This window comes from Muntiacus reevesi, chromosome 4, assembly GCF_963930625.1.
Source record: "Muntiacus reevesi chromosome 4, mMunRee1.1, whole genome shotgun sequence".
Classification (NCBI taxonomy): domain Eukaryota; kingdom Metazoa; phylum Chordata; class Mammalia; order Artiodactyla; family Cervidae; genus Muntiacus; species Muntiacus reevesi.
Window position 1 is genome coordinate 59631655 of NC_089252.1, and position 72089 is coordinate 59703743.

The 72089-nt window shown below is 37.4% G+C and overlaps 3 protein-coding genes and 1 pseudogene across 3 annotated transcripts; 2 read left to right on the forward strand and 2 right to left on the reverse strand.

Annotated features, from left to right (window-relative positions):
* Positions 1 to 10164: 10164 nt before the first annotated feature.
* LOC136167430 (olfactory receptor 4A47-like) lies at positions 10165 to 11088 on the reverse strand. Its single transcript, XM_065935012.1, has one exon. The coding sequence runs from the start codon at positions 11086 to 11088 to the stop codon at positions 10165 to 10167; it is 924 nt and encodes a 307-aa protein (XP_065791084.1).
* Positions 11089 to 33638: 22550 nt separating this feature from the next.
* On the reverse strand, positions 33639 to 34348 carry LOC136167431 (olfactory receptor 4C12-like; annotated as a pseudogene).
* Positions 34349 to 49138: 14790 nt separating this feature from the next.
* LOC136167433 (olfactory receptor 4C13-like) lies at positions 49139 to 50080 on the forward strand. Its single transcript, XM_065935013.1, has one exon. The coding sequence runs from the start codon at positions 49139 to 49141 to the stop codon at positions 50078 to 50080; it is 942 nt and encodes a 313-aa protein (XP_065791085.1).
* A 14158-nt stretch (positions 50081 to 64238) lies between these two features.
* Positions 64239 to 65236, forward strand: LOC136167434 (olfactory receptor 4C5-like). The gene has a single exon (XM_065935014.1). The coding sequence runs from the start codon at positions 64298 to 64300 to the stop codon at positions 65234 to 65236; it is 939 nt and encodes a 312-aa protein (XP_065791086.1). The 5' UTR covers positions 64239 to 64297.
* The last annotated feature ends 6853 nt before the right edge of the window (positions 65237 to 72089 follow it).

The following is a 72089-nucleotide window of genomic DNA, read 5'->3' on the forward strand; positions in this document are numbered from 1 at the left end:
CTGTCTACAGAGCAACTACTGGTGAGAACAGCCTGAAGACTCTCATAAATGATCTGCTACAACAAAAGATATACAGAAGGAACTGCAACAAAATAAGTAGGAAGAGTGGAGATATATTAATAGTATACTCAAGACCCATACTCCTGGGACTTCTCTGGTGGCCCAGTAGTTAAGGCTCCGTGCTTTTGCTGCAGGGGACATGGGTTCAATCTTTGGTTGCGGAACAAAGATCTTGCATGCTCTGTTCTGTGCCCCAAAAATAAAAAAAATCACCGGGGAAAGGAAAACCCCAGCAGGTGTATCTGTGAGGTGTTAAAAAAAATAAAAATAAGCTCAAACTCTCAAGCAAGTGACCCATAAACAAGATGATAATTACCATTGCAGAGTTTATTTCCAAGAAGTGAGGAGTCCAAGCCCCACATAAAGTTACCTACATGAAGAACCCTGCACCATGAAGTTAAGACCACAAACTAATTCGGCTTTGAGGGCTAGCAGGGCTTACTTGGGGGAGAATTGAAAGATGACTTTGAGAAATAGAGACACTAACCTCAAAGAGTGCACACAAAATCATACATTCTCTAACACCTAGTGCAGAAACAGTAATTTACAAAAAACTTGGGTCAGACTCACTGGCTGATCTTAGAGAGTTTCTTGGAGAGGCAGGAAGCAATTAGAACCCACCTTGGGGAGATAGATGCTGAAAGCAACTATTTTGGCAAGAATACTGGGAAAAACATAGCTTTGACTATATGAACCTTTATCAGCAAAGTGATGGCTTTGCTTTTTAATACACTATCTAGGTACACCATCCCTCTGGGTCATCCCAATGCACCAGCCCTGAGCACCCTGTTTCATGCATTGAACCTGAACTGGTGATTCATTTCACATATGATAATGGACATGTTTCAATGCCATCCTCCCAAATCATCCCACCCTCGCCCTCTCCCACGGAGTCCAAAGGACTGTTCTATACATCTGTGTCTCTTTTGCTGAGGCAGCAGATTTTAAAAGGTTTATGTAATGGCAACCCACTCCACTATTCTTGCCTGGAGACTTCCATGGACAGAGGAGCCTGGCGGGTCACAGTTCATGGGGTCACCAAGAGTCTGACATGAATGAGTGACTAACACACACCAAAATAAAACCCCAAAAACCTAGGGATTGAATCCGAATCTCCCGTATTGTAAGCAGACGCTTTACCATCTGAGCCACCAGGGAAGCCTATTAAGTAATAGATGTGCTGATTCACTTGACCTTGGTAATCACTTGAATACTGGGGAGGGTAGCCATTCCCTTCTCCAGGGGATCTTCCAGACCCAGGCACTGAACCCAGGTCTTCTGCATTGCAGGCAGATTCTTTACTATCTGAGTGACCAGGGAAGAGAGCTGGTAATCACTTTATATGTATATAAAATCATCACATTGTACACATGAAATATACAAAGTTCTAACTCGTCAAGTATACCTTAATAAATCTGGAAGAAAGAGGCTATATACTGTATGATTCAATTTATTTGGCATTCTGGAAAATGACAGCACTGATAAGTTGGAAATTGATCAGTGTTTTCCAGGACCTGGAGGTGCAGCCAAGAGGTGATTACAAAGGCGAGTGGGGAAACATTTTGGTGAAATGTATTGAAATGACACAGAAATGATGAAACATTCAGCATATTGGCTGTGGTGGTGACTACACAGCTTGTGTATTTGTCAAAACTTGTAGAATGTAAACTAAAGAGTAGGAAGGATGTACCATGAAGATTGCATCTTATTATTAATTTTTTAATTCCTATATTGAAAGCACAGATACTTGGAGAATGTAATAGAACACAAGATACAGTTTCAAGTAGTGACAGAAAAAGAAAAATTCAAAAAGACTAAAGTTACATGCAAGAAACTTTATAGGCCTGATGAGCATAAAATAAGACTTAAATAGAAAGACCTACTCAGATTATGGATAATAATTCTCAGTTATTCAAAGGTACAAAATCTTTTTCTAGCTCTTTAAAATAAATCTTATTCAAAATGCTAAGTAAATGTAGATTTTTACCAGATTAGCTTATTGAAATTTAACTTTAAAATATAAATATATATGAATAAACCTAGTTCTGTCCTAGACTAACCAGATATCAAAGTGTATTTTAATTACAATTACATCTTGTGTTAAATTGCACGTGAATAAAGAGACCAATTGAAGATAACAGAGTTCTGAATTGGATAAAAACACATGCCATATTTTAGAATGCATAGTTGGGATACTAAAGCCATGGGGGAAAATAATTATGTTCTATAAAAATAATTAAACTTTGATTTCCTACTTAACTCCTTACATCTGAATGAAGTGAGGATGGTTTTAAATTTAAATACAAAACAGCAAAGAGACTTAAAAAATTAATGTTGAAAAAAATGTGGGAAATATTTTGGTAACATTGAAATAGGAAAATTCTAAGCAAGACATAAAAAACATAAAATAGTGATAAATCTAATTATATAAATTTAAAAATATTTCTATATGGCCAAAAATATTCTGTCCAATATAGAAACATAAAAAGCAAATCACAAGCTGAAAAAATAATAATTCCACATATTTGTTAAATGGGATAATTTCCTTAGTATATAAAAATTAGTTTGAAAAAAACTGGCAATCAAATAAAACACATACAATCCATTAATAAGCAGTTCATGAAAGGATAAGACATCGTTTTAAATTTGTGAATAATTGTCCAAATTCTACACAACTTATTTATTTGTAATTGAATTATACAATGATTTGTATTTCTCTTATAGTCACTGTGGTGATGTTGAGCATCTTCTTATGAGTTTTTTTTTACCATTTTTATGTTTTCTTTGAGGACTGTCTATTTAGATCTTCTGCTTTTTCTATCGGGTTGTCAGTTGTTTCATTTGCAGATATTTTATCCCATTCTGTGGGCTATCTTTTCATTTTGTTTATGGTTTCTTTTGCTGTGCAAAAGCTCTTAAGTTTAATTAGGTCCCATGTATTTATCTTTCCTTTTATTTTCACTACTCTAGAAGGTGAATCAAAAATGTATGCTGTTGTAATTTATGCCAAAGAGTGTTCTGCCTACATTTTCCTCTAAACATTTAGTGTCTGACCTTACATTTACATCTTTGATCCATTTTGAGTTTATTTTTGTCTATGGTGTTGAAGAATGTTCTAATTGCATTCATTTACACTACTATATATGAGATAGAAAATCAACTACTGCATAACACAGTGAGAGGGTAATAGGCAGGAAGGCCAGGGGTCTCCAAATGGAGGAAATAGGCTGCAAGTGCCAGACATTTTTAATCTCTGTTCAACGGCAGGAGGAAACAAAGTAGTGATATTTTTTCCTTCTCTATACAAATTAAAAAGGAGGTTTTTCTTAAAATGCCGTGTTGCCATGACACTTGGTCTCACCTGAAGCTAACTATTCTCAAACCTTGAGTTAACCAATACATTTTTTCTTATGGGAATGTTTGTCTTAAACTATGTTAATGTACCCCAGACTCTGTCTTCAATTTCCACCAAATGGCTCAGAACCTACTTGACAAACCAGTATGTTATACTCAGATATTGTTCCCCTAATCTATGTAAATGAAATTATTGGTATGGTAATCTGCCCTTCTACAAGATTCAAGTCAATCGTTTTATGGCCTGGGATGAATCCTCTGGTGCCAGGATTATCACAAAGTGCAATTTATGGATGAGGGGCCTGGCACCATTCTGAGTTTTAAGACATTCCTTTCTAATTCTTCCTCAGTATATTGTGGCTTTTCCTGTTCCACAGGACCCGTTCAGATAAAAGGCATCTGTAGTGAAAGGATTTCATAAAGTGCAGCTTTTCTGGCTTGAGATTCAGCTGACTGGTTACCTGTGGCTATTTTACTCCCATCCCTGCTGTGCCCTTTGCAATGCATAACCGCTACTTCTTTAGGACAATAGATAGCAGCTAAAAGTCTCTCAATCTCTCTGAAATGCTTAATAGGTTCCCCTGTTGCTGTTTGAAACTGTCTTTCTTTCCATACTGCAGCATGAGCATGCAAAGTCAAATAAGCATACTTAGAATCAGTGTAGACATTTACTCGCTGCCCTTTGCTTAACTCTAGAGCTCGGGTCAGAGCCACAAGCTCCGCTAACTGGGCACTGGTTTCCTGGGGGAGAGATTTTGCTTCTAAAACCTGTTCAGCCGTCACCACAGCATAACCTGCTTTACGCTTTCCATCCCGAACAAAAGAACTGCCATCTGTAAATATTTCCATGTCAGGATTGTCTAATGGGGTATCCATTAGATCTTCCCGAGCTGCATAGTTTAAAGTTAGAAATCGGGGACAATCGTGGCCGGGTGTTTCATTTTCCTTCTCAGGAAGGAAAGTGGCAGGATTTAAATTTCCACAAACTTTAAGTTTAGTCCTTCTAACAACAATGACTGATATTTAAGAAGTCTGCTGTCTGTCATCCAAATATTAACCTTAGAATTTAAGATTCCGCTCACATCATGAGGAGTCAGTACAGTAAGGTTTCGTCCATTAATTATTTTTAAAGCTTCAGGTGCTAATAAAGCCGCTGCCCCAATTTCTCTTAGGCAGTGGGGCCACCCACGTGAAATTACATCTAATTCTTTGCTTAGATAAGCAATAGGTTGCTGGTGAGGCCCCCGGGGTTGTGTCAAAACTCCCAAGGCCATACCTTTTCTTTCAGTGACAAACAAATTAAATTCTGACCCTGTTAGCAAGCTCAAAGCGGGAGCTTGCAGGAGAGCAGTCTGAAGAACCTTAAAAGCCTTTTGAGTATCTGGAGGCCAAACCAGTTTGTCAGTTTGGGCCTGCTGGGTTTCAGCTATAAGGTTATATAAAGGCTGGACAAGTTCCCCATAACCCAGAATCCAAATAGGACAGTAGCCTGTGATTCCCAAAAACCATATCAATTGTCTTAAAGGCATAGGTAGGGGATGATTTAGTATAGGTTTAATTCTCTCAGGGCCTATGGCCCTAGTCCCTTCTGATATTATTAGGCCCAGATATCTAACAGATTTTTGACAAAGCTGAGCATTTTCTTTTGATGCCTTGTAACCGCAGCCTGCCAGAAAGTTTAAGAAATCTTCTGAGGCTTGTGAACAAGCTTCCTCTGTCTCAGCACAGAGCAAAATATCATCTACATATTGTAACACTACCGCTTCAGAGCTATTAAAGTTTTGTAGATCCCATGACAAACTTTGTCCAAATAAGTGAGGACTGTCATGAAATCCCTGGGGCAAAATTGTCCAGGTTAACTGAGAAGTTGGCTGAGTAGGGTCTTCAAAGGCAAATAGAAATTGACTTTCCTCTGCCAAAGGCATTGAATAGAAGGCATCTTTTAAATAAATTACTGAAAAATATTTGGCTCGTTCAGGAATTTCAGACAATAGAGTATAAAGATTAGGCATCATGGGGTGTAAAGTAATTACAGCCTCATTTATTATTCATAAATCTTGAACTAGTCTCCATTTACCATTTGATTTCTTTATACCCCAAATAGGAGTGTTGCATGGACTGTTACAGGGAACTAATAGTCCCTGCTCCTTTAAATTTTCAGTGATGAGTTTTAACACTTCCTTAACCTTAGGTTTCAGTGGATACTGTCTTATGTGGAAATAAGTGTGGGTCTTTGAGCTCGACAACTACAGGAATAGCATTTTGTGCTTGACCTACAGATTTTCCATCAGCCCATACTTTAGGATTTACATTTTGTTCAACTAAAGGGAGAGAAAGGGAGTGTTCCATATTCATGAAAATAGAGGCATGGACCTTGGTCAGTATATCCCTCCCCGAAACGGGTGAGGGTGATTCTGGCATGATCAGAAACTCGTGTGAAAATAGCACAGAATCCCAGTTGTAAGATAAGGAATAACTGAAATAATACCTTTTGGCTCATCTAGACAGTCCCATTATGGAAGTGGATGGGGAAGAAAGTGGGCTAGGGGCTTCTGTAATCACAGAGTAAGTTGCCTCAGTATCTAAAAGGAAATTGACGGATTGGCCTCCCACCGTTATCAATACCCGGGGTTCCTCAGGTGTAATTAGGACAGGAGTTTGTGTGGGGACCCCCAGGCACCTTCAGTCCTGATTGTCTTGAGAGTCTGACCCCTGAAACCTGCGCCTCTGGGGACAGTCTCTCCTCCAGTGTGGTCCTCTGCAGACCGGACATGGAGCCAGGAGCGGCTTAGATGCCTGAGGGCAATCCCGCTTGAGATGCCCCTCCTTTCCACAGCAATAGCAAGCCCATCCCTTTTCACCTGGGTCCCTCTGGGCATTTTCCTCAGGCTAAGAATGGTTTTCATAGCCATTGCGAAGGATTCTACCTGTTCCTTTGTCTTTTTCTGCCTTTCTTTCTTTTCCTCATATTCCCTACCATAATAGACTGTCTGAGCCAGTTGTAACAGATTATCTACAGACTGATTTGGACCATAAACCCGTTTTGATAACTTACGGTGAGAAATCTATTTTTAAGATCACTTTTCTATCTTCACTTTCAGGATCAATCTCAGTGAATCTGCGAAGGGCTTCTCTCAGTCTGTCTAGGAATTTATCAGGGGCTTTCTTCTCCTCCTGTTCTATGTCCACCTGTTTGCCATAGTCTAAAGGCTTAGAACATGCCTGCCTGAGTCCTTCAAGAATACATCTGACAAAATGACTCTGATCCCATCTTCCTTGGTCTAATTGTAAAACAGTATTATACTTAAGAGGCCCTCCAACTGTCCATCGTTCGCCATCCCCCAGTGGGTACCGCAGCCATGCAGTATCACATAGGAAGACCAGCTGTGTCTTCTTTAAGCCCTGGGGATCAAATCTATCCCAGTTTCTCAGGATACAGTTCAAAGGAATGAGGTTGGAATTATTAGCTCCCATCTGTAAGAGAGAAAAAAAGTGACCAGCGCCATTTTTTCTACCGGAGGCTTCCCTCCCTGCTTTAGATGGGGGTGTAGACAGCCTTTACACCAAAAGCTTTTCCTTCCTGGTCGGACTTAGTCTGTCCCTTACTGATACAGGCGTCACACTCATCCCTCCTGGGTCTACCACAGAGATGTGGTGGGGATGCACCAGGGGTAGATTTCACGGCATCCCTGACTGACGTCCAGCTCTTCACCATTAAAACCTTGCTTGCCTCTGATGCCATCTGGAGTGCAATCAGAGTAACCTTCCGGAATGCCTCCCAAGCTAAGACCGCTGGGGGAAACATTCGTCACCTGAGCGCCTATGCACGACCCTGAGTTTATTCCTGACCACAATAAGACCTGTACGAACTTAAAACTGAGATGCTCCTTCCAAGCGTCACCACACCAGTGTAAGAGCCTCCTCTGGTTCACTAAGGGCCAATGTTACCAAAGCGGGGGGGGGGGGGGGGGGGGGCATTGCAGTTCCAATCTGAGTAACCTTTAACCTCAGAGATGCTCTTGGAATTAGAGCTCCATCTAGCTTCTGAACTTTTGATTCCTAGTGAGGCTAGGCGCTTCCTGACTACCAATCCAAGTTTGGGACCTAGACCACAGTACACAGTAGCAACATAGATCACAAGCCCCTTGAAAGCCTATGATCTGATAGATTAGGTTAGTACTTCTAATTCCCAAGGAGTTATGAAACGGTCAAAGAGACAGAAAAGTTTGATCAAGAAAGGAGAGTTCGGTCCACATGCTTTGCCAGTTTCTTGTTGGTTCCCATAGGAGACGTTGGCTGCCTCTTGGCAGGTCGGTATAAACCCCCAACAGGTTTCTGCCATAAGCCGTATGAGGTCACCGTGGAACCGCAGAGCAGGACTCCTCACTTGCTTCATGCAGGGTGTTTCATTCATTCACACAAGCACACCATAGAGTTAGTAAAGTGTAGCAGAAGATGTGTTTGCTAGGAGAACAAAGAACTAGAGCGCCAAGCATCCTTACACTGTCCAGAAGGATCCTGGATGAGCCCCTAAGATGAAAGGTTGTTGCTGAAGGATAAGACGCTGGGATTCTTGGCATCCAGAGGAGACGAATTCAATCCAGGGCCAGAGAGGAGGCTGGATCGCTCAGAGCTTTTGTGTAATAAAGTTTTATTAAAGTATAAAGGAGATAGAGAAAACTTCTGATGTAGGTATCAGAAGGGGGCAGAAAGAGTACCCCCTGCTAGTCTTCAGCTGGATATTAAATAGTCACTGCTACTACTGCTAAGTCACTTCAGTCGTGTCCGACTCTGTGCGACCCCATCCCTGGGATTCTCCAGGCAAGAAGTGAAAGTGAAGTCACTCAGTCATGTCTGACTCTTCGTGACCCCATGGACTGCAGCCCACCAGGCTCCTCCATCCATGGGATTTTCCAGGCAAGAGTACTGGAGTGGGGTGCCATTGCCTTCTCTGTATATATTCACTAGCATTCTGTTAATGAAAAGAAAGGAATGTCTTAAAACTCAGAATGGCACCAGGCCCCTCATCCATAAATTGCACTTTGTGATAATCCTGGCACCAGAGGATTCATCCCAGGCCATAAAACGATTGACTTGAATCTTGTAGAAGGGCAGATTACCATACCAATAGTTTCGTTTACATAGATTAGGGGAACAATATCTGAGTATAACATACTGGTTTGTCAAGTAGGTTCTGAACCATTTGGTGGAACTTGAAGACAGAGTCTGGGGTACATTAACATAGCTTAAGACAAACATTTCCATAAGAAAAAATGTATTGGTTAACTCAAGGTTTGAGAATAGTTAGCTTCAGGTGAAACCAGGTATCATGACAATGCAACATTTTAAAAGAAACCTCCTTTTAAATTTGTATAGAGAAGGAAAAAATACCGGGAGTTTGTTTCCTCCTGCCGCTTGAGAGATAAAAATGTCTGGCACTTGCAGCCTATTTCTTCCATTTGGAGACCCCTGGCCTTCTTGCCTGTTACCCTCTCAAAGGGACTATTCTACAGCACAGGGAACTATTATATAGTACAGGGACCTCTACCCAATATTCTGTGATAACCTATATGAGAAAAATATCTAAACATAATGAGTATATATAACTCAATCACTTTACTGTACACCTGAAACTATCACTATATTGTAAATCAACTATATGACAATAAAACGAAAATTTCAAAGTACACAAATGAAGCAATTTCTTAATCAGACTTTCATATACTACAAATGCTTATCAAGCACTGGTTGTTCAGAATGTGATCAAAAAAATTTTCCACTGATAGTGATATCAATTTTGGTCATGAGTTGCATTTTGTCAATAACCATAAATATCAGCCTTTTAAATACACATACCAATTGACTCAACTGTTCCACTTCAAGGAACTCAAACCTAGAAAATTTCAAAAAGATTTCACTGCATAATTATTTCTCATAGAAAAAGAGCAAGGAAAACATGAACAGGATTTAATACATCAATGTCAGTGTATCTTCAAACCACAGTTAAGCAGAATGAGGAAAGAGAATGAGTTAAGTCTATATAAACAGATATGTAAAGCCCTTCAGGAGGCTCAGGAGTAAAATTCAAAATTCATAAATGGAAACACAGTTACAAACACAGTTATTTTTGCAAAGATTATTGTTTGAGTGACTCCATCTGGAAGAAATGGGAGGGGCTCTGGTTTGGGATGGATTTAGAACGTTTATTCTGCAGTACTGAATTTTGCTTAAATATATTTTATATGTACTAATGTCTAGCATATATTCAATAATTTTTCTAAAATTAAATACTACCCTAAAATGTCATATGTAATGCAAATAACATTGAACAAAAAGGATAATCTGTTTAGCATTAAATATTTTAACTATATAATAAAAAAATACAATAAAAGAATATCACTAAAATAAAACTAAGAATGAGATTGTATTGAAAGTATATCAGAAATTAAATAAAAATTAGTAAAAAAAAAATAGAGCAACTGTAAAAATTTCATTGACTAATATTATCTTTGATTCCCTACTGCATTTCAGCTTTCTAGATGCAATAATAAAACAGACATTAAAAGGTTACATTTTAACATATAAACTATTATTAATACACAGACATGTAGTTCTGTTTTTAGTTATAATTATCATAAATCATTTATAGAAATGAAAAGTTTGCATCAGATTTATGAAAACTTTTACATTCCAAGGAGACTGGCCCTAACACTGCATTATGTTCTTCACTATGAATAATGCAATTATTTGCTACTTGATAAGACATAATTTTCTCCAGAGTTTCTTCATAGCATTGGTCAACTCAGAATTTCTTAGACTGTAAATTAATGGATTCAACATGGGGCTTATGACTGTATAAAACACGCTCAATGATTTGTCAATGGGGAAGGTCTTAGCAGGTCTTGCATACATGAAAATGCATGGAAAAAAGAAACAGACAACCACAGTGATGTGGGAACCACAGGTCTGGAGGGCTTTCCTCCTCCCTTCCTTACTCAGGTTCTTCAGAGAGTGCAGGATGACTCCATAGGAGATGAGTAAGAGCAGAAATAAAATAATGCACATCAGTCCTCCATTAGCCAACACTAAGACACCGATGACATAGGTGTCAGTACAGACGAGTTTCAATAATGGGTGCATGTCACACATAAAGTGATCAATGACATTGGGGCCACAGAATGGGAGCCCATAAATGGTGCTAAGTTGAATAATTGAGTGCAGAAAACCTCCAAAACAGGACACAATCAGCAGCACAACACACACCCTCTGCCTCATGATCACCAAATAATGCAGGGGCTTACAGATGGCCACGTAGCGGTCATAGGCCATCACCAGCAGAATAGATATCTCGGATCCACCAAAAAAATGTTCTGTAAATAGCTGGGTCATGCAAGATTCAAAGGATATGGTATTTTTCCCAAGGAACAAGTCTGAAATCAATCTAGGGGTAATAGAAGAGGAATAAATTAGATCTATAAACGATAAGCAGGCAAGAAAAAAGTACATTGGTGAGTTCAGAGTCTTACTGACAGTTATAGTCAGGACAATGAGCAGATTGCCCACCATCGTCAAAATGTAGAAGAACAGGAACAGAACAAAAAGGACTTTCTGTTCCTTTGGATTCTGTGTGAGGCCCAGCAAGACAAAGTAAGTTACATTGTTCCTTGGCTCCATTTAGTCTGTTCAGGAGCTGACTTCACATATTAGCAGTTCACCTATGAAACAAAAGGAAAACTTACAATGTACTAGGATCTCAACCTTTTTTAATCTATTCAATTAAAAGAGTATTGTGGAGTATTTGCATGGAATGTGCCATAAATATTCAGATTACCAAGTTGAATGAGGCATAGTTCCCTACTCTCCATGGCATGATACATAATGAGGATTCAGACAATTTCATGCCGATGTAATAAGAGCCGTCTTAAGGGTATTCACACAAAGCCAAGGTTCAGTGTAAAAACGTATCAATCAAACCAGAATCAAGAAAGAAGTTTCAGAGGAGAGAAAGCTTTAGCTGAGTTTTAAAAGAAAAGTGAAAGCCCAAGAGAAGAGAAGAAAATTCCTTAAAAGTGTGCATCATTTATGACCTCACAAAGGTGCAATACTTGATATCAATCAAGCTAATTAGTCAGTATAAGTGGATCAAACTATGACTTGAAGGTCACTGTCCTGAACTGTCTCAAATTACACTGAGAATCCTTAGGACCTTAACCTGAATATTCCTCCTTTTCCTGCACAATAAATGCTGAAGCACTTTAATTTTGTGTCAAGCCCCTATCTCTCTACTTATTTTTTAACACTTAGAGGCAACATACAACTGTATTTATATTTATATCTATATATCTATATCTATAACTAGATATCAATTTAATACAAATAAAAATAAATTTTAAAGTTTCCACAATATAAAAGGAGTTCCCTGTCTCATGAAATGGTACCCACCTTCCATGTAATTGCTCAGGCAAAATACTTTAGAATTTTCTTCACTGGTTTATTGCTCTAATTTTATTTATTGGCACACTTGACAAATTCTGTTGTCTCTACTTTCAAAATATAACAAGCTTTATTTCCTTCCTGGCCAACTGCAGAATCTTCCTGCTGTGTCTTTCCACTTTTATTCCTTCCAGGAACAACTTGCTGTCCTAAAGTGGCTTGTATGATTGTTTTTGAATCTTGTTCTGATTATCTTACTTCATTTCTTAAAACTCCTGTAGTGAATTCCAATCATACACTCACAGTTTAATATGTCACACTTAAATTCTGCAGTAAGTACTATAATCCTCATTTCATAGTTGAGAAAACTAAAACTTTAAGCATCTAATTAATTATCCAAGATCACATATTTTTCAATGGCAAAACCAGAATTAAATCTAAGCTTGGCTTATTTCAAAGGAGTTTAATTTCTTACATAATAAAAGTCAGACAATTGTGAAGCCTGGTCCCCATTCTTCACTGTTGGTCTTACCTTGTGGAGTCTTGGTCACAATCTGAAGGAAGACTTCTTAAGTTACTCATAAAAACTTCAAATTCTTTATTCATTTAGTATGACAAAAAAGGCAAAAGAATGCAGTATTACTCCAGGATATATTTTATTTCATTCAGCTGTCTGTCCACTTTCTTCATGAAGTTTTTTGGTTATTCAGAAGATTGTCTTAATTGCAGTATAGATTATTTAAGAGAAATTTCATGGAACACACACACAGACACATGTATATGCACAAAAACAAATATTTACCATGTTAGGACAATTGATTAAAGTTATAAACAAATCCTATGTTGTGAAGGAAGATAGCATCCATCTTTTCCCAAGAAAATGTGTCTCTAGTAATTTCTATTCCTACCAACTTCAAAATATAAAAATACCATTTAGTTGTTTAGTCCCTCTCATTATATCATGGTGTAGAACAGACTAGTCAACTTGAGATTTTGACAGACAATTTGCATTGTTTTTCTTTTTTTAATGCAATGTTTTCAGCCTAATAAAGGACCACTTGAAAATTTTATATCAGTTCTTAAAATAATGTCACTTCTTTTCCCCAAAAGGGGCAAAGATCACTGGACATTTTGCCCCTTCTAATGACATTTATCATTGAGTTTTGGAGCTGGACTGTGTCCAAGACTGATTCTTTCTTAATTAAATTCACTGGGATTTTCCAGAAAGTTTTAAAAGTACATCTGTATGTGAAGATACTATTGGGTCAAATCACATAATTAGGGTCTGAAAGTGTAACATGGAGAAAAAAAATTGTTTTAGAACTGTCATGATGTTATTATGAGTCAAAAATAATCAGCTCAATCATTTTGTTCCAGTTAGACTAACTAGGCACACATTTCCCAGCCTGCAACAGCAATTTTTATTTCCTTTTATTTAATACCAAATTTATTTTGCCTTGAACTTAGGTTAAGTATATAATAATTTTCTCACCAAAATTTAGACGTAATACTTAATTATTTATCTGATTTTTTTTTTTTTTTTTAGGTTACCTATTTAAAGCCAGGAACTATACTCTGAGAACACAGCAATTAATAAAACAAGGGGAAAATCATGTAAAAATTCCTTCCTGCATGGGTCTCATGTTCTTATGAGTCAAACAATAAAGGAGAACATTTAGTAAAGCAAGAATTGTCTTATTCACTGCTTATAAGAAAGCAAATATGGTACTATGGCAGAAATAAAAGGAAAAAAATATACTGAAAGCTTGCTGCTTCGAGCTGAGTGTTATGCCAGCATTCATGACCCCTGTAGGAGAGAATTTCGATCCGGGGTCAGACACGAGGCTTGATTACTTGGAGCTTTTGTGTAGCAAAGTTTTATTAAAATATAATAGAGATAGGGGAAGCTTCTGACATAGACATCAGAAGGGGGCAGAAAGAGTGCCCCCTTGATGGTTTATAGCAACGTGTTTTATGTCTGATAGAAAGCACTCATCAGATAAGAGAGACACCCCAAGGCTGAGGGAGTTTCAGCAGGCTCCTCTCCCACAATATGGAGATTTGAGATAGGATGGCACAAGGTGTGTCATCCCCCGGCCAAAAAACAATTGACAGGAATACTAGTTTGTTGAGTCATTATCAGCCCAAGGTTTGAGAAAAGAAAAAAGTTAGTCTTAGGCAGAACCATTTTGAAGAAAGACAAATTCCAAAGGAAATATGTAGTTTCATTAACATAAGAAAAACGCATTGGTTAGCTCAAGGCAGAAACAGGTGTCTTTAATTTTGTGTAGAGAAGGGAAAAAAAAAAAAAAAGTCTGCCACTTGTAGTTTATTTCCTCCTGCCCCTTGGGGACCTCTGGCCTTCCCGCCTGTGACCCTGTCAATACTATGATAATGTAATTAAAGTAAATATTTTTTAAAAGGTGATGTTTAAGCTGAGATTCAAACACTAGAAAGTGGCTACCATTGGAATCACTGTTACAGACAGTAAAATTTAATTAGTTATAAAATTACTTCACTTCAGAGATGATATGATCTATATGTAGAAAACTCAAAAAAAATTTTCAAAGGGAAATTTTCACAATAATTTGTTTTTGTTTTCTTTAAGTGATAAGTGGTTGCACTTTTATGTTGTTCCTGATTTTTAACAAGAAAGATTTCAGTCTTCCAATGCTGAGACTAATATAAGCTATGGAGCTGTTCTATACAGCCTTTATTATGCTGAGGTACACTCTTTCTATATCCCGTTTCTTGAGAACATTTTGTTGTGAATGAATGTTGAGTTTCTATACTATCAATGAACAATCCAAAGATCAAATCAAGAAAACAATTCCATTTACAACAATGTCAAGGAGTTAACTACCTCAGAACAAACAAAGTAGGAAAAGGTTTGTATGCTAAAATCTACAAAATATTGCTGAAAGATATTACAGAAGACACAAATAAATGGAAAACATTTATTTTCTGGACTGGTGATCTGGACTATTTAATATTATTAAGATGTCAATGCTACCTAAAGTGATCTACAGAGTCGATGCAATCCCTAATAAATCCCCCAATATTTTTTGTACAAATAGAAACCTTCATTTAAAATTCATATGAAATCTCAAGGGAATCTAAACCAGCAGGACAATCTTGAAAAAAGAACAGATTGGTGGATTTCCTATTCCTGGTTCTATAACATGCGACAAAACAATGGTAATCATAGCAGTGTGGCTTTGGCATAAAGACAGACATATAGGAGAGAGTAGTCAACATGCAGGGTAGGAAAACCCTGAGATCACTTCCTTCCATGGGAATACCAAAATTATAACTATTTACAGAGCACTTTTCAAGGGGCAGAGTGGAAAAGAATCCACCTGTCAAAGCAGGAAACACAGATGCAGGTTCTATCCCTGAGTCAAGAAGAACCCTAGAGTAGGAAATGGCAACCTGCTCCAGTATTCTTACCTGGAAAATACCATGGACAGAGGAGCCTGGTGGGCTATAATCCATGGGGTCACAAAGAGTCAGATATGACTGAGCACACACACATAATAATAATATAGAACAATTACTAAAGAGACTGATGTAAAGACTAGCAGGATAATCCCCTACAGCAAAAGATGTGATATAAAGAAGGAACCACAGCAAACAAGTAGCAAGAGTGAAGACACAATATAGTCAAAACCATGTCCCCGAGTGGTAAACCACACAGGATGGTAATAACAGTTGCAGAGTTTCTCCTCAAGAAATCAGGATCTGAGCCTCACTTCAAGCTCTACAGCCAAGAATCTTGAACCAGAAAGAGGGACCCTCAAAATATCCTGGCTTTGAGGACCAGTGGGGCTTACTTTGGGGAGAGCTGGAAGATACCTGTAAGAAGCAGAAACTCCAACCCAAAAGAGCACGCATGCAAATCACACAGGCTCTGGCACCCAGAGGATAAACAGTATTTTGAAAAGAGCTCAGGTAGACTAAGGTGACAGTGATGACAATAAAAAGTAATCTAGGTTTGGTGAACAGAAGCCTGAATTGAAACACCAGAATTTGGTTCAGGAAAATCATGGCCCCTTATCTAATTACTAGGCTTCCCTGGTGACTCAGATGGTAAAGAATCTGCCTGCACTTTGGGAGACCTGGGTGTTATCCCTAGTTGGGAAGTTTCCCTGGAGGAGGGCATGGTAATCCACTCAAATGGAGTGGAGAATCCCATGGACAGTGGAGCCTAGCGGGCTACAGTCCGTGGGATCGCAAAGAGTTGGACTCGACTGAGCCACTAAGCACAGCACACATCTAACTACCAGGTGTAAAGACTTTTTGGACCCCTCAGGTGGTGCAGTGGTAAAGAATCCATCTGCCAATGCAGGAGACAAAAGAGATGATGACTTGATCCCTGAGACAGATAGATTACCTGGAGTAGGAAATGGCAACTTGTTCCAGTATTCTTGCCTGGAAATTTCTTGGGCAGAGCAGCCACAGTCCATGGGGCTGCAAAGAGCCAGACATGACTGAGCATAAACACACTTCCCCCCCCACCCCCAAATCCAGAGATCTTTGAATGAATTGTATTATGGAATAAGATGCTTGCAATATGATCACACATAGGTGATATAAGTCTTCATTCCAACCTTTCTATGAAGGATCTGAAAAAAAATATTTAATTCACTATACTACCACACTTCCAAATTATGAATAAGGGGAGTTCACACCTGGATACTGCAGTGAACATGATTGGGATCTAGGATTAACCACCTATTCTATTATGTAGGAATATGGAAACTAGATTCAGGATGAAAGTTCTCTGCATGTTACTTCTCAAATTCCTTCCCTGCCACAAGTTTAAAAAGATAATTATCTTTAAACATTTTAAAGTACTGGGGCAAAAAAAAAAAAGCAGCCAGACTGTAAAGAGGGTCCGCGGTGTTACATGAATAAATCTTCTAACCTGGGTGACTCCCATATATGGCCACACCTATATAAACATGATAGTGAGGTAGTACAAATGGAGGCATAGTAGTCATAGGCCAGACCCATCAGTAGAATGATTTCAGCCACATCAATTGATGGTCAGCAAAGTTTTAAGTCATGAACTTCCTAAAGGAGATGGTTTTTCTTTCAGCAATAATTAAAGTTAACACTTAAGAGGTCAGGGAGTAAGAATAGCAGCTATCCATAAGGGATTTAAAAACATAAAATATGTAAAACACTAACAAAGAGGATAAAAAATACAATGAAAACACCATCCTCTTCATGGACAGGAGTTCTCAAATCTCTAAAGATATAAACTTTTCCTAAACTATTCTTTGTAAGTCAAAAATTGAAGCATAATTTTTGTGACTGGGCCTTTATTATAAATTTAATTTGACAATATATATATATGCAAAAACAGACATAATTCTGAAAAAGAAGAGTAATGAAGAAGCTCTGGGCTTATTGGATTTCAAAATGCTCTATAGATGAATTGCAATTATACCATGCATTAAATAGTATATAACTGAAGAAATCAGTGGAACAGAATAAAATCCAGAATTGCATCCACATAAATGTGGAATTTTAGAATACAGTAAAGTTAGGATTTCAAATCAGTGGTGAAAGATAATTATGCAGCTACCAAAAAAAATCATTTAGAAAACAATAAAATACAATTCTTATTTAACTCCTTATGTATCAAAATAAATACCTGATGGAAAAAAACATTTCATACAAAATATAAAACCACAAAAGTGCTAAAATATTAATGTTTAAAAAATATGGAATAATAATATGTTTAGGGAGAAATGAGCAAAACTTTAATGTTGAAACAAGAAACACATAAAATATTCATAAATCTGACCAAGTAAATAACCAAAAAAAATCTGCATAGCCGAGAAAGAATTCTGTATAGCAAAAGAAATTCAAAATCAAATAACAGGCCAGAAAATTAAATACATAGATAATGGTTTTTTGAAAAGATTATTTCCTTAGTATATAATTGCTTATAGAAGTAAGTATGAAAAAGAAAATAATCAAAAATATTAATAGATAACTCAAAGATATAAAACTTAAACATGTGAAAAGATGCCTAAAGCCATTATATTTAAAGAATGACAATTAAAGTACACAAATGAATTATAAATGCTTTAGTGAACCATATTGTCATATCCCCCAAACTGATCACTGGTTGTTAAGAAGGTAAACAGGAGCTATTCTCAGACTGTGGGCAGAAATGTAGGTATAAACTCATGAATCATTTTGAAAATAACTATGAATATCAACATTTTAAACACATATTCCCTGTGATTCCCAAAATCTCTACTTCTGGAAACTAGCATTTCTAAGAATACATAATCAATAAGTTACATATTTATTGCAGAATTACACATCATAGGAAAAGATCAGAAATGAAATGAAAAGTACTGGATACACTAATTCAGGAATGTTATAAGGGAAAATAACATATTTTAAGAATAACTGAGAATGAGTTATATCTATACAGACTGTTATGGAAAGATCCTCACTGTGTTTAATAATAAAATGTAAATATTTACTTCAGACATTTGTATACAAAATCATAGATAAATATGCTTGTATTTGTAAAAATTAAAACTTGAATAATCTTAAGAAACAGATGTGTGACTACTCTGGGGAAGAAAACTAGGAAACACTGAAAAGGATGAATAGGAGGTTTGGTTTGGTTTTAAAGGTCATTTTACTAAGCTTTCAAGGAACAAATCATTCCAAATGTATATGGACACTTCCTATGAATATCAACTCAGTTTGTAACTTGCCTTTTTGCTTTCTTGCAGGTGTTTTTATTGAACAGAATCTCTTCATACATTCAAATTTATCAGTCTCTCCTTGCCTTCTTTTGAACTATTTTGAAAGAAGATATTTTTCACTTGCATCATTTCATGTGGTTTCAAATTTTATTAATTATTATTATGCTTTCCTTTTACATTAAAAAGTGTCACAGAAAATTTCACATGTAATGCAACTGAAATTGAATACAGAGAACAATGTATATAATTAAACATTTTCACTAATAAAATGACAAGAAAAGGACAAAATGACTAAATGACTAAAAAATAAAACTAAGTCTCAGAAAATAACTTTACAGATAAATGAATAAATTGATTAAAATCATTGAAATTGTAAACATTGTATTTATTATATATTTTTATCAACTTACTCCTTATACATATTACACCTTACTAGGGAAAGTAGTAACCAAAATGCAATATACAGAGCTGATATTTTACCAGAGAAGCATATTAGTAACCCAATCATACAGCTAATTGTTATAATTATAAAAATGCTTTAAATGAATGGGGTAGGTCAATCCATTTTAAGAGACTTTTGGTTTCTAAGGAGATGGGCACTAAAGTTATATGAACCTCTTCATGGTGAATGTCAAACTTATTTGCTTCAAGATATGATGTTTCTTCTCCAGAGTTTCTCCATAGCATCCATCATCTCTGAGTTTCTCAGAGTGTAGATTAATGGGTTCAGCATGGAGGTTATGACTGTGTAAAACACACTCAATGATTTGTCAGTGGGGAAGGTCTTACATGCAGGTCTTGCAATGGGGAAGGTCTTGCATGCAGGTCTTGCATACATAAAAATGCAGGGAGCAAAGAAGCAGACACAGAAGTGTGGGAACCAAAGGTCTGGAGGGCTTTCTGCCTCCCTTCCTGACTCAGGTTCTTCAGAGAGTGCAGGATGACTCCATAGGAGACGAGTAAGAGCAGGAATACAATAGTGCAGATCAGTCCTCCATTGGTCACAAGTTAAATGCCAATGACATAAGTGTCAGTATAGACGAGTTTCAGTAAAGGGTACATGTCACAGAGAAAGTATTCAATGACATTGGGACCACAGAATGGGAGCCCATAAACAGTGCTAAGTTGAATAATTGAGTGCAGAAAACCTCCAACCCAGGACACCACCAGCAGCGCCAACACACACCCTCTGCCTCATGATCACCAAATAATGCAAAGGCTTACAGATTGGCCACGTATCGGTCACAGGCTACCACCAACAGAAGAAAGACTTCAGATCCACTGAAAAGGTGCTCTATAAAGAACTGAGCCATACAAAATTTGAAATATATGGTATTTTCTTCAAAGAACAGATCAGAAATCAATTTGGGGGTAATGGCTGAAGAATAAATAGCATCCATGAATGATAAGCTAGCAAGAAAAAAGTACATGGGTGAGTTTAGAGTCTTACTGACAGGACTGTCACAATGATCAGGTCAAATGGTCAAAATGTAGAAGAGCAAAAACATAATAGAAAAGACTTTCTGCTCCTTTGGCTTCTGTGTGAGGCTCAAAAGGACAAAGTAAGTCACATTGTTCCTTGATCCCATCTATTCTTTTATAGGTACTGATTTCACATATTAGAAATAGTTTACCTATAAAGCAAGGAAAAATATTTTAAACTATTATAAGCTAAATATGGCTTCCCATGTGGCTCAGTGCTAAAGAATCTGCCAGCCAATGCAGAGATGCAGGTTAAATTCCTCGGTCAGGAAGATCCCTGGAGAAGGAAACAGTAACCCACTCCAGTATTCTTGCCTGGGAAATCCCATGCAGAGAAGCCTGGTGAGCTACAGAGCACGGGATCATAAAAGAGTTGGACACAACTTAGCGACTAAGCAACAAGAACAAAGCTTGATATTGTCTTTGTTCATTCAGTCAAAAGTGTTTATGGACCTACTCTATAGCACAGAGAACTCTGCTCGATATTATGTAACAACCTAAATGGGAAAAGAACTTGAAAAATAATAGATGCATGTATAAATATAAGTAAATCATATTGCTGTACACTTTAAAATAATACAACATTGTTAATTAACTACACTCCAAAATAAAGTAAAAGGTTTTTTAAAGATGCCTGTGGAGCAGCTCTTTGTATCAAACATCCTATCACAGAAATTAGGATTACCATGTTGAATATGATTGCTTCCATACTCTCAATGATTTAATACATGATGATTGGATTATATGATTTATAACCTACTTAATTATAAATATATTCATGTTGTGCTAAGGAACACCTAAATCAAATTGATAGTAGGGAATTCTTCCCAGAGGAAGCAATGCTTTACCTGATTTTAAAGAAGTGGGAAAACAGAAGAGGATAGCAGGGAATAAAATGAAAAGATGCAATATGTTTAAAGTCACAAAACCATAATACTGAAGATTCACTTAAAATAATCTACATATTCAGTCAGTATAACAAATTTGATTATAAAGACCAAAGGTCATTGTATTACCTGTTTAGTTCAGTTCAGTTCAGTTCAGTCGGTCAGTCATGTCTGACTCTTTTTGACCCCATGAATCGCAGCACGCCAGGCCTCCCTGTTCATCACCAACTCCCGGAGTTTACCCAGACTCATGTCCATTGAGTCGGTGATGCCATCCAGCCATCTCATCCTCTGTTGTCCCCTTCTCCTGCCCCCAATCCCTCTCAACATCTGGGTCTTTTCCAATGAGTCAACTCTTTGCATCAGGTGGCCAAAGTATTGGCGTTTCAGCTTCAGCATCAGTCCTTCCAATGAACACCCAGGACTGATCTCCTTCAGGATGGACTGGTTGGATTCCTTGCAGTCCAAGGGATTCTCAAGAGTTTTCTCCAACACCACAGTTCAAAAGCATCAATTCTTCGTCGCTCAGCTTTCTTCACAGTCCAACTCTCACATCACTACATGACCACTGGAAAAACCATAGCCTTCACTAGATGGACCTTTGGTGACAAAATAATGTCTCTGCATTTTAATATGCTGTTTAATTTGGTCATAACTTTCCTTCGAAGCAATAAGCATCTTTTAATTTCATGGCTGCAATCACCATCTGCAGTGATTTTGGAGCCCAGAAAAATTAAGTATGACACTGTTTCCACTGTTTCCCCATCTATTTGCCATGACATTTTGGGACCAGATGCCATGATCTTAGTTTTCTGAATGTTGAGCTTTAAGCCAACTTTTTCACTCTCCTCTTTCACTTTCATCAAGAGGCTCTTTAGTTCTCCTTCAATTTCCGCTATAAGGGTGATGTCATTTGTATATCTGAGGTTATTGATATTTCTCCCGGCAATCTTAATTCCAGCTTGTGCTTCATCCAGCCCAGCGTTTCTCATGATGTACTCTGCATATAAGTTAAATAAGCAGAGTGACAATATACAGCCTTGACATACTCCTTTTCCTATTTAGAACCAGTCTGTTGTTCCATGTCTAGTTCTAACTGTTGCTTCCTGACCCGCATATAGGTTTCTCAACAGGCAGATCAGGTGGTGTGGTAATCCCATCTCTTTCAGAATTTTCCACAGTTTATTGTGATCCACACAGTCAAAGGCTTTGGCATAGCCAATAAAGCAGAAATAGATGTTTTTCTGGAACTCTCTTGCTTTTTCAGTGTTAGATCTGCTTATTCAGAACAATAATTGCCTTCCTTCCACCTTTCAATAGGATGTTTTTCATTTCATTTGGTAGAAAGCAATGCCAACCCACCCCAGTATTCTTGCATGGAAAATCCCATGAACAGAGAAGCCTGGTGGGCTACAGTCCATGGGGTCTTGAGGCATCAGACACTACTGAGTGGCTTCACTTTCACTTTTCAATTTCATGCACTGGAGAAGGAAATGGCAACCCACTCCAGTGTTCTTGCTTGGAGAATCCCAGGGACAGAGGAGTCTGGTGGGCTGCCATCTATGGATTTCATTTGAGACTTCAAACTTAACATCATATTCCTAGCAATGTTAAATAATTTCTAGTTTCTCTCAGATGGTAGATGCTTTCTCTACAGCCCTCTTTGTTCTCTTCTGGGAACATTGAGATCACCTTTTATTGTTCATATTTCTACCAGTTGTCTCTTAAAGGCAATTTAGGATTTTTCTATCAGGCAGCCCAAAACTCTTTCAGCATCTACACACTACCCAATCCCAAAGCCACTTGCACATTTTTTGGTATTTAGTATAATACTTCTTTGTATCAAGGTCTTTATCAGTTTGTCTTTATCAGTTACTTATCAGTTACTTTGTTGTAATAAAGTAACAAAAATTGGGTGGAATTAAAAAATGGAAACTTATCATTACACCATTCTGGATGCTAGAATTCTAAATCAAGTGTCAACAGTATTGGCTACTTCTAAAGACAGTGAGAAAAGGACTTGTTCCCTACTTTTTTCCTTGGCTTAAATATGACCAGATTTAAGTTCACATGGTTTTCTCCATGTAAGCCTATCTGTATCTGAATTTCCCTTTTAATAAGAAAACTAGTCTTGTTGCATTAAGGTTCGCCCTAGTGACCTTATTTTAAATAAATTACCTCTGTAAAGAACCTATTTCCAGATAAACTCACATTTTCTAGCTTTAAAGATTAGGACGACAACATATACATTTTAAGAGGACACAAAGGAACCATAATTGTGTCCTCAGACATATTATATAAGTCACAACAATCACTGCCCCAGATAATGCCTCCCCAAGCTCATGTCTTACAACTCTCCATGTTCACTCTGCCCAAGACCTTATCAGTTCAGGTCAGTTCAGTCACTCAGTCGTGTCCAACTCTTTGCAACCCCATGGACTGCAGCACACCAGGCCTCCCTGTCCAGCACCAACTCCCGGAGTCTACCCAAACTCATTGAGTCGATGATGCCATTCAACCATCTCATCTTCTGTCTCCTTCTCTGTCTGCCCACAATCTTTCCCAGCATCAGGGTCTTTTCCAATGAGTCAGCTCTTCACATCAGGTGGCCAAAGTATTGGAGTTTCAGCTTCAACATCAGTCCTTGTAATGAACACTCAGGGCTGATCTCCTTTAGGATGGACTGGTTGGGTCTCCTTGCAGTCCAAGGGACCCTCAAGGGTCTTCTCTAACACCACAGTTCAAAAGCATCAATTCTTCAGCCCTCAGCTTTTTTTTACACTCGAACGCTCACATCCATACATGACTGCTGGAAAAACCATAGCCTTAATGACACGGACCTTTGTTGGCAAAGTAATGTCTCTGCTTTTTAATATGCTGTCTAGGTTGGTCATAACTTTCCTTTCAAAGAGTAAGCATCCTTTAATTTCAGGATAGCCCTCAAATAGTCAAAGTGCTTTTCCATCTCTATAGTTCCATTTTTTCTTTTGTAGAACGTACTTTCAGAGATTGGAAACATTTTATCTTTAAAATGATGGGACATAGTGTAGAACAATATATTGTAAGTTTAATCTTATTTATACAATTTACAAATATTTACCAGGTACTTAACATTGTGTTCCATTTTTCAGATAATGTAAACTCAGAGCCATCTCAAAGTGTCTACTAAATTAATTAATGGTCAGGGCATATACCAGGTGTGATACTATCAGAGAACAAAAATAGTAGTGTGACTGTGGAAGCATCTTTTCATTAAACTCTCCTTCATTTCCAGATAAGGATACTTCTTGAGGTTAAAAGATGGCTTCTGACCTAATTTAATTTTTTAACCTTTTCATGACAGATATCATATAAGTCTTAACCAGCCACATTCTACGTTCCAAGATTATCTTGTTCCACTTGTTACTCAGTGATAGTGAACATTCCTTGGGGTTTCCATTTAGCAAACTCTTAGATTTGATTATAAACGTCTCTTTCTACTCCAGTGACCTAGTTTATATAACATGAAAGCCAAAAGCCTTATTAAACTGGGTTTTAGATAAACTTCATCATTAATATGTATAACTCGAATGTCTTTAAAAGTCTTCTTTTAGAAAATATACATCATTTTTATCATGAAAGCTATTTCAAAACCAGTAAAATGTACTTTATTAAAAAGCAGAGACATTACTTTGTCAACAAAGGTCAGTCTAGTCAAAGCTATGGTTTCTCCAGTAGTCATGTATTGATGTGAGAGTTTGGTTATAAAGAAACTTGAGCATCAAAGAATTTCTGCTTTTGAACTGTGGTGTTGGAGAAAACTCTTGAGAGTCTGTTGGACTGCAAGGAGATCCAAACCCATCCATCCTAAAGGAAATCAGTCTGTATTATTCATTGGAAGGACTGATGCTGAAGCTGAAACTCCAATATTTGGCCACCTGATGTGAAGAACTGACTCATTTGAACAGACCCCGATGCTTGGAAAGATTGAGGGCAGGAGGAGAAGGGGCTGACAGAGGATGGGATGGTTGAATGTCATCACTGACTCAATGGACATGAGTTTGGGTAAACTCCAGGAGTTGGTGATGGATGGGGAGGCTTGGCGTGCTACAGTCCATGGGGTTACAGAGTCAGACATGACTGAGCAACTGAACTGAACTGAAAATATACTTTTATAAATCTAGGTGTAATACTTTGAATAAGTGTCAATCACCACCCTGGGTCATAATTTTCATATTTGTAAAATGAGATTATGAGACTTAACTGAACTTTTCTAAGTATCTAGTGGGCTGCATATATGTATGTAGCAGAGTTCTTGAACCAACATAGATAATCAGTTTTCATTATTTTTTTTTTTACAAAATATCAGAAATTCAATTTAAGCATATCAGCAAGCTTGTATCCCTCTGAAATGTAAAACATGGTGAGAAAACAAATGTTTTATTCAATTATTTACATTAATATAGACCAAAATATCTTAATGAAAAGAAATAACAAGATTAGAAGAATATAAAAATTTTCACTTGTTATGAAGAATTATACACATGTGCTCAGTCACTTTAGTCATGTCCAACTCTTTGTGGCCCTATGGACTGTAACCTGCCAGGCTCCTCTGTCCATGGGATTCTCCAGGCAAGGATACTGGGGTGGGTTGCCATGCCCTCCTACAGGGGATCTTCTTGATCCAGGGATTGAACTCGTGTCTCCTGTGTCTCCTGCATTGCAGGTTGATTCCTTACCATTGAGCCATTGGGGAAGCCCATATATACACATATAAATATATATAATTATATTTAATGCATCACATTTTATATTAAAAATGACCAAAAAAATCTTCAATTTATACTTAAAAAAAAAAGAAAGAAAAAGCTGAAGCTCAGAATTCCAAATTAACTTTCCCAAAGTTACCTGATTTTAAGTGACAGACCTGGAATTGGAGTCAGTTTGGTTTATTTAATTTTCTCTATGGTCAGCTGTTTTTATTTGTTTTTTTTTAATTCGGTTCTTAGAAACTAAAGTGATGTGATTTCCTATGTACTGCAATACAGAAATTTATACAAATGCAAAGCCTGGTTTCCACTATTAACTATTAAAGTCTTACCTTTTGTAAACTTGCTCACAATTTGAAGGAGACTTTTTGACTTATTCATGAAATCTTTGGGCCATCTGCTTAACCTGTCAAGGACAAAAAACTGTATTATTCTTTGTTGTTTTTTTTTTTTTAGAAAGGAATATTGCTTTTATTTATTTATTTATTTATTTTTCAGCCTTAATTTTTTCCCAATTATTTTTATTAGTTGGAGGCTAATTACTTTACAGTATTGTAGTGGTTTTTGCCATACATTGACATGAATCAGCCATGGATTTACATGTGTTCCCCATCCTGAAACCCCCTCCCACCTCCCTCCCCATCCCATCCCTCTGGGTCATCCCAGTGGACCAGCCTCGAGCACTTGTCTCATGCATCCAACCTGGACTGGAGATCTGTTTCACACTTTATAATATACATGTTTCGATGTCATTCTCTAAGATCATCCCACCCTCGCCTTCTTCTATAGAGTTCAAAAGTCTGTTCTATACATCTGTGTCTCTTTTTCTGTCTTGTATATAGGGTTATTGTTACCATCTTTCTTATTCTTTGAAGGCATATTTGATTTCATATGCCTATGTCTGTCCATTTTCTCATCTTCCAAGTAGTTCAGAAAATTGTTACCTACATTGTAGCTCCATTCCAAAAAAATCACAATAGAAGAAAAACTAAAGGTTTCCCATTAGAAAAGTTTCTCAAAAACTCACAAAAAATCCTATATCATCCTATGTCTACATATGAAGATAGCAGTAGCTATTTTACCAGGGAAATTTGTATCTCATCCATTCTTTTCTAGTAATATCAATAAAGAATAATTACCATTCAGATGTTTAACCAGTCTCATTCTATTGTATTGGTATGGCCAAACAGTTCTACTTTAGATTTGGAGATGGCATTCTTGTGTCTTTTTTATATCACAGTTTAAGCCTACTAAAGCATCTCCTGAAATCACTACATTAGCTATTAAGAGGACAGCATTGTCTACTTAATACAAACAATTGTCATGATGATTTTGTACCTTCTCATGATGTTAATCATGGAATCCTGGAATTGGAATTTATCCAAAACTGATTGTTGTTTAATTAAATTCAATGGGATTTTCCACCAAATCTTAAAAGAACATCTACATATAAAAAAAAAATCAGTTAAGTTAATCACATCACATAATTAGGGTAAATAATGCGTAACAAGAGGAACAACAACAACAACAAAAAAAACCAGTCTCAGAACCATTATGAAAATATCGCCAGCTGAAAATAAAATATCAGCCCTGTCATTTTGTCCCAGTGAAAATGAGTTTGACACTTTCTCTACTTTGCCATAGAAAGACTATTTTTCCTTTGATTTAACCAACTTATTTCCGCGTAAGTGTGAGGTTGAACAGGTGAAAAATCTTATCTCCAATGTAGTTGTAATAGCTATCTAATCGTTCATTATTAAAAAAAAATTAACATCTATTTTTTGCCAGGTTTTATTCTACGAGCTATTGATGTAAAGAAGGCCATGGCAACCTATTCTAGTACTCTTGCCTGGAAAATCCCATGGACTGAGGTGTCTGGTAGGCTACAGTCCATGGGGTCATGAAGAGTCGGACACGACTGAGTGACTTCACTTTCACTTTTCACTTTCATGCATTGGAGAAGGAAATGGCAACCCACTTCATATTCTTGCCTGGGGAATCCCAGGGACGGAGGAGCCTGGTAGGCTGCTGTTTATGGGGTCACCCAGAGTCAGACACGACTGACAGACTTAGCAGCAGCAGCAGCACTGATGTAATAGTTAATAAAACAGAAAAAAATATTAGGATAAACTCAGCTTGCATTCACATTAAGCTCTCATAATAAAGTCAGACAATGAAAAATGGAACAACTTAGGAAGGTAATTAGAGTTTGAGACTTTAAACTATAAAATAGCCACTATTAGAAATGGACAGATCCGGTAGGCATAAAATCAGTAAGGGCATAGCTAAACTCAACAGTGTCAATCGACTGGATAAAATTGACATCTATAGACTACTTCATCCAACAACAGCAGAATACACATTCTTCCAATCAGGGGCTAACTCTTCCAAAGATTATCTAAGAACTAATCAAATTATCATGTATCTTTTCTACTTAAACTCACTATGGTGATTCCATCATCAGCTAGGAATCCTGACTGATATACTAATCTGATATAAAATTCTCCATTTCAATTTATCAACAAGAATAAAAGTCACCATCATCAATTTCAGAAGCAACCAGTTAGCAAGTGTCCCTTTTAAAAATGCATTTACTCTTTATCTTTATTTATTTATTTATACTGTGCTGGGTGTTCATTGATGCATGCAGGCTTTGTTCAGTTGCGATGAGCCGGGTCTACCCATCGCTGTGGTGCACAGGCTTCTCATCGCAACAACTTCTCCTGTTGTAGAGCACACGCTCTAGGCACATGGCAGCTTCGATGTTTCAGCATGGGAGCTCAGTTGTTGTGGCTTGCAGACTCTGCAGCACAGGCTCAGTAGTTGTGACACAAGGACTTAGTCGCTCCACAGTGTTCTGGCACCTTCCCAGACCTGGGATCAAACCCATGACCCCTGCATTGGCAGGCAGATTCTTATCCACTGTACCATCAGGGAAGTCCCATATTTATTCTCAAAAAGGGTAACTGGAAGTGACAGCCTTTTATTTGGAAAATATTTAATAAGTATTTACTCTGTTCCAAGTCTATTCTGTGCACTGGAAATGCAGTAGTGACTAAAAATAGCCAATACCTCTACTACAAGGAGTTTACATACTAATTAGAAGAGAGAGATAATAAGTACATTAACCAATCAGATGATGAAGATGCTGCAGTGAAAACATAATACAGTGATGTGATGGAGAGTAAATCAGGGAGACAATGATTTTATATTGGGGGCTGAAGAATACTTCTAAGGAAGTGACAGGTGAACTGCAGTCTGAGTAGAGACCATAATCCAACCAGATGGAGGGATAGAGGAAGAGTATTGTGGGAATAAAGAGATTTAGCTCAAAGGTTCATGGGCAAAGGCAAAGCCATTGCAGCTGGAGCTAGTGAACAAGGTAAAGAATGATATAGGACAAGTTCAAAGAGATGCATATTAAAAAGCAGAGACATTACTTTGCCAATAAAGGTCCATCTACTCAAGGCTATGGTTTTTTCCAGTAGTCATGAACAGATGTGAGAGTTGGACTATAAAGAAGGCTAAGCGCTGAAGAATTGGTGCTTTTGAACTATGGTGTTGGATAAGATTCTTGAGAGTCCATTGGACTGCAAGGAGATCCAACTAGTCCCATCCTAATGGAAATCAATCCTGAATATTCATTGGAAGGACAGATGCTGAAGTTGAAACTCCAGTACTTTGGCCACCTAATGCAAAGAAGTGACTCACTGGAAAAGATCCTGATGCTGGGAAAGATTGAAGGCGGGAGGAGAAGTGTACGACAGAAGATGAGATGGTTACATGGCATCACTGACTCTATGGACATGAGTTTGAGTAAGCCCTGGTAGTTGGTGACAGACAGGGAAGCCTAGTGTCCATGGGATCGCAGAGTCAGACATGACTGAGCGACTGAACAGAACTGAACTGAAAGAGATGGGTGTTTGAGGGGACTGGAGGCATTGAAATTGGGCAGACGCTGACAGATCAAAATCAATTACTTAGAGCGTAAATTTTTTTTTTCTTCTTTTTATTTTGTCCTTTTGTGCTTTTTTTTTCCATTTATTTTTATTAGTTGGAGGCTAATTACTTTACAATATTGTAGTGGGTTTTGTCATATAGTTTAAATTTGATTAAACAGGTAGCTTTCTTTCTACTGAGCTGTTTAGCTCAGCTCTTCTAAATGAATGCTTCTACATGGCAGAAATTGCAGAAATTAAAAGAAGCCTCCAAGAGGCAATGTGGAAATCTATGCTGCTGACCACACTAAAGAGTCCATCAAAGAGAATCCCTGCTGAGAAATGAACACAACTTCTGGGGAAGGAGGTTGCTTGAGTACATATGCTTTGTTTGAGTACATATGTTTTGTTTCACTTCCTCCTGATTTGAGTAGAACTTAATTAATCATAACATTAAGGCTGTTTGGTGATCTTTGAGTTAGAAAGAAGTTAATGATACTCATCCAGGTCAGATAAAACTTCCTTTCTCATATGAACAAATTCCTCTCAGGTGGTTTTAATCATGACCTTCATCTCAGTGTCTCTCATCCTGGACATTGTTAGACAAGTGCTATAAATTTTTGCTCTTGGGTCTTCCTTGAATACACAATCTAAAGTGGTCCCTGCCATCTGATTCACTATCACATCAGTTATTTTAATTTTTTATGCACTTTGCACTCTGAATGCAATTTTTAATAGGTTTCTTACTTATTGCCTATCTCCGTCCACTAGAAAGTGTTATGAGCTGTGCGATGTGTGTAATTAGTATGATATAGAGTGTAGTCTTTAAGAGTGCAAGTTCTGAAGCCAAATTAAATAGGTTCAAGTCCAACCACAGATGTTTTCTAATTGTGATCTCTGGTAAATGATTTAAATTTTTCATGCTTCAGTTAATTCTTCTGGAAAGCAGAAATAGCATTATCTATTTTCATAAGGTTTTTATGGAGATTAAATAAAAACTTGCTTTTGCAGCACCAGTCAAATCATAGTAAACAAAAATAGCTTTTACTGCAATCAGTATTTTTTGCACTAAAGATTTCTAATTGGTCATACAAAGTTTATCAGATGATGGGATCTTCCTGAACCTGATTTTAACTTTGGAGATGTTCACATTTTAAGGTGAATTGTTTATAAAGTGAATCCCATGTTTCTTGCATTAATTTAGGGGGTTATACTCTTAGAATTTTGAAAGTTCCTCATGACCTCCTAATATAATGAATGCATAGAGTTGAAAAATAAATGTAAATAACACAGTGTTTGTTTGTTTGTTTGTTTGTTTTTTAAGTCAGACATAAATGGGAAACTGAGAAGGATATGAAGGAAGTGGCAAAGATAGTGACATTTGTTAAGCACCCACTGAGTGAAAAGCACTGTCATGGATATTTTGCACACAATGTCTTCATCTAATGCTTGAAATAGACCTATGAAAAGAACTACCATTTCATCGCACATATGAACTGAGACTAAAACAAAATCCCATGAGTTTATGAAATACATGTACTGTTACATAAACTAATGAGGTAGAATCCAGTACAAGCTCTGTTAATTCAAGGACAAAAGTTATCTACACAGTATTGTTCATATAAGGAAGCATCTTTTTCACCTAAGGAACCAAGGTAAGATCCATGGAGGTCCTGATCTGGAAGGAATGATGCTAGTTCAAGAAGAGGTGCAATCCCAAATCTGGCCTTGCTGGAAGGCGGGTCAGCACCAGTCAATAAATTTTTCCATTTAAAAACATTTTTTTTATCACATTAACCATGAGCTAGAAACCTCTTCAAACACTTAATATCTGTAAATCCACTTAACTGGCGCCATATCACTATGAGATAGGCATTATAGCTACTGTTGCTGCTGCTGCTGCTGTTGCTAAGTCACTTCAGTCATGTCCGACTCTGCACAACCCCATAGATGGCAGCCCACCAGGCTCCTCCATCCCTGGGATTCTCCAAGCAAGAACACTGGAGTGGATTGCTATTGCCTTCTCCCAATAGCTACTGTAGCTACAGATAAATAAAGTATGAGGTAGAAAGATTAAATAACTTTCCCAAGTAACATGAAAACTCAGAAAATCTGATTTGAGTCAACTCTTACCATTGCACTATACTACCTTCTCTTCACAGATATCTGGTTGTTTTCTGGTTGCCTGTTGTGTTGATCTCAAGTTAATAAAATGACCTTTTGGTCCTACAATCAGGGAGTTTTGGGGAAATCCTACCTATAAATGGATCAGCCCCAAAGTCTAAGGGACATGAGGTCAATGGAAATCAGAAAGCAGGAGATAGTGGTCAGTAATGGCCGAGAATGTTGGGAATCACTCCAGCCCTCAAGAAATACTATAAGGCCACTCAGTTCAGAGCCTTACTCTTCACAGCAGATGGAGAGAACTCATGTATTATCTCTCCTAATGCTCAGAAACATTAGATTAATGAGTGATTCTATATAGTTACAGAGACTCCAGTAATAATATTAGTGATAGCTAATAGCTATGGAACATTTATTGGTAATAAAAGATCCATGAGGATCATTTATTTAATCTTGATAAAGTTTCTACCATTCTCCTTTAACTCAGAAAGGTGTGATTTGCTAAAGCACATACTCTATGTGGTGAAAACTAATTTTTGATCTCAGATCTATCTTACTCAGAGACTACTCTTAACCATTATAGAATATCAAACCCTATCACACATTCCTCCAAATGTGCATATAAAAATGATACATAAACTCTCTTTCACAGAGAAAAATTGCTTTTACAAGCCATGTTCTCAATATGAATGAATGGTTGAGATTACAATAGCAATGAATTTTATTAATAGTCCAAATAACTTAGCAAGAATAGATGAGAGATCTTCCCTTTGTAAGCACAAAGAGAAAAAATAATATACCATAAGTAGCAAAGTATTTAAAAAGTATAGAAAGAGAAGAAGGAGAATAAAAACCAAAAACATATATATTTTCTCAGAATACTATATTTTTTGTTTTGCATCACAAAGGTAGTAAATATGCACTGCATGATCTACAAAGAACTGAAAGTTTTATGATTCTCATAACATATGCTATGAAAGATAATCCCCAGGAAATGCTTTAATCAGGTGATATATTAATAAGTTGAGGATGCATATATTATCTATTGCACTATTATTCAAAGTGTATGCACAAATCACCCACTTAGAAACATCTGTATAAATTTATTTAGAATGTAGATATGCCAATCTTACAGTCCTATTGAATTAGAGTCTCTAGAGCTGTGTCCTGAGAATGTACATTTTAATAAGTATTCCAAATAATTCTGAAAGTATACCCAAGTTTGACAACCAAATGGGCAATAAATAAATCTAAATAGGGTATTTGGAAGTGATAAACAATTTTCTGCCTGAAACTTTCCTCAAAGGATTTATATGGTAACACCAACATACTTTTACATATGGTGTTCACTTGGCGCTGAACCAGAGAAATTATATTATGTTGTATTTAAAAGACAAAGTATCTTTTTCTGTCTTGCATATAGGGTTATTGTTACCATCTTTCTAAATTCCATACACAATTTTGGACTCTATGGGAGAAGGTGAGGGTGGGATGATCTGAGAGAATAGCATCGAAACATGTATATTATCAAGTGCGAAACAGATCGCCAGTCCAGGTTGGATGTATGAGACAAGTGCTCGGGGCTGGTGCGCTGGGATGACCCAGAGAGATGGGATGAGGAGGGAGGTGGGAGGGGGTTTCAGGGTGGGAAACACATGTAAATCAATGGCTGATTCATGTCAATGTATGGCAAAAACCACTACAATATTGTAAAGTAATTAGCCTCCAACTAATAAAAATAAATGAAAAAAAAAAAAAAGACAGTCATTTTATGCTGCTGTGATTATTTCTCAGTTGAAATCACCTTTTGATCCAGAGCTTCTTCATAGCATTTTTCACCTCTGCATTTCTGAGGGTGTAGACTAAAGGATTTCACATAGGTGTTATCACAGTATAAAACACAGCCACAGATTTATCAGTGGCAAAGGTGATCACTGGATGCATATATACAAATATGCAAGGTGCAAAAAAAAAAAAAAAACGGTGTTGTGGGAGACACAAATGGAGAAGGCTTTGCATCTTCCCCACTAGCTATAGGTCCTCAGGGAGCACAAGATGACCACATAGGAGACCATCAAAAGGAGGAAGTTCAACAGGCAGATGAACCCACTGTTGGCAGTAACGAAGAGACCAAGGGTATCAGTGTCCATGCAGACCAGTTTCAACAAAGGGTTCAAGTCACACATGGAATGATCTATGACATTAGGGCCACAGAAGGGCAGCCAGACTGTAAACAGGATCTGGATGGCTGCGTGGACAAAGGCTCCAGCCCAGGCCCCTCCCACAAGAAGGCTACACACCTTCTGGCTCGTGACGGTCGTGTAGTTCAGGGGTTTACAGATGGCCGCATAACGGTCATAGGCCATCGGCATGAGAAGGATAATCTCAGCAGCACCAAAAAGCTGCTCGGCAAGGACTTGGGTCATACACCCCCTAAAAGAGATCGTTTTTCTCACTGTAAGGGAGTCAGCTAACATCTTAAGGGTCATGGAGGAAGAACAGCAGCCATCTATAGAGGATAAATGAGACAAGAAGAAATACACGGGGGACCCTAGGGTCGTGCTGGCACTGATGGTGGTCATGATGAGCAGGTTGCCTGCCAAGGTGACCAAGTAGACAATTAAAAACACAGCAAAGGAAAATTTCTGAAGCTTCACATTTTGAGTCCAAGTGAAACTATAGGTGGTATTTATTTTGTTCTTTATAAATTACTAATTTGTTTTTAATTTTTGGTGACAAAAAAGAATGTGTAACTTTTAAAATCAGAAAAGAAAAAAACACATCAAGCTTTAAGAGCCAATCCATGATGTGGCCACATAGGTGGCACATTCACAAATACCCAAAGATGTATGAATTCTGTTCCTGGAAAGGCTGGGCATGTCTACCAGTGAGAAACAAAAAAGACTCAAAAGATAAGATCCTCATGAGCCATATCTTTTCCTACTTTGCCTGTCTGATAGCTTCTCCACTTCCTCAAGACTGAGAAACAGTGCCTCTTCCAGATCTCAGAGGCTGCATTCAACATCCATTATAGCCCTGGTCACACTGTTTCACACTCATATCTCTTTTTCTCAACAGCGTGTGTCATTGAAGGCAAAAATATACATTGTTTCAATTGCAGTCTTATTCATAAACTGTTTCTCCTCCTCTGGTCAAATGGTGAACATTTAGTGAGAGAGAGAAAGAAAAAAATAAAAAAAGAGGAAAAGAGAAAAGTGGGAAAAACAAAGAAAAAAGAAAGAGGAACTTAAAGATCCAAAGCCTTAGTTTAAATCTGGGGCTTACATCTTCTTAAATATATAACATTGATTCACTTAATCCCTCTTTTCCTCAATTTTTTCACCTGTTAAAGGAGGGTTATATATGACTGTATTTAGGGTTACTGTAAAGATTACAACATTTTAAACATTATTATTGTTGCTGTTGTATGATTTAACTCCTTTCATGAATTTATCACTAAAGAAAACTTAAAAATACTCTCTAAACATCTCCAAAAGGCAAAAATTCTGAAAATGCAAACTAATCAGTTAAGGAGAACACAGATAAATGTCAAAAAGGAAGGTCCTCAGATTTAAAAATTTGAAGCAATTACTAGAATCTTTAAATTAAAGATTTAATTATTGCTTATTTGTTTTACTTTTTGTGGGTTTTCCTTTCATTATTTGTTTCATTAACTCATTTGCTAAAACCATATTCCAATACATAAGAAATTTAATCCTTCCAGTTTCAACTTATGACTGGGTGTGTTTTCTGGGAAAAGAGGAACTTTAAACTTAACTCACTATTCAAATAGACTTCGTAGATGGGAGGATACATGTACACCCGTGACTGATTCACGTCAATGTATAGCACAAATCACCACAATATTGTAAAGTAATTAGCCTCCGATTAAAATGAATAAATTATTTTTTAAAAAGGAAAATAAAATATACAGACCAAAGCAAAATAATAATAATAAATATAAAGTGGAATATAACTTTTAAAAAACAAACAAAAGACTTCATAGAATGTAGTCTTATGATGTATTTATTTTTTCCCAATATTTGGTATTATAAAGCATTTGGTGAGAGAGACAGGAAATGTGGAGAGAAACAGACAGGAGAGGTAAGGAAAAAGGTGAAAAGGTAAAACAAAGAAAGGAAAAGATAAAAAGGGAAGAGGAAAAAGAGAAGAAAAAGGACATGCTGTAGAGTGATCCGAGAAAGACATTTTGAAGCAGGTGCTTTGTAATATAGCCAACAAATGCTGCACTTGAATTCCAAACTATTTAACTTCTTTATCATAGCTACTAAGATCAGCAACACATAAAAGATAATGACAAATAATTCATAAGTTGTTCTTACACGCAAAATGATCAGAAAAAAGTTATTTTTGCCCAGTTCAGTACTGAGGGTTATAAACTACTGACCTATCAACAATCGGTCCTTTGAAGGTTCAATAGTATTTAAAATAAATTCCATCGGGGTTTTCTTTAACCCAAGGTGTGTGTAATCAGAGTCATGAACATGCTAATTTACTGCAAAAAAAAAAAAAAAAAGTGTTTCCAGAAAAGAAAACCCTGAAGTAAAATTTCTAAAAAGAGAACTGTACTTCTCTTATATATCATTTCACATTAGACCTTGTCTAAGACTTCTCATCCTGGTCTGACTTGTTCAAATAATAAACTAGCCCAGACAGAAGACACATGCACTTTGTATTTAAAAGGAATTTGGATTTTAGAGAGAGAGAAAAGATTTCAGCAGCTGTAGCGCATTTCTATTTCTTTGGGACCTATAGATGTTTATAATATTTTAAGTTTTGGCTCAGACAGTAAAAGCACCTGCCTGCAATGCAATGAGGGAGACCTGGGTTCAATCCCTGGGCCAGGAAGATGCTCTGGAGAAGGAAACGGCAACCCACTCCAGTACTCTTGTCTGGAAAAATCCCATGGATGGAGGAGCCAAGAATCAGACATGACTGAGCAACTTCACTTTGTGTCTGCTAAGCCCTAAGAACATAATAGCCATGTCTAACACTAAAAAAAGTAAATCCAATTATAAAAATTAGCAGTGGATTAAAAGTACTTTTGGTTAGAAACTTCTAGAAGCCATTTCTTCCAACTTTTTTCAGAGTATCTACACTCAATGAAAAGTCAGGTATTTTGGTCCTTGGGACTCAACCTGCCATCTCTCATCATTTCCTAAACACCATGGCTAGCCACAAAGAAAATCATTGTCTTTGTGGTTCACTCACCAAAAAACCTTCACAGTTCTTCTCAAATCCTTCAATTCTTACCATATAGAGACACTAGTTTTATTCAAGTGGGTGACTCACCTCTGTATTATTTTCTCGAGGGAAGAGTAATTAAGTTGGGGAGACTGCCAAAATGACAATCAAATGCCTTTCCCTCCCTCCTATGGTTCCCCTGACTAGAGAATGATATTTCTGGCAAGGGATAAAATTCATCTGTAGGAATGGGATCACCAGGCTACTGTCAGAACTTGAAATCTTCATTTCTTTTTTTTTTTTCAATAGCTATTTATGGAATATCTAAAATGAATCAGGCAGTTTTATTCAATAATAAAAATATCAGCAACAAACTATCGAGTACCAAAGGTGAGACTCTATATTAAACACACCATGTGAGGTACACATTGTGATGGGTCCTATTATTATCCCACTTTACCAATGAGCTGTATGAGTTTAGATAATTTACCCAAGGTCAGAAGTGAGTAGTGACAGAACTGAAATGTATATACAAATCTGCCTCCAAAGCCTCAATGGTTTTCCTGCCATCATGATGCAAGAATTCAACTATTAAAAAAAGAGAGAGAGAGAGTAGAAAAATGTGTGTGTGTGTATCTGTGTGTGTCAAGTGTGTATCTGTGTGTGTCAAGTAGGATGGAAGTGAAATGCTCAGGTAAGGTTTTCTTTAAAAGATTGATATTGAAGTTGAAGCCAAAGAATACTATCCAAGGCCTAGATTAAATAAATTGAGAGATTAGGAATATTGACAGGTTTAAGACTCGAGCCAGACTGTATTATTGTTGGATAGTGAAGAAAGTATCTCTGTGAGTCCACCCGGTACATGGGTAATTCCATCCTGTTATGAGCCAATTCCAATCAACTGTACTTTTTGAAACACTCTTTAAGCATACCATGTGCTTTCATTATCATTACTAATTAGCTGGAAATTACATAAGCAGAAGAGTTAAAATGCATTGAGCAATTGAAAAACCAGTTATAGGTGATTCACTGATATGAAGAGACAGCTTAGTTAAAGTCACGTGCTGTTAGATAAGCACGGACTCAACATCTAACCTAAGCTGTGCTGTCAGTTTTACCTTGAAATTAGTTACTCAAGCTTCCTCAGCCTGTTTTCCTCATCTTCATTGATTCAAGGATTAAACAGACCAACAGTAAAAAAATAAAAAATAAAAAAATCAATAAATGGGAGCCATATTTTTGCTAACTTAAAAAAGCAGGATCCATACTCTAGATAAATTTCCATTAAAGTTTTGAGAATTTGTTTTCAAGTGACTAAAGAAATGTACCTTCTCTGACATTCCTCATAAATTATTTCCAGTTGCACAACAAATAGGGTCACCCTTTCTCCCTGGAGCTTTTGTTCTGCAGGTAACCAGTGCTGAATTCTGCAGCATTTGGGGGGAAACCTGTGGTTTTAGGCAGTGTGCATGGTAGTACTTCAGGGCTGATGTTGGTTCACAGATATCTGGGTGGTTCCACATTTTATATGCTATTGACAATCTACTATAAGGACTAGTACACAATTCCAATTGTACAGGTGTCAACTATTTCTTGGGTACACATCTAGGAGGTGAACCTAAGAATTGAGGTTATGTGAATGTTTAGATAAAACTTATTTCTGAAGTATTTGTATCAACATATATTTCCAAAAGCAATGTAAAAGACACCAGTTGTTTCATATACTCTACATCAGACTGTCTCATACAACACAATATCAAAAAACAAACAACCTAACTAAATAATGGGCAGACAACCTGAAAAGACATTTTCAGGGCAGAAGACCTGAGAAGACATATAGATGGCCAATTGCCACATGAAAAAATGCTCAACCTCACTAATCATCAGGAAAATGTATATCAAACCCACAATGAGGTAGCACTTCACTCACACCTATCAGAATGGCTCCCTTCAAAAGACCACAAATAACAAACATTGACAAGAATGTAGAGAAAACAAAAACTTAGTACATCGTTTGTAGCTTTTTTGTTTTGTTTTCTTTTTCTTTTGTTTTCTTTTCTTTTTCTTTTCCTTTCTTTCTTTTTTTTTCTTTTTTTTTTTTTTTTTTTTTTTGTAGTTTGGTGCAGACACTATGGAAAACAGTATGGATGCTCCTGAAAAAACTAAATATAGAACTACCATAGGATTTAGCAATTCTACTGAATATCTCCAGTATTTTTGCCTGGAAAATTCCGTGGATAGAGGAATGTGGCAGGCTACAGTCCACAGGATATCAAGAGTTGTACAAAACTACATGAGTAAAATGCCACCACCACTCCTGAGTATCAGTTCAGTTCAGTCACTCAGTCGTGTCTGACTCTTTGTGACCCCATGAACTGCAGCACGCCAGGCCACCTTATCCATCACCAGCTCCCGGAGTCCACTCAAAGCTATGTCCATTAAGTCAGTGATGCCATCCATCCATCCAACCCCTTCTCCTCCTGCCCTCAATCTTTCCCAGCATCAGGGTCTTTTCAAACGAGTCACCTGTCTGCATCAGGTGGCCAGAGTATTGCAGCTTCAGCTTCAATATCAGTCCCTCCAATGGACACCCAGGACTGATCTCCTTTAGGATGGACTGGTTGGATCTCCTTGCAGTCCAAGGGACTCTCAAGAGTCTTCTCCATCATCACAGTTCAAAAGCACCAATTCTTTGGCACTCAGCTTTCTTTCTAGTCCAAATCTCACATCCATACATGACCACTGGAAAATCCATAGCCTTGACTAGATGGACCTTTGTTGACAAAGTAATGTTTCTGCTTTTTAATATGCTATCTAGGTTAGTTATAATTTTCCTTCCAAGGAGTAAGCATCTTTTAATTTCATGGCTGCAATCACCATTCACAGTGAATTTGGAGTCCAATATATAAAGCCACCCACTGTTTCCACTGTTTCCCCATCTATTTGCCATGAAGTGATGGGACTGGATGCCATGATCTTAGTTTTCTGAATGCTGAGCTTTAAGTCAACTTTTTCACTCTCCTCTTTCACTTTCATCAAGAGGATTTTTAGTTCTTCACTTTCTGCCATAAGGGTGGTGTCATCTGTATATCTGAAGTTATTGATATTTCTCCCGGCAATCTTGATTCCAGCTTGTGCTTCATCCAGCCCAGCGTTTCTCACGATGTACTCTGCATATAAGTTAAATAAGCATGGTGACAATATACAGCCTTGACGTACTCTTTTTCCTATTTGGAACCAGTCTGTTGTTCCATGTCCAGTTCTAACTATTGCTTCCTGACCTGCATACAGGTTTCTCAACAGGCAGGTCAGGTGCTCTGGTATTCCCATCTTTTCCAGAATTTCCCACAGTATATATCCCCCTAAAATGAAAACATTAACTCAAAAAAGTATATGCATCTCAGTGTTCATTGCAGCATTACTTACAGTAGCCAACATATGAAAGCAGCCTAAGTACCCATCAACAGATTAATGGATAAAGAAAACGTGAAATACGCATACATACACACACACACAATGGAATACTACTGAGGCATTAAAAATAAAATTGTACCATTTGCAAAACATGGATGGACTCAGTGGATACCATGCTTAGTGAATTAAGCCAGACAGCAAAAGACTTATACTGTATGTTTTTATTCATCTGGGAAGCATGAAAAGTCCTTAGAGAAAAATTAGAACCATAAAATATCTGTATTAGAAGTCAATAGTATCTAGAAACAATTATCAAAGGTTTTGATTCAGAGAGGTAGAAAAATAAGAGGAAATTAAGCAGAAAGTAAGTTAAAAATAGGAAATAATAAAGCTAAGAACAAAACTCATTGAAACAGAAGATGGAGCAACAATAGAAAAATCAATGAAGCAAAAAACTGGTTCTTTGGGTATCTTAAATAGAATTGACAAAGCATTAGCTAGAATAATAAGGAACAGAGAAGGTAGAGATGAAGGACAAGAAAGTATGATAGTGAAGAGACAAATTATTCATATGAAGATGAAATAAAATACAAGTTTGACTTAAATGGGATTTCTCTGGTAGCTCGGCTGGTAAAGAATCTGCCTGCAATGCAGGAGACCCCAGTTCAATTCTTGGGTTGGGAAAATCTGCTGGAGAAGGGATAGGCTACCCACTTCAGTATTCTTGGGCTTCCTTGGTGGTTCAACTGGTAAAGAATTTGCCTGCAAGACCTGGGTTCAGTTTCTTGGTTGGGAAGATCCCCTGGAGAAGGGAACAATTACCCACTTCCATATTCTTGTCTGGAGAATCCATGGACTGTATAATCCATAGGGTTACAAAGAGTCAGACATGACTGAGTGACTTTCACTCACTCATGACTTAAATTGGTTTCTCAGGTGGCTCAGTGGTAAAGAATCTGCCTGCCCATGCAGTAAACACAGGAGACATGGGTTCAGTTTCTGGGTTGGAATGATCCCCTAGAGAAGGAAATGGCAATCTGCTCCAGTAGTCTCACCTGGAAAATTCTGTGGGCAAAAGAGCCTGATGGGCTATAGTCCATGGAGTTACAAAGTGTTGGACACCACTAAGCAACTGAGCATGCACACAAGTCCAAAAACATAATAGAACATCCAGAAAAAAACTCAAACACATTAACTTTTTACAAAGATGTCAAGATAATTCAAGGGTTAAAAAACAGACTTTTAACAAACTATGCTGTTTCAATGGGATATCTATGAGGGAAAAAAAAAAGCTACTACCAACACAAGACCAACACAACACCCCAAAATTAACATGAAATGATTCACAGACCTACAATTTAAAGCTTACTCTGGCCTTCCTGCCTGTTACCCTCTCACAAAAAACAACAACAACAATAACAAAAAACATACACAACTAAGGAACCAATCAAGAATGAAAAGGCAATCAGTGAATTGAGAAAATATTTGCAGCCACATGTCTGATAAGGGGTTAATATCCCATATACATAAGGAACTTGCATAAATCAATAGTGGAAAAAAAAACCTAATTTTTAAATGGGCAAAGGAAATTTCTCAAAACAATACAGCAATAGCCAGAAGATAAATGAAAAGGTGTTAAATGTCACTAGTTATCAGGAAAATGCAAATCAAAACAGCAGTGAGATATCAGAGTTATATGGTAATTATCAAAAACACAAAAATAACAAGTGTTGGTAAAGATGAGGAAAAAAGGAAAATCTTGTAAACTGATGAAGCAATTATAGAAAATAGAATGGAAATTTCTCAAAAAATTAAAACTAGAACTACTTTTGATTCATTGCTTTCATTTCTAGGTATATACCCAAAGGAATTAAAATCAATTATGCTGAAGAGATATCTGCATTCATGTTCATTCACAATAACTAAAATATGGAAATAACATATATGTCAGATACATGGATGAATCAGATGGGGAGTGTGTGTGTGTGTGTGTGTGTGTGTGTGTGTGTGTGTGTGTTTAGTCACTATGTCCTGTCAACTCTTTTGTGACCTCATGGACTGTGGCCCGCTAGGCTCTTCTATCCATAGGATTTCCCAGGCATGAATACTGGAGTGAGTTGCCATTTCCTTCTCCAGGATATGTAGCACATATATATAATAGAATATTATACAGTGTTTTTCTTAAAAGGAAATTTCATTTAGAAGAACATGAAATGAACCTGGGGAACATTATGGTAAGTACAATAGGCTATATAGACAAGAAAACTGCTACAGGATATTGCCAAAGCCTTTGACTGTGTAGATCACAATAAACTGTGGAAAATTCTGAAAGAGATGGGAATACCACACCACCTGACCTGTGTCTTGAGAAACCTGTATGCAGGTCAGGAAGCAACAGTTAGAACTAGACATGGAACAACAGACTGGTTCTAAATAGGAAAAGGAGTATGTCAAGGCTGTATTTTGTCACCCTGCTTATTTAACTTATATGCAGAGTACATCATGAGAAACGCTGGGCTGGATGAAGCACAAGTTGGAATCAAGATTGCCGGGAGAAATATCAATAACCTCAGATATATAGATGACACCACCCTTACGGCAGAAAGTGAAGAAGAACTAAAGAAACTTGATGAAAGTGAAAGAGGAGAGTGAAAGTTGACTCAAAGTTCAACATTCAGAAAACTAAGATCATGGCATCTGGTCCCATCACATCATGGCAAATAGATGGGGAAACAGTGGGAAAAGTAGCTGACTTTATATTTTGGGGCTCCAAAATCACTGCAGATAGTGTTGCAGCCATGAAATTAAAAGATGCTTACTCCTTGGAAGGAAAGTTATGACCAACCTAGACAGCATATTAAAAAGCAGAAACATTACTTTGTCAACAAAGGTCCATCTAGTCAAGGCTATGGTTTTTCCAGTGGTCATGTATGGATGTAAGAGTTGGACTATAAAGAAAGCTGAGTGCCAAAGAATTGGTGCTTTTGAACTGTGGTGTTGGAGAAGGCTTTTGAGAGTCCCTTGGACTGCAAGGAGATCCGACCAGTCCATCCTAAAGGAGAGCGGTCCTGAGTGTTCACTGGAAGGACTGATGTTGAAGCTGAAGCTGCAATACTTTGGCCACCTGATGCAGAGAGCTGACTCGTTTTTTTGTTTGCTTGTTTTGTTTTATTTTTATTCCTGTTGTTTATTTTTTTTCTTTTCATTTATTTTTATTAGTTGGAGGCTAATTACTTTACAATATTGTAGTGGTTCTTGTCATACATTGACATGAATCTGCTGACTCGTTTGAAAAGACCCTGATGCTGGGAAAGTTTGAGGGCAGGAGGAGAAGGGGATGACAGAGGATGAGATAGTTGGGTGGTATCACCTACTCAATGGACATGGGTTTGGGTAGACTCTGGGAATTGTTGTTGGACAGGGAGGCCTGGCATGCTGCCGTTCATGGGGTTGCAAAGAGTCAGACATGACTGAGTGGCTGAACTGACTGGTTATTTATATGTGTGTGTGATGATAAGTCACTTCAGTTGTGTCCGATTCTTTGCAATCTTATGGAATGTAGTCTGCCAGGTTCCTCTGTCCATGGGATTCTCCAAGCAAGGATCCTGGAATAGGTTGCCCTGACCTCCTTCAAGGCATTTTCCCTACCCAGGGATCAAACCCCTTTCTCTCACATCTATCTGCAAAGGCAGGTGACTTCTTTATTATTAGCACCACGTGGGAAGTTCCATTACTCATATGTGGAATCTAAAATAGTCAAACCTAGAGGAGCAAAGAGTAGAATGCCAGGAAGGGAGAAATGAGCAGAGACTGATAAAGGGGAACCAAGTTTCAGTTATGTAAGGATAAATAATTTCTGGAAGTATGCTATACAGCAATGTGATCATTGTTAACAATATTGCATTGTACATTCAGAATTTGCTATGAGGGTGGATCATGTTATCACCAGAAAAAATGGTAACAGCATGATTGATAAACATGTGAATAGTTTGATTGTGGCGATTATTTCACAATGCATACTTATATCTAAATGCCTTTATACGCCTTAAAAGCAAATTTTTATTTATCTGTGATACAATAATAAATCTGGAGGAGGAGGTGGAAGAGAGAAAGAAAAACAGCTTTTATTTATTTATTTATTTATTTATTTTTCCATTTATTTTTATTAGTTGGAGGCTAATTACTTTACAATATTGCAGTGGGTTTTGTCATACATTGACATGAATCAGCCATGGATTTACATGTATTCCCCATCCCAATCTCCCCTCCCACCTCCCTCTCTAAATGATCCCTCTGGGCCTTCCCAGTGCAACAGGGTTCAAGAACTTTCAAAAGGCTGTCATTAATTATATGTCCTCAGTGATCTAGCTCTCAAGCAATCAATAATGGTTTCCAATAAAGTTTTAATAATTGATAAGAAAATACAAACTCTCCTATGACAGGAGTCAATGGGGATTCTACAACACAAGTCACACACAGGAACTGTGCTGCTTTGCTATTGACAAGACATTCAGTTTGCTTAGCAATCCAGGTGCTGATAGAAAAGAGGGAATCTCACGGATTTAGGTTCCAGGTGAAGGGATACTGAGCTTTTCCAGTGGTTCAGCTTGTAAAGAACCTGTGTGCCAATGCAGGAGACACAAGAAACATAGGTTTGATCCCTGGGTCAGGAAGACCTCCTGGAGAAGGAAATAGCAACCCACTTATGTAATCTCGTCTGGAAAATTGGATAGACAGAGGAGCCTGGCCGACTCCACGGGGTCACAGACAGTTGAACACAACTGAACTCCCATGCACACATACAAAGGGAAAACTATTCTCCACTTCACAGTGTTTCTCCACACTGTCTCTCCGGAATACTTGCTTCTGGACAAAGTTTTTTCATCAAAGGAGATAATTTATTCCTATGAGAAAGCAGCAGCTATAAGACAAGGTCTCTGACCTTATTGAAGCCTCTTTGGATATCTATGAATATACAAGAGCAAGGTGGAAGTGATTTGTGTTGCTGTTCAACTCTCTAGAACAAGATTTATCATGGGCAGAATGAACCATTTGAATATGCATCCTCCACACTGTCTGATTCTTGTGCTACAGAACAACAGACATTTATTCAAAATCAGTTCTCCATAGTATTTCCAATGAACCCATCCTAAATTCAAAATCAGAAAGCAAGCCTTCTGTGAAGAATATTTGAGGCTTTAGAAGCTAGATGGAAAGATTTAGATTTATAAGAACATTTTTTTATTTTAAAACAGGTTTCATGAGATAAAATTGATATACTAAGAACTTGTACATGTTCAATGCATACAATTTCTTAACAACTCTTCATTTCAGAGTTAGCAAGCTCTTAAGCGTTACACCTTTTATACTGAAAGTTACTTGTTATAAGAAATTAGTTTGAATATGGAACTGCTTCTGAACACATTCCAACATCACTGAAGTCATGTGAAGAGCTAAGGTAAGGTTTGCAAAAGTGCTGACGCTTATTTTAGTTTGCTACTTCATATGTATAACCCATTATTTTCCAATATTTTTCAATATAGTAAAAGACTATTTTATCTGCATTTCAACGTTTCAAAATATATTCATAAATATTAACTTAATTTGACACGTGAACATTTTGAGACTCGAAGAGGTTAAGCAATTTGAGGAACCCCGCTCTGTGACACCAGGAACCATGCTTGGCCACGAAACATCTTTTTTAGTAATCAGGACTAATAATGAGGATGAAAACAAAATTTAATTATACTTCAAACAAATAAAAGAGGAAATTGCACATATCAGTAGCATAAATCACAAGTTGTTTCATCAAGTACAGATATGGAGACCCTTCATGGGGAAACCTGCTATGGATAATATCACCCTCTGCTGTTTCTTTGAGAGTAAAATTAGCAGAAGTTCTTCTGAAGCTTGAAGCATGGTTAAACATTTCTCTGTATTACTGCTCCAATTGTTAATTCTTCCTATCCCTCAGGTGTATACACAGTGACAAAAGTAACTAAAAGTTCTTTTTGTGTCCACAGCAGGTGAGTGTGTTCATATACATAATCACTCAACTATTGATCTATGAAGTGAATGTTATTATTCTAACTTTATAGCTGAGAAAACAAGAATGTAAGTTGCCAAAGAAGTGCACTTTGGATGAAAGAAGCTGCAATTGGAAGAACCAGGATTCAACCTGGGTCTTTCCGATTTTCAAACCAAGCCATTTAACCAGTGGCATAGACTTTCTTAACGTTTTGCAGAGAAATCTGGGGCCCCATTCTTTGGAGTGGTATCAGTGAAGGGAAAGTTAGGTCTGTGGAAGAAGTCAAGATGAAAGGGCCATTTAGTAAATTCAGTACTGCAGTTAACTTATTACTTGGGAGTTCAGAGATATCAATGTGTTTCTGTGTGTTTCTGTGTGACAGAGAGAGAATGGATAAGATTTCTCAGTATAAACTTGCCTCTCAAGTATTAATAAAGTAGTCAAAAGTATAATAATCATGGTCACTTCAAAAGGAGGTTATTAGTTCTCCATTGTTTGCTATACCGTGACAATATAGAGCATGTATTAAGAATTTGGAGCAAAAAATAAAGATCCATAATCTGAACTAATCTTACCTCTGTCTAAAATTTTAGCTGTTTGACCTTGAACATAATCCTTAATTTCTCTATGCTTCTATTTCCTAATGTGTAAAATAGGCGTAAAAATGATGGCAGTAACCATCTTGTAGGTTTGTACCAAGGATTAAAACTAAGTGTCTGCATAACACTTAATGCACACTAATTGTGCCATTTTAGTTAATATTAGCACTTTTATTAAACTATTCACATTAGTCTACGAGATTGTTTCCTCATCTGCAAAATGGATGATATAATACCAACCATACAAGTTGTTATCACTTGGAAAAGAAAGTATGTGCTTGTATACTATGAACATTGGAATAAATCATTGGAATGTACATGTACCTATTGCAAATTATTTAGGTTTAGTCAACATGCATTATGAATACTAACTAGCTCTTGCACCCATTCTTTGGGCTTTCTTGGTGAGTCAGTGGTAAAAATCCGCCTGCTAATGCAGGAGACATGGGTTTGATCCCTAGGTCAGGAAGAGCCCCATGGAGAAAGAAATAGAAACCTGCCCCAGTATTCTTGCCTGAAAAATCCCATGAACAGAAGAGTGTGGAGCAGCTACAGTCTACTGGGGTCACAAAAGAGTCAGACATGACTTAGCGACTAAACAGCGACAACAACCTGTTGGGAAGATGGCTACCTGAGGGCATGGCAACCTACTCCAGTGTTCTTGCCTGGAGAATCCCAAGGAGGAAGGAGCCTGGTGGGCTAGAGTCCATGGTGTCACAAAAAAGATGGACATGACTGAAGCAGCTTAGCACATGCATGTTGTAGTGTTATTCCTGTTTCAACTATTCTAACTACTTTGCTACTGTGGTTTCTATCTCAGAGATATCTTCCATCCACTTACTGAAACCCTGCTAACTTCATCCTAGACACACAAAATCTTTACTAGAACAGCATCTAAGATTCCCTCTTCATCAGATTTATTTCATCCTTCCATTCATACTTTCAACTACCTTCCATGGCCCCCATTTCTTAGTAAAAAGACAATTCCTAAGCTTTACATCCATCCTCTACCTCTTTTCTCACTTAGTCATTATCTGGGAAATGCACTACTTGAAGTTAGAAGTTAAACTCTGAACCATTTCAGATGATTAAGGTCTCCCACCCATAGGTTTACAAAAGTTCCTCACATCTATATTATTAAAAGAATTTTTTCCTGGAGGTAATTGGATTAATCTTAGGAACTCAGAATCTTTTCTTCATTAAAAAAAAAAAAACAACAAAAAAAAACAAGAAACAAATCATATTCAGTAAAGTCTGGGTATTCTTCACTTGTTAAAGTGAAGAAGTTTAGTAAGTTTAAGAATGCATAAATTAAAACTATGTTTTCTTTTGATAGCTTTGGATAGCAAATGATGGATTTGTGATCTCCTGGAGAAGGAAATGGCAACCTGCTCTGGTACTCTTGCCTAGAAAATCCCATGGATGTAGAACCTGGTGCAGGCTACAGTCCATGGGGTTGCAAAGAGTTGGACACAACTGAGCAACTTCTCTTTCTTTCTTTCTTTCAAGAAGAGGATTTAGGCTTCAGAATCAGGGACAAGTCTTGATCACTCAGAGTCTTTGCGTGGCAGAAGTTTCATTATGGTGAAAAAGGGCAGAGAAAGCTTTTGACATAGACATCAGAAGGGAGACTGAGACTGCCTCTTATCAAGGCCTTACATACTTTTTACCACACCCACTCCCACAATATACACCTTAAATTCACAAGATTAGAACTCACAATAGAAAGGCCTTACCAGACCCACTCCCACAACATAGATAACAAGATTAGTTGGGTTCATGTTAAGAAGGAGAAACATCCTTGAGCAAGATATACTGTTGTTATATAATCAGTAGTATAGAGCTTAAGAAAAAGCATACCCTTAGCAAGATGAGTTGTTTCCTTGTGTAATCATTAGCTCTGGGCTTAAAGAAAGTTAATTTTAAAGATCATTGCCAAAAAAACCCAGTTTAAGAAAAAAAAATTATGTGACTAAGACAAAGCAATGTAGAAAAACATGTTTGTCCCTTTCTCCTCCTCGAGGGTCCTGGACCCTTTCTCTTCGAGGGCCCCAATCTCCTTATCAACCTACCTAAGAATTAACTCTCTCACTTTTAGGTCGTGAATAAACCATTTCATGAAACACATGGAGAACAGGAACAACGTGACAGAGTTTGTTCTACAGGGGCTCACAGAGAATCCAAAGATGCAGAAAATTGTATTTGGCATGTTCTTTGTCATCTACATCACCACTGTGGTAGGAAATGTGCTTATTATGGTCACCATCACTGCAAGCCCATCTTTGAGGTCCCCCATGTACTTTTTCCTGACTTTTCTCTCCTTTATCGATGCCTGTTACTCCTCTGTATGTGCCCCTAAGATGATTGTAGATTCACTCCATGAAAAGAAAACCATCTTATTTAATGGATGTATGACCCAAATCTTTGGGGAACACTTCTTTGGAGGTGCTGAAGTCATTCTTCTTACTGTGATGGCCTATGACCGCTATGTGGCCATCTGTAAGCCCTTGCACTACACAAGCATCATGAACTGGCAGGTGTGTTGGTTGCTAGTGGGAGTGGCATGGGTGGGAGGCTTTCTTCATGGATTCATACAGATCCTCTTCATCTTCCGCTTACCCTTCTGTGGCCCTAATGTCATAGACCACTTTATGTGTGACCTGAACCCTTTGCTCAATCTTGCCTGCACTGATACCCACACTCTAGGGCTCTTCATTGCTGCCAACAGTGGCTTCATCTGTCTGTTAAACTTCCTTCTCCTGCTGGTCTCCTATGTGGTCATCTTGCATTCCCTAAGGGCCTACAGCTTGGAAGCAAGACGAAAAGCCCTCTCCACCTGCATCTCCCACATCACAGCAGTCATTTTATACTTTGTGCCCTGCATATTTGTGTACCTGAGACCTGCAGCTACCTTACCTATTGATAAAGCAGTTGCTGTATTTTATACTATGATAACTTCCATGTTAAATCCTTTAATCTATACCTTGAGAAATGCCCAGATGGAAAATGCCATTAGAAATTTGTGTAGTAGAAAATCTTTTTTCAGGGAGCAAATAAATGTGTCTTAGAGTCAAACACTGGTCAACTAATACATAGGTCAAAGGACATTTTGGATTATCTTAACAAGGAATGTGTAAAGAATAAAGAAGTAAATTAACCGCAACAAATTATGTATTCTGCACTTAGGTGAACAGAAAGAAGAACCCACCCCCCAAAAAAGAAAAGAAAAACATATCCCAGAACCACTCTTTCCATATTTAGAAAATTCTACCAAATTGGTTTTATTAGCAGAACCATGTATGCAGATTCACAGATATTTTCATCTAATAAAATGAAAGAAATACTAAATAGATTAGTATTAACCAGTAATCTCTATAACAACCAAAAAGACTTGTAGATAGCTGCTATTATCCCAGTTTTACAAGTGGTGAAATTGTAAGAAAATGGATGGTATCAAAGCATATATATTGAAAAGACATTAATCAGAATCATACCCATTTCCCTGACCATAACCCTAACTGTCTTGATACACTGTCAAGAAAAGATAGAAAAGGAAGATAAAAATTAATTCCCTTTAACTGAGACAAGGACTATGCTGGAAAGATTGTAAATAGTAGTTTGCTACTATAACTAAAAATCCAACTATTCACTGATAACTCTTCATTTTATGCATCATAGTTGATGGTGATCTGTTATCTGTAACATCATGGTATGTAACTATTTTATTGTTATAAAACCCAACACAATATGCAGAGAAATTATTCTCCAATTAAAATGGATACATGTAATTAAAAATTGTCCATTGAACATTTGTAATAGTTGAATGGAAATTGTATGACATTTTGATATTTCTTTATAGGATTCATAGCACTTAGTATTGTTCATGTCACCATCTTAGGCTGAAAAACCATCTGAAAGAGTGATGACTCAAATAGAAGAAACTCTTGATATCAGATAGGAATTTCTATCTATTAAACATATTCCATAAAGAACTTTGCTGGTATATAATAATAGTTACTTCAAGGTAGCATAATTTATGGTTAATGATAAATAGTGAATTAATAAATAAAAGTTTAAATAAAAATAAAATTTCAACAAAATATAGAAGAAAAAAGGCACTGTAGTTGAGAGGATTTTTTTCCTGCCTTTATTTAATTCAGATCCTGAGAATTCTAGTTGAACTGTTTAAGGAAATCACAGTTTCTTTGTACTGCTTCTTTTGAGAGACAGAAAGAAAGGAAAACTGAGATTATCAGCAACATGAGCAAATAGTTTACCTTGATGTTTTTCCTGTCTCAGAAAGGCTTCATTATCTTATATATATGAGTTATTCATATTATATTTCTGTTAATCTTTACCTTTTGGCAACATTTCACTATTAAAAACTGTTTTTGTTTTTATTTTGTGCCTATATCTACATGCAAAGCAATTTAATAATATTTCCATTATTCCTCTGTCCTTCATTCATTTATCAGTAAATATTTTTTATCTCAAGTAGTGAATTGGACACATGGATATTTGTTGGGTCTTCAGTGATTAAGAAAAACAGATTTGGTCCTGCCTTCTCATAGTGTAGGATCCATAAAATTGTACTCTAGAACTCTCATGACTACAGGTTGAATCCAGAATTGAGTTTAGACTACACCCTTTCTTCTCCTACCATAGTCACTTCACTCTACCCCTTCTCCTTATAAATCACTTCTGTAAAAATCCTATCCCAGGATCTGCATCTAGGGAACCACATCTAACATGGAGAGATAGAGTTCAGGAAATATTTGCAAATTATAGACAAAAGAACTTAATAGAAATTTGGTGAATAAAATTGTGAAATAGACTTTTGAAAGCAATTACATGACCAGATAAGGGACAATTCATAGTAAGGCTGAGACAAAGTGCTCCAGAAGGCTGACATGCTCTAATTCAGCAACAAATATATGTCACTTTCTCCCATAACCAAGACTTATACTTAATGATGAAAGGCTGAAAGTTTACCTCATAAAATCAGAATATGCTCCTTTTCATCACTTCTGTTTAATATTTTCTTGAAGATTAATGCCAGAAAAATTAGACTAGAAATAAAAGGTATACAAATTGGAAAGGAAGAAGTAAAACTATACTAACAAATGACATAATCTTATGTAGAAAAAAAAATCTAAGGAATCCACACACACATGAAGAAGTTCTTAGAATTAATACAAAATCAGTTATATTTCAATATACTAGGAATTAATAGTCTAAAAACAAAATTAAGAAGATAAGTATGTTGACAATACCATCAAAACCCACAAAATACTTTGGAATAAATTTACCAAAGTGGTGGATGAATTCTACACTAAAAACTAAAAAAAAAAAAAAAATAATAATAATCACTAAAATAAAGAAGACATAGGGTGGCTCAGTGGGTAAAGAATCCTCTTGCAATGCATGAGACACAGGAGATACAGATTGGATACCTGGGTCAGGAAGATCCCCTGGAGGAGGAAATGGCAACCCACTCCAGTATTCTTGCCGGAGAATCCCCTGGACAGAGGAGCCTGGTGTGCTACAGTCTATGGAGTTGCACAGAGGCAGACATGACGGAAGTGACTGAGCATAGGTAAATATAAATGTAACCATATTCATAGACTTGTAAACTTAATATAATTAAGATAATAATATCCCCCAGAGTGCATATATGATACAATCTTTGTAAAAAACCATTTTATGAAGAAATGGAAACACTAATACTAAAATTTGTGTGAAATTGTAGAGAAGTTTCATATGGAATTTCAAGAAATTGCAAATAATCCAAAAGTAAAAACAACAACAACAACAACAATAACAAAAGAAATCTGAAAAGTGAAGAATAAAGTTGGAGGATTCATACTTTCAATCTCAAAACTTAATGTAAAGATATAGTTCTTATGAGAACTATAAGGACTTGTCAAAATGTGTACCCCTAAGTGAGGTTAATGAAGTAATAAAATATAATGCATGTATCTTCACATATGAAAATTTATTTTCATTTAAAAATGTTAGAAGAAAATTATGATATAATTGTTATATAATATAATGTCTATATTTAGAGTACCAATGTTTGTGACTTTTATCTGTGTAAATCCAAACTGTTCATAAAAATCATAAACATGAGTGACATTATCTCTGACTGTTGATGGCAATGATTAGCAATATGACACAGTACAAAAAAGCATTCAGAAATGAGTCGGTGATGGAAACAGGATGATCTGAGGAACATGCATGCTTAGATGCAAAGGGAGATGAGATATATCTGATAAAATAACAGCTTTTTATATTTTTAATGAGAATTAAAATTACCCTGTGATATAAGAAACAGAATTGCAAGGAAAATATGTTTCACAAAAGCAATGAAGTGTAATGTGATTGTTGTTATTATTGTTGTTCAGTCACTAAGTTGTGTCCAACTCTTTGCCATCCCGTGGACTGTAGCACACCAGTCTCCTCTGTCCACTACCTCCTGTAGCTTGCTCAAATTCGTGCCCATTGAGTCAGCTGGGTAGAGACACCATTTATTAAGCCTGCCTAACTAACCTCTGTGACCATCTTATCATGCTCAGTGGGAATCTACATAAAGGTTTATAACCAGTTTCACTGACCTTGTTCTTGTACAAACTGGACATTTTTATTAATTTCCTTACAATTATAGAATGAGTAGGAAAACACCACAGAGTTGTGCCCTGTCAATTCTCCAAGTTCTACTTTTTTCCCACTGCTCTGAAGTGGCTTGGTGGCTTGGTGTCTGTTATCCATCTTGTTGACTTATGTATGATTTTGCCTTTCTGCCATGCTGAAATTTCATTCACCTTTGGATATCATTTCCGGTTTTGTCCCTGGATGTTAGCTACTTTAAATATTTCCAGGGCTTCGCCTTCTATAGATATTCCTGCCCCCATCCTAGTGCCAAACTCTGACTCTATAAACTCTTTTGACAATGGAGAGAAGACTAGACCCCGCATGTACACTTTGAAGAGTGCTAGACTTCTTCCCAGGTAGCGCTACTGATAAAGAACCCACCCGCCAATGCAGGAGATGTAAGAGATGTGGGTTTGACCCTTGTGTCAGGAAGATTCACTAGAGAAGGAAATGACAATCCTCTTCATTTTTTTTGCCTGGAAAATTTGAGGGACAGAAGAGCCTTGTGGGCCCATAGGGTCGCAAAGAGTTGGACATGACTGAAACAGCTTACCACACATTGTTCTTATAATAATCTTTAAATGCTGTTGAGTTTTTGCTATGTGTTATCACTATACTAAAGCTTTACATGCACTATTCCATTTAACAACACCTTCACAACAATCCTATGAGTTTGGTACACTATTATCTATAGTCTAAAAAAAGTAAATGTGGTTAGAAGGTAAGCAATTTATCCAAGTCAAAATGATTAAAAAATAAAATAAAGTCTGTATTAAAAACCAGGAGGTCTGGCTCTAGCTCTTTGGAATTTAGCTCTCCAGTGTAGATCCAGTTTACTTCTGGGAATCAGCAATGTCAGAGTTTAGACAAAGCTACCATCTGTGACCATATGTAACCCATAGCAGTTACTTGGCTAAACCGTGAAATGTACAGTTAGATGTTAATGAGTTCAGGATCTATTTAACAATTTCAGAATCTTTGTGCCCTAAAATTCTTCAAGTACCAATGAATAGTTAGGGAGTTTTGGATGGACATGTACACATTGCTAGATTTAGAATGGATAACCAACAAAGACCTACTGTAGGGCGCATGAAACTCTGATCAATGTTATGTGGCACCCAGGAGAAGAAGGGAGTTTGGGGGAGAATCGATGCACATATTATGTGTATGGCTGAGTCATTGTTAATTGGCTATACCCCAATACAAAATTAGAAGTTTAAAACATTTTTTTCCAGGACTTGCATTTTATCAACTCATATTCTCTTTAAAGATGAGGCAGCTGAGGTCCAGAGAGGAAACACAGCTGATCAGTAGCAGACAAGAATCCAAGTTTTCTAATGCCCAACACCGTGATTTTTTTTTCCCCACCACCACACCTTACCTTCCTTAAGATTACTTAAGTCCAGTGTATACAAGCACCAAAAAAAAAAAAAAAAAAAACACCTTAAGGTGACAAAGAAAATTAACTTTCATCTTTTATCTTCAGCAATATGTATCTTGACTCTCTAAGATAAAGGTCTAAGTCTGAGGTCAGGGATGCAGAAATTCAGTCATTTTACAGAGACCACATCCATTCCAGCAGAAATAAGATCTTACCTGCTTAGAAGATCCAAGAATGTTTAAATGTAATCAGAAGAAAAAGTTCCCCAGAGCTTGGGATTTAATGTATATTCCCAACTACAGCAAAGGGTACATTCTTTATAGCATTCTTATAGATGCCTATATTAACACATTTTCCACTTGGAATTCAATATTTGAGCTGAAGATTTCCCTTCAAAGAACAGAATCTAAATGCTGAACTTCCCTTTAGTCCCAGGATGACTTAAAAATTGACTTCAGAATCCACAAATTGTAATCCTATTCTGGATAAATTACAGATAAATCCATATACACAGAGGAGAACAAATATTTCTCCAAAAGATCCCAGGGTATCTAAAAGTAATCCATAAAACATTAGGAAGTAAACCTTTAAAGATTTTCATTGTAAAAAATCCCTTGGAAGAAAACAGAATTGTAAAAACTCAAGAAGAAAAACAAAACAAAAAACAGCAATTCTAGTTCACTTACCAAGGTTGCCCCTGTAGTTAAGGAGAATGACCAAGGCATTTAGTAATAAGAAATAACCATTACTTGTAATGTCAAATCATGCATATTTCTCAAGTCCCCACTGCCTGGATAATTCTACAGGAAGCAGAGATGTAAAGATGACACGAATTTATTTAAAAGGATTCAGCATCCTTCAATGTCTTGGAAAATCAAGTCAAAATAAAAGAAAATGGTATGTTGAATTTGAAACCCAAAGTGTTAGGTACTAATAAGAATCTTTTGCTCTTCAGAACCTAGTCTATGGCTAATAGAACAAGAGACACAAATATTTCTGTTACCTAATAAGCTTTTTTTAGTCTCCTCTTAAAATGAGGAAACATCTTCTCCATGTATCTTAGTGTTTAGAGAGGATACCGAGAACATCAAAGAACCAGTCTTTCTATCTAAGGCTTTATCCTCCCTAGAATTAATTACCTCTGTTTTTAACATTGTGCCAGAAGCAGACATTTGGGAGAATTCATCCATGAACAACACATTATCACCTGATTGGTTCTTTTCCTGCACTTCAACAGCCTGCATTCTTTGTCTGGAAAAATATGTGATAAAGCTGAGGCATTAAGGACTCTAAATGATGGAACCATGGGGTTTCATCCAGGTGGACTATCCCTAAGAAAATTTACTCACTGACTGACGTCACCAGAGGAGGTTGAGATACATATAGTTTCATGATTATTATATCTTGAGTAACTGACTATTTAATCATTATAAAATGTCTTTCTTGATCTATAGCAACAATTTATGGCCTAAAGTTTATTTTGTCTTGCATTTGAATTGTCTATTCTTTCACCTCTCTATTTGTTACTATTTCCACAATGTTTATTTCTTGACATTTTCACTTTCCACTGTGTCTTTGAACTATGGACCTTGTAGATAAAATATATATGAATCATGTTTTTTGTCCATTCTGCCAATCTCTGCCTATTAATTGGAGTGCAAGGAGAGTCAACCAGTCCATGCTAAAGGAGATCAGTCCTGGGTGTTCATTGAAAGGACTGATGTTGAAGCTGAAACACCAGTACTTTGGCCACCTCATGTGAAGAGTTGACTCATTGGAAAAGACCCTGATGCTGGGAGGGATTGGGGGCAGGACGAGAAGGGGACGACAGAGGATGAGATGGCTGGATGGCATCACTGACTCAATGGACATGAGTTTGAGTAAATTGCAGGAGTTGATGATGGACAGGGAGGCCTGGAATGCTGCGATTCATGGGGTCACAAAGAGTTGGACACGACTGAGTGACTGAACTGAACTGAAACCATTTATATTTTATATAATTGTTGGTAAGAGAGGATTTACATCTTACATCCACTCCTGCTAGTCCTTTCCCCTTTCCACTTCATCTTTTCCCCTGTGCAGGTCTATAAAATTATTGAAACCTTTTATTCAGGGCTCCCTCAACAATGAGATGACTCCCATAGCTGGGCTAATCCACCTGACTCTTGACTGTGCAATGGTTCATGAGGGATAATGGAACAGGGGGAAGTTGATACTTACTCTACTTTTAACCTGTCACATATACTATGTCAGCAAATGATTAAGGTTGCTGCTTTCATTTGTGGCTTATTAATTTGTTCATTCCTCTGTCATCTGACAACTCAGTTCTCTCTTCTGCTCAGCTGAACCTTTGAGTCTATATATAAAATTATGATATCTGTGAATAACAATGGTCTTATATTTTATTTTCCCATCTTGATACCTTTCATTTTATGTTCCTATTGCATTGTACTGGATATGCTTCCCAGATCGTGCTAGAGAACCCACCCTCCAATGCAGGAGACATAAGAGACACAGGTTTGATCCCTGGGTCAAGAAGATCACCTGGAGGAGGGCATGGCAAGCCACTCCAGTATTCCTGCCTGGAGAATCCCATGGAAAGAGGAGCATGGTGGGTTACAGTTCATAGGGTCACAAAGAGTAGGACACGACTGAAGTGACAGCACATTATATTGAATAAGATCTCCAGTGTTATATTAAATATAATATTTGATATATCCAATGCTATACTAAATTTCTGAGACTTTTCAGAAAACCATGCCCCAGAAATCCATAGATTCTATCCCTTGACTCCTGGTCAAGCCATTAAATTAAAATCACTAATAATTATTTATCTCCTGCATATATCATTTACAGAGCATAAAAGAACAGATTGACATCTGTCAAACTGCTAATGCCTTGTATCATCAAGTGAGGCGTGGGCATTTTTAAAAGAAGCATTTCAGTTAACCAAATATTTCACCACAAACTTGTTCATAAGGATGCATGAGTTTGATAACTGTTTTATCTCTTCCAACCACTAAAATTTAAACTTAATGAAAGGTATCAATATATTGATTATATAACAATTCATCAATTGTTAACTAACTCTAGTTCCTCCTCTAACAAATCAGCTTTCATCAGATGAATATCATGGGGAGATTTTAATTCAATTTCCTAATATGTTTGATCATCAATATCAGTATTATCACAGATTTCATTAAAATCAAATTAATCCTACTAGTTGTACCTGTATTAACCCCCCAAAAATGTACATTATGATTTATTTATTGGCTCCCTCTTTAGCAACAATCATTTCTTTCTATTATTTGAATTAATTTTCACTTAGATCCCCCCATTTGATATAATCCAGGGTTCCCTTTATCTTTCAGTTATCTAAGGTCCATTTTGCAGACTCTATTACAAATCCATTGGATACTTAATAAGAATCAGTACAGTACATCTGATGCCATTACTATTATAATCCACATCTTGTTCCACAAGGAACACCACTCTTCATTCTACTCATTGAGTGGATTTACATTTTCCTCTTCAGTGAATTAGTTTCTATGCTGCTACTTACCAGATTGTAAATAATAGTGATTTTAGGCATCCTCCAATAACTGATCATAGGGAGGGACTCCTTCAGCCATGAGGTTTAGACAGTGTTCAGGAGGATCTAATAAAGGGCTTGAAGGCAAAGCAGCCATTGTTCATACATGCAATGATTACCACATTCACATATTCTTAAATATGATTTCCTATTTGATAAAATAACTCTTCTGTCCTTTTCCCGACATGTTAGAATGATTATCTGACATAATTTGGGGTGTTTTAGATCTCAATAATGTATGTCCTTTAGTAATAAAAAGCAGTTTCAGGTAAAGTTCAATTACCAGCTAGCAAATCATCTTTCAGTGTGTTATTTTTAAGTGTTTCAGGCAACTTCTTAGTCCAAAATCCCACTGATTAACAATAATTGGCAGTTCTGGCATCCCCTTGCAAAAAAAGCATTATTCAGAAAAGAAAAAAAAATTGCTGTTATGACTCTTTTTAGGAACAGAGAAGCATCACTCAGAAGTGCACCCACGTGTGGAGAAAAGGGAATGCTCCTACAGAGTTAGTGGCAATGTATACTGGTGCAGCTGCTATGGAAAATAGGATGGAGGTTCCTCAAAAAATAAACAAAACTAGAGTTGCCATATGACCCAGCAATTCCACTTCTGAGCATATACTCAGACAAAACTTATTTGAAAAGATACAGACACTCCTACATTCACAGCAACACTATTTACAATAGCCAATACAAGGAAACAGCCTAAATGTCCATAACAGAGGAATGGATAAAGAAAGATGTGGTGCATATATATAGTGGAATATTATTCAACCATCAAAAAGAATGAAACAATGCATTTGCAGCAACATGAATGGACCTAGTGATTATAATACTAAGGAAAGTAAGTCAGAAAGAGAAACATAAATACCATATGATATCATTTATGTGTGGAATCTAAAATATGACACCAAAAAGTGTGGGGGTATATGTATATGTATAATTGCTTCACTTTGCTATATACCTGAAACTAACCCAACATTGTAAGTCAAATATATGGCAATAAAAATTTTAATAAATAAATAAAATATGACACAAATGAACACATCTACAAAACAGAAACAGACTCACAGACATAGAGAACAGAGTTGTAGTTGCCAAGGGGGAGGTTGGGTAGGGGAGGGAAGGAATGGATTGGGAGGTTAGGATTAGCAGATGCCAACTATTATATACAAAATGGACAAACAAGGCCATACTATTTAGCACCAGGAACTATACTCAATATCTTGTGGCAAATCATAATGGAAAAGAATACATACATATACATATATATATAAGTATTTCTGAGTCACTTTGTTGTACAGAAGAAATGAACACAATATTGTAAATCAACTATAATTCAATCAATTTTTTAAAAAGTAATACCCATAGTAGTAGCTGTTGTTGTTGTTTTCTTTGCTAGAATTGTGTCACATGCCTATCCCTAAGTTTATCACTAGAAAGGAGAAAAACGTAGTCATAGTTACTTAAACTAATTCAGATTCACACTATGGCCTGGGGATGGACCACAGATGCCCCCAAACACATGGCCAAAAAGCACCAGAACAAATGGAGCTTTGGTTGAAAGAAAGAAGATGAAAAATAGCTACTCTGTGGACACCACTGTCTCCCATACCTAATAAGACTCTACTGATTACTCCCTTCTCACTCCTGTATCTATAACTTTATCGCTACTTCCCTGCCCCCTCCCATTTCCCTTCCCCTCCTCCTTCCTCTTCCTCTTCTTTTCCTCTCTCCCAAATTATCACCCTCCCTCATCCCCTCTCTTTTTAAGCTCTTCCCACTGGTATTTAGACACGACCAACTTCCTCCCATTTTGAAAACAATCATCTTCAATCCCATATCCCAAGACAGTACCTAAGTACCTAATTTGATTCTAATCAACCTATGAGGTACTGTTATTATCTCTCTATATAAGATGGAGGAAACTGAGCCACAGAGAAGTTGAATAACTTACCCAAGATTACACAGCTTAGCCAGGATTCAATAAATGATGATCAACAGTATTATAGTAGTGGAGAAATGCAAATTTTTCTCAACTTATTTCAGGAAATATTTTTATGCATAAAGAACTAATAGGTAATTTTATATGCTATTTTTTTGTGTTCTTCCCAATAACCCCTATTTATTTAAGATATACTTAAGCTGTTTAACAGGTTCTGGTAAGTTCAATGACAAGCATAAAATCTACAGTAAATAGAATTGATCATCAATACCCAGGTTCATGTCTTTGGTATATGATTTCTCTAGGACTCCACCATGCCCCATTCATATAGAGAGTATCTCTGGTCCTAGGTCTGAACATCTGCTCGATCTTCCCTTCTACTCTGAAAACATCAGGATATTTCCAGAATGAAAACTCCCAAGAGAGTGCTTAGGAAAATATCCCAGATGGGGGCCAAATTTGGAAAGGAAGATGAGAAATCTTCTTTTCTTTATGGTCCTTTCTGGTCAGTGCTACACAGGGGGTCTGTCTGAGGAATATGTCCTCCCTGCCACTGGTGATAGAAGCAAAGCCTCTAAATAATGCACAGTTGGTCTGAATCAGCACCTCCTCCCCCACCAATCCCAGTGCAAAAAGCACATCACAGAATCAGTGTCCAGTGTTCTACGATAACAAAATTGTTAGAGCTCAAGCTTAGAAACTAGATCAGCTTGTATTTCAATCCAAGGTCTACTTACTATTAGCTTTTTGATCTCAAAAGATGCTCAGAGTAAACATCAATTTTCACTTATATGAAGTAGGATTAATACATCCCACATGGAGATTATGTGAGAATTAGATGAAATACCTCATGTAGAACAATGATGTAAATACAGAGTGCTCATTATCTGTTAGTTCTCATTGCATCCACATTTCCTGTATTTCCTACAACCTTTCTAGGATGAACTACAGTGGCAGATTTTTTAGTGAGAGAAGGCTGAACATCCATATATTTCTGAATTATAGTGACTTATGAATCAGTATTCAGTGCTTTAAAACTTAACCTTCCTACTCTCTTAATTTCTGTATTTGCCCAGATTTTACCAACCATAAGAATAAAGAAGCCATGTATGTGAGTTGAGACAATTCTTTCCAGAAACTTGAATCAGTCAAGCCTCTGCTTCCCTCTGTGCTTCCTGATTTCCTCTGATTTCCTGATGTGCTCTGGTTTTCTATACAGAAAGTGACAACAGACAACAGTGAGCTTTTGCATTATGCCAAGCACCGTTGTAGTACTTTACATTGCTAACTCGTAAAAACCTCACAATATCCTATGACAAGTACGCCTATCGCTCTCTTCTTACAAGTGTTAGAACTCAGGTATAAGTAAAGAGGCTGAAGAAATTGCCCAAGATCACATAGTTAGCAAACAGAAGAGACAGCAAAACTCTTACAGTTAATCATGGTTGACTATTCTATTACTAAAAACAGTTTCTCTAGCCTGGCAGTTGCTCAGTCATGTCTGACTCTTTCCAATCCCAAGGACTGTAGCCCCCTAGGCTCCTTTGTCCATGCAATTCTCCAGGAGAGAATACTGGATTGGGTTGCCATTCCCATCTCCAGGGCACCTTCTCAACCCAAGGACTGAACCCAGATCCCCTGCACTACAGGCAAATTCTTTACCATCTGAGCCACTCTAGCCTACATGCCTTTATCTACAGGGCATTAGCAGTAGAATAGCAGTTCTGCAGGGACTTAGATATTTCCACAGGTTCTCTGTGAGACAGGTATGAAAAGGCTGTTTAATGAACACTAGGGAGCCCATGCATCCATTATCCCATGACTAGAACCTTCTGTGCCTTGGGACCCAGAGTCCAAGATCATTTTCTAAACACAGTCATAGAGAGCCTGCAAACCCAGCCCATATGCCCCTCCCTCGTCTCCTTGATCACAGGTGCCATGGCCACAAGAGAGAATGGATAAACTGGTTTGGCTGCCATCTTGGTTGAAGCTGCTAGTTCTAATCCTCTGGGAGTTGAGAGATCAGAGACTCCCTAACTCCTTGCACTTGAGTAATACGTATTTAAATATTTCCCTGTAACCACACTGGAAAGTGTTGATAAAGATGAACCCTGGAAGATCATATAAGCATAACCATCCCCGGATCACAGAAACTGTATGGTTTTGAGTCTCCAACACATTTGGATCCAGACTCCCAGGAACCAAAGAATATATCTAAAGGCTGAGCACAAGTTTAGTAAGAAAAATATTTGAAAGAGCTAACTTCAAATCAACTTTTATTTGTTGCTGATTTTATGGTGCTTGCAATTCTTAATTTTTCTACTTTAACAGTTTTCTATTTCCAGGGCTTTAAGTCAGGATAGATCCCAGACCAAGTGGCTCTTTTTAATATAGTTTGGGCACAAGAAAGACTGACAAATATATAATAAGATAGCATAATTTAAAATGTCCTCCATTGGTTAGGTTTGTTTTTTTCCCCCCCCCCCCATCACTTTCTTTAAAGCCTAAGGCTTTGGAAGGTGTCTGACTAAAGAAATTTGTTATCTGAGCTGTGTGTGCCTTACTCACATGATGGTATGAACCAATGAAACAAACCTAAAACCCAGTCCATGAACTCAGCATTATTTAGGAATTCTCTTTCAGCAATCATTTTCAAATAATTAAGTAAAGAAAAGGAAATTTACACTTAAGATAAAAAATGAATAAACCTTTAAAGCAGCAGTTATTGATAGATCAATGATAACTTCCTCCAAGCAAATTATGCTCTACAAGTAATATCTTGTTATGAAATGAGCATGTTACTTATTTCCCAAATGCATCCAGAGAGGTAAGCACAATCTGTGATTTCTTTATCACGTTTTCTGAAGGTGATACTTTGTTGTTGCTGTTCAGTCACCATGTCCAACTCTTTGCGACCCCATGGGCTGCAGCACACCAGTCTTCTCTGTTCTTCATCATCTCCCAGAGACTGCCAAATTTCATGTCCATTGAATTGGTGATGACAACCATCTCATACTGGGGTGTTCAATTTACAGGTGAGTTAGGTTTAAACATCCGCTTCTACTGTCACAGTTTTGTATGACTAATGACCAACATACTGAAAAAAGGAGTCACACAGAGTATTATCTATTTTATTAAATTATTTTTCTTATTATAAAGGTAATATATTCTCTCTGTAGAAAATTCAGATCAGAAAATTTTAAAAAGAATACAAAATTTATCTTAAATCCATAATCCAAATAAGCATTATTAGTCTTTAGAGCATTTCTTTCAGGTGTTTTTCTATGTTTATATGCCATTTTGGACCATTTAGATCATAATAAAAAAGGTGTTTAATATCTTGTGTTTTCCACTCAATATAATGTTGGAAGAATTTTTCACACCATTAGTTTTTATTGTAAATAACCTAAATGTTCACCTGATATTTCATAACCATAATTTGCTTGATTGTTCCTCTTTCTGTACATATTTGGATTGTTTTCACTTTATCATACAAAATATGAAATATAGCCTCTATGCACAATTTTTGTCCATAATCTTTATAAAGAATAGATTCCCAAGCATAAGGAGTACTAGATCAAGGGGCATGATCAGTTATAAAGCCCTTTCTGAGAAAACTTACTGAGATTGGTTGAAATTGATCCTCACAGTTGTGATCCCTGTGCTATTCTCAGAGAAAACAGTTACCTGAAAGCCAGTCTGGATTCCTGGAGAAAATGAACAATGTGACGGAATTCCTCCTGCTTGGCCTGACACAGAATCCAGCTGTACAGAAACTCTTGTTTGCTCTGTTTACCCTCATCTACTTTCTCACTGTGGCAGGCAACCTACTCATCATTGTGACAGTCGCCAGTAGCAGAGCCTTAGGTTCCCCCATGTATTTTTTCCTGTCTTTCTTATCCTTCATAGACTGCTGCTGTTCTTCTACCATGGCCCCCAAAATGATATTTGACTTACTTGCTCAAAAGAAAACCATCTCCTTCAGTGGGTGTATGACTCAGCTCTTTGCAGAGCATTTCTTTGGAGGAGTTGAGATCCTCTTGCTCACAGTGATGGCCTATGACCGCTTCGTGGCTATCTGTAAGCCCCTGCATTATGCCATCACAATGAACAGGCAAGTGTGTGGCCTCCTGGTGGCCACGGCCTGGGCCGGAGGATTTCTCCATGCTCTGATTCAAATTCTTTTTATAGTCTGGTTGCCCTTCTGCGGCCCCAATGTCATTGATCATTTCATCTGTGACCTTTTCCCTCTGCTGAAACTCTCCTGCACTGACACTCACATCTTTGGTCTTTTTGTTGCTGCCAACAGTGGGCTGATGTGTATGCTCATCTTTTCTATTCTTATCACTTCCTATGTGCTTATCCTTTGCTCTCTAAGAACGCATAGCACTGCAGAACAGCAGAAAGCTCTCTCCACTTGTGCCTCCCATGTTACTGCAGTGGTCCTGTTCTTTGTACCCTGTATATTCGTGTACCTTCGGCCCACGATCACCTTCCCTATTGATAAAGCAGTGGCTGTGTTTTATACCATGGTAACACCCATGTTAAACCCCTTAATCTACACCCTCAGAAACTCAGAGGTGAAAAATGCCATGAAGAAGCTCTGGAGCCAAAGAGAAACCTTGAGTAACAATTTTTGTGAGCAGAGAAGATAAAATAAAATCTATTCATATCTTAAGGACAAAAGTGACTAATAAAAAGGATAATGATTTTGAAGTTAAAATTATGTGACTTTAAATATATTATTCACCCCCTTGCTTTCTGGAATCTTTAATGGTTCATCTTTCATAAAATATCAAGATTTGATTAAATGATGACTAAAGCTCTTCAAATAGAATTTTCTTTTCTTCCATAAATTACTTCTATAAATTACTAATCAAGGGGGGTTTCTTTAAAAAAAATAATTACTTTTAAATTTTATTTTTTGAGGTTTTTTTTTTCTTTCTCTATTCTTTTTTTTTTTTTTCTTTTTTTGTTTCTTTCTTTTTTTTTTGCTACACTGAGTCTTCGTGGCTGCACTCGAGCTTTCTCTTGTGGCAGCGAGCGAGGTGCTCGGGCTTCTCATCGGGCTTCTCATCACAGCTGCTTCTCTAATTTAAGAGCACGGGCTCTAAGTGTTAGGGCTTCAGTAGTCGTGGTGCATGGGCTTTTGTAGTTGTGGCATACAGGTTTAGTTGCTTCTCAGCATGTGGGATCTTCCTGGATCAGAGATTTAAGCCATAACCCCTACAATGGCAGGTGGATTCTTAACCACTGGACCACCAAGGGAACCCTCAGAGGGGCATTATTAATCAACTTAAAGAAACACAAAGGCTGGAAAAACTTTGAGTTACTGTTTTCAGTAGAACAATTCTCTGTAAAGCTTCAGATATACAGTATATAACCAATAGGCCAAATAATTAAAATAAGTCCTAACAACCACAATATTTAAATAAACAAAAAGTCCTAACAACCACATATTTTTTTAAATGAATAGTTTTAGTACTGTAGGCAAAGTAGAGTTATTTTTGTGAGAGATAATGACCAAGGAAAAATGAATGAGTTTGAGAAATGAGAGTGACATAAAGGCAGGACTCATTCCAAAATTAGTGCCAAGCGCTGTACAGTTCCCGTGGCACCCTTTACAGTGTAATCCGGGCTCTTATTAAAATGAATTATTTTTTATGTCTAAAGCCAAGAAGGGATATAAAATTCTTCCAGGCACAACTGCAAAGCTATCTTGCACACAATTTCCCAGGCAGAGTTTTGTGGAGCACTGTTTTTGTGAAAGATACCCAAATAGTTTTGGGGGGACTGATTTGTGCTTAAGCTAATGGATAGAAAAGTATCCAGTACAAACAAAAATTAAGTTGGTGATAGGTAAGTAATCAAGTCAGAAAGCGTGCACATTCAAATTTGAATGGAAAATTTTAGACCAATTATAAACCAATGAGATGGAAAATCATTTGAGATATAGACACAGTGCAAATTTAAAGGAAATAATCCCAATAAAAGAAAGGGATCCAAATTGGGGCCAGGACTTGAGTCTTGCAAATCCATCAAAGTTACTTATACCTTTAGAAGGACTTGAATTAACCCAAATGACTCCATAGGCATACCAAAGTTGTTCTTTACATATATATTAACCTTCAGTGGTTTAGTAAGTAATTTTTTCTAAATGAGAGACACTCATTCATGTCTGACTCTGTGACTCCATGGACTGTAGTCCACCAGACTCCTCTGTCCATGGGATTTTCCAACCTAGAATACTGAAGTGGGTTGCCATCTCCTTCTCCAGGGGATATTCCTGACCTAGTGATTGAACCCATGTCTCTTGTGTCTCCTGCGTTGGCAGGTGGACTCTTTACCATGGCACCACCTGGGAAACCCCTGAAATGGGAGATTGTGGTTTTTTGTTTTTCAAATGTTACCAATCCATTTGCTGATCACTAAGAATCCATATGTTACTACCATATTTTCCAGTCCCTTTGTTTTTAAACAGGAAGTGAAGTGTGTCACAGGTAGGCTGAAACATTGAGAAGTCAGTACGTTCCTCGCCAGGACTATTTCAGTTTCTTTTTTCCTGCTCAGCAAACCTGGAAGACACATGGCGGGGCCACACAGTGAAGCAAGCTGAGTCAACCAGTAGCTATCTGGAAGAGGACTGTCCTAGAGGAGCAACTATCTCTCAGTGAATTAGGCCTGAACAGGAGATGAAAGTTAAAGTGCTAAGCCACTGAGAATTCAGAATTCATTTGTTGCTACAGCAAAATGATCCTATCCTGACTAGTTACATTTACTCATTTCATCTTTTAAAGGCTTATAAATATCCAAGAAAGAAAAGGTTTCCATCACGTTTGCAGTTATCTTTGTTCTCAAAACGCAGAATGAATAAATGGCAATCTTTACAAAACCAAGTCCAAATAGAACATTTTTGCTTCAGTGCAATGCACTACAGTAACTGAAGTATCTAAACCACAAGTTCATACACAGCCATATCTTTCTCTCTACCTGAGATATAAGGTAATCTTGAAGAAAATTAACTAGCTATTGCTGTTCAGTTGGTCAGTCATGTCTGTCCATTTGTGACCCCATGGGCTGACTGTAGCCCTCCAGGCTCCTCTGTCAGTGGGATTTTCCAGGCAAGAATATTTAAGTGGATGGCCATTTCTTCCTCCAGGGATCTTCCCAACCCAGGCATCTAACCTGAGTCTCCTGCAGCTCCTGCATTGGCAGGCAGATTCTTTACCACTGAGCCACCTGGAGAACCCGTTATTAACTAGGAGTGACAACAAAAATCTCAACTCTAATGTGAACTACATCTTCAAAACTTCTTGAGCAAATGTTCTGGCATTGTTCTTGAGCAAATGTAGTTCCTTCTTCCTACACATTATTTTTAGCATATGTTCTAAATTTTCACTGATTTCCTATAAACTTTATCCCCACAAAATTTCCATGTATCTCATGAGGATGCTATGCTCCCTACTTCTCAGGAAAACCCAGGACCAAAACAAAATCTTTCTCTCAATCTCAAGCCTCCTTATCAATAATTATGTCTATATCCCCTTTTGCCCTCCCTTGCAAACTATTAATATATATGCAAGGGTTCCTACTTAGTTTTAATGTAGATTTGTGTGTTCTGCATGCAACTGCTTTCTCTCATCTTAGAAATCTTAGTTTGTTAACTATCAAAATTTTAACATTTAGTCATTAATCTGTATGCTCTAACTGAACCACCACCATTCACACACAATCTGGGGTCAAAACAAGGAAACAGTACCTTTGGTTCCAATCTATGTGATAACTTAAATCCTTCCTCAGTTATTTCTAACCTCACCCCTACTCTTCCCTCTCCCACCAAATTCTCATTATTAGCTTATTTCCCTTCCCAGTACATCCTTCCTTCTATAAATTAGGAGACCAGCTCTTCCTATTGAATGCACCATCTTTTTGCACGATTTCACCATTCTATCAACTATCAGATCACAGTCAAAGTGTCCTTGTTGTTTAGTCACCAAGTCATGTCCCCTTCTTTGAGACCCCATGGACTGACTTGAAGTATGCCTGGCCTCCCTGTCCCTCACTATCTCTCAGAGTGTCTCTGGGTCTTGATAAATCTAAGGGATTGTGTCCCGGGAGAAAGAAAGAAAAAAAAAGAATGATTACAAAAACACTTTCCTTCTTGTCTTCTTGAAATCAATGATCAATCAGAATTATAATTATTCTGTGCCATTGCTAGGAATTTCCCACTATGGGTCAGTCATCCTGTGTCTGCTGGCATCCTCCTCCCAGGACAAAACCCCAACTGACCAGTCAAGCTGATGGAATCCATGTTCTACTTATGTGAATGAGTGTTTCTCTAAATTTCCAAGGACTCTGACATTTTCCTCAAAGACAGTCTCTCAATAGGGCATTGTTCTGTGGGTAGGGCGCATAACCATTCCTACTCCTGATCAATTCCTTAGGTAGAGGAAAAACCCAAACCCAAAACGCCCAGTGAATTACATCACTCCAGATGATTCCTGGCAATGTTGCAATCAACTCCACATCAGAGTCTGAAAAAGAGAAAGTAGAAGCAAAGCTTTCCTACTTACAGTGTTTTTCTTCATTTCTGTACAGGTGTATTCTACAAAGTAGTTTGGCTGAGTGTGACTTTCTCAGTCACTTCTGCACATAAGCATAATTATCTACTCTATGTCCTCAAGATTCCCCATCATAGAGTAAGAAGCAAACCTTTATTCTCCTAAACATATTATGATATATTGACACCTAGACCCTCATGGAAAAAAAAGTTATATAATGATGGCTAGTACCTGGGGGGAGGGAGGAATGATAAATAATTATTTAACGAATATGGAGTTTCAGTCTGAGAAGGTGAAAAATTATGAAGATGGTTGGTGAGGTGTTTGCACAACATTGTGAATGTATTTAATGTCACTCAAGTGTGTACTTAAAATGGTAAACTTCATTTTATATGTATTTTGTGACAATTAAAAAAAATCAGGGGAATGGGACAGATTGAGAGAGAGAGTGGCTGCTAACAGAAGCAACATCGTTAACTGCTGAGAACAGAACTGAAAGCATTGCTTCCTTCTCTGTCCTTAATTCCAATAATGCATCAGTTTAGTTTAAAGTTAAAAGTAGATGAGAAAGAAAGATGATTCTGTGCAGAATTCCAGTCAGCTCTTCATCACCTTGAAGCTGAGGGAGAGAAGACTATAGTGGAGCATCATTTCTGTAGTGTTTCTGTTCTTTCCCTCTCGATGTCTTTATACACGAGTGGTTGGCTGAGCGTGACTTTTTTCAAAGGCTACCCTGAGAAAACCTGCTGCTGCTGCTGCTGCTGCTAAGTTGCTTCAGTTGAGTCCAACTCTGTGCGACCCCATAGATGACAGCCCGCCAGGCTCTGCCGTCCCTGGGATTCTCCAGGCAAGAACACTGGAGTGGGTTGCCATTTCCTTCTCCAATGCATGAAAGTGAAAAGTGAAAGTGAAGTCGCTCAGTCGTGTCAGACTCTTCGCGACCCCATGGACTGCAGCCTACCAGGCTCCTCCGTCCATGGGATTTTCCAGGCAAGAGTACTGGAGTGGGTTGCCATTGCCTTCTCCGTGAGAAAGCATAGGGTACAGTAAAATCGCCATACATTCCTATGGTTCTCTCTGTGTGCTGCAGAGCTACAAGCTCTATTATACATCATGAGGCCCTGTCACCTAGGTCCTCATCCCAGAGATAGTTTGTATGCTTATGACTTTTAAATTATTCTATGTCTGGGAGCTGGGAACCTGCTATTTAAATCTCCTCGGTCAGTCACTAATAAACATGTCACGATGTCCGAGGGTAGTTATGGCCCATAATTTTAAAGACTGGCATTTCTACTCTCAGGGTAACCATATTGTACCAAACACTCATGTTTTCAGAGAGAAATCCATTCTCTGAACTCTACCCTATGTCTAAAACCACCCCATATATCCTTTGGCAAGGTAACCAACATCAAAATGAACAACAAAATCCTAATATCAGGATTTGCACTTGAAGAAGGAAACGGCAACCCACTCCAGTACTCTTGTCTGGAAAATCCTATGGACAGAGGAGCCTGGTAGGTTACAGTCCATGGGGTCGCAAAGAGTCGGACACAACTGAGCGGCTTTACTTACTTACTCACGTAAGTTGCATCCTAAACTATAGTCAGAAGTGTGTGTGTGTGTGTGTGTGTGTGTATGGGTTATGTCTGACTCTGTGACCTCATAGACTGTTGTTCACAAGTTCATGGAATTTTCCAGGCAAGAATCCTGGAGTGGGCAGCCATTCCCTTCTCCAGGGGTTTTTCCAAACCCAGAGATCAAACCACGTCTCCTGCATTGCAGGCAGGTTCTTTACCACCTGAGCCACCAGAGAAGCCCATAGCCAGAAGCATATGTTTAACCAAAGCTCAACTGCATTTCTAAAGCTGGTCTCTAATGTTTGTGGGAGTCAAACAGGAGCAAAAAACCATCCTTGGCTGATGCTTCAGAAAAGATTCCTACAGAGTCAATAATCCTCTGAGGACTTGAGAGGTCAATGTGCTACCAAGCCCTGAGTTTTTTGAAAGTATATTTAAACATTCCTCTAGAGTCAATGAAGAAAGAATTACAAACAAGGACCTTGAAGTAAATAACAGCCACAGAGTCATACATGAACAAGTTGAAAGTCTGTTTGGGAGACACTGCTCCCAAGGTCAGTATGAGTTAGAAGAAGGGCTTAAATCAGGAATAAAAGGAGTTTGATCCCTGGATTGAGAAGACCCCCCTGGAGAAGGAATCAGCAACCCACTCCAGTATTCTTGTCTGGAGAATTCCATGGACAGAGAAACCTGCTGGGCAGCAATGCATGGGGTCGCAAAGAATCGAACACGACTAAGCAGCTAACACTTTCACATACATTCTACAATTTCATATACAAGATTTTCTTAATTGGAAGAATCAAATTTGAATAATTTGATGCATATATTTGAATAATATATGCTTTGAAGATGCATTTATAATCTCATAATAAGCCCAGAAAGTGAGTTAAAATTAAATCTGGAGGAGGAGCCAAGATGGTGGAGGAGTAGGACGGGGAGACTACTTTCTCTCCTACAAATTCATCAAAAGAATAACCGAACACAGAGCAAACTTCACAAAACAACTTCTGATCACTAGCTGAGGTCATCAGGCGCCCAGAAAAGCAGCCCATTGTCTTCAAAAGGAGGTAAGACAAAATATAAAATATAAAAAGTGAGACAAAAGAGCTAAGGACAGATATGCCATTCACCATTGCAACAAAAAGAATAAAATACCTAGGAGTATATCTACCTAAAGAAACAAAAGACCTATACAAAGAAAACTATAAAACACTGATGAAAGAAACCAAAGAGGACACAAACAGATGGAGAAACATACTGTGTTCATGGATTGGAAGAATCAATATTGTCAAAATGGCTATTCTACCCAAAGCAATCTATAGATTCAATGCAATCCCTATCAAGCTACCAATGGTATTTTTCACAGAAGT

Excerpts from the sequence above, each read along its gene's own strand:
- LOC136167430 (XM_065935012.1), bottom strand. The coding sequence starts at position 11,088 with ATGGAGCCAAGGAACAATGTAACTTACTTTGTCTTGCTGGGCCTCACA.
- LOC136167433 (XM_065935013.1), top strand. The coding sequence starts at position 49,139 with ATGGAGAACAGGAACAACGTGACAGAGTTTGTTCTACAGGGGCTCACA.
- LOC136167434 (XM_065935014.1), top strand. The coding sequence starts at position 64,298 with ATGAACAATGTGACGGAATTCCTCCTGCTTGGCCTGACACAGAATCCA.